This window comes from Vipera ursinii (genome assembly GCF_947247035.1).
Source record: "Vipera ursinii genome assembly, chromosome: 12".
In the NCBI taxonomy this organism is placed as follows: domain Eukaryota; kingdom Metazoa; phylum Chordata; class Lepidosauria; order Squamata; family Viperidae; genus Vipera; species Vipera ursinii.
Genome location: NC_139525.1, coordinates 9,390,024 through 9,460,811, shown reverse-complemented (window position 1 = coordinate 9,460,811; position 70,788 = coordinate 9,390,024). Strand labels below are relative to the sequence as shown.

General features: G+C 43.6%; 3 protein-coding genes across 3 annotated transcripts in view; 1 reads left to right on the top strand and 2 right to left on the bottom strand.

The window, feature by feature from the left end:
- Positions 1 to 1,834, top strand: part of DKC1 (dyskerin pseudouridine synthase 1) — a 15,142-nt gene extending 13,308 nt beyond the window's left edge. Inside the window, exon 15 of the mRNA XM_083372040.1 lies at positions 799 to 1,834. Within this exon, the coding sequence (XP_083228166.1) occupies positions 799 to 870 (72 nt within the window). The 3' untranslated portion in view covers positions 871 to 1,834. The remainder of the gene's footprint in view (positions 1 to 798) is intronic.
- A 929-nt stretch (positions 1,835 to 2,763) lies between these two features.
- On the bottom strand, positions 2,764 to 25,540 carry MPP1 (MAGUK p55 scaffold protein 1). Its single transcript, XM_083372050.1, has 12 exons — positions 25,293 to 25,540; positions 15,404 to 15,547; positions 14,385 to 14,463; positions 13,410 to 13,495; positions 12,069 to 12,137; positions 9,507 to 9,703; positions 8,540 to 8,646; positions 7,102 to 7,182; positions 6,718 to 6,798; positions 5,260 to 5,462; positions 4,700 to 4,774; positions 2,764 to 3,666 (listed from the first exon to the last, which is right to left on the bottom strand). Exons 1-12 carry the CDS (start codon positions 25,398 to 25,400, stop codon positions 3,490 to 3,492), a joined length of 1,407 nt encoding a protein of 468 aa, XP_083228176.1. The 5' UTR covers positions 25,401 to 25,540; the 3' UTR covers positions 2,764 to 3,489.
- Positions 25,541 to 31,899: 6,359 nt separating this feature from the next.
- Positions 31,900 to 70,544, bottom strand: F8 (coagulation factor VIII). The gene is made up of 27 exons (XM_083371856.1): positions 70,295 to 70,544; positions 66,223 to 66,323; positions 65,379 to 65,501; positions 64,469 to 64,681; positions 63,529 to 63,600; positions 62,872 to 62,976; positions 61,875 to 62,096; positions 60,467 to 60,731; positions 58,236 to 58,407; positions 56,340 to 56,433; positions 54,804 to 55,015; positions 53,385 to 53,535; positions 51,906 to 52,115; positions 50,818 to 51,006; positions 48,714 to 49,503; positions 47,366 to 47,531; positions 45,775 to 45,987; positions 44,897 to 45,125; positions 43,961 to 44,143; positions 42,257 to 42,373; positions 41,430 to 41,501; positions 40,337 to 40,422; positions 39,189 to 39,344; positions 37,238 to 37,382; positions 34,057 to 34,205; positions 33,265 to 33,441; positions 31,900 to 33,177 (listed from the first exon to the last, which is right to left on the bottom strand). The coding sequence occupies exons 1-27, from the start codon at positions 70,423 to 70,425 to the stop codon at positions 33,022 to 33,024; spliced, it is 4,899 nt and encodes a 1,632-aa protein (XP_083227982.1). The 5' UTR covers positions 70,426 to 70,544; the 3' UTR covers positions 31,900 to 33,021.
- Between the last annotated feature and the right edge of the window lie 244 nt (positions 70,545 to 70,788).

Genomic DNA, 70,788 nt, shown 5'->3' with positions numbered 1-70,788 from the left:
CTGATCGCACGATACGTTTAATCGGGCCGAAGCAAATTAGAGGCAGTCCTCAAATTATGGCGGTAAGGCAGGTTGCCCAGCATAGTTGTAACTCTTGGTGGCTATAAATCAGGTCGCCTACATGACAGACCCCATTTTAGAACTTTTTTGTTTGTTTGTTTGCATTGGTGGTTTAGTGAACAAATAGATTGCTCTGGGCATGTTTTTTTTCCCAAAAACTGTAAAGGCTGGGTTTTGCCAAAATATTGTGAAATACAAACCTGCTGTAAATGCTGCCTGGTTGCTAAGGCGACCATGAAGAATTTTGAATCCAGGGTTCTGAGTATCGCCAAGGAGGTCTGTCGGAACTTCAAACAGTCACTAAATGAGCGGTCATAAATCAAAGACTACCTGTACAGCATTTTCATACCACCTTGGTAAATTCTTTGGTGGTTTAGTTAGCCTGATGTGCAAATGCCAGAAAGGTGGAAAAGAGAACGGTTCTATAACCTGCTTAAAACGGCTGCAAACGTTGTGGTGGGGTCTGACAGATTTTACCTGGGACGGGCCCATTGACACGAGTAAGCCATGCGTATCCAGAGCAGCATCGGATATATCCAGCAATAAAAGGGAGGCACAACAATTACACAATGTTGTTTTTTTTAAATTGCTGTGCCGGACTAAAAACCTTACATGGTACACCTTCAAATTCCTTTAGTTGGCATTCGTGGGAACTAAATCTTCTTGGGAACAACATTGGAATCTTTGGGTTTTTTTTGTTTTTTTTTTTTTTGAGCTCTTCTCTCCCCCCCCCCCCAGGTCAGTGATCTGAGCGTGAAAAAGAAGAAGAAGAAGAAGAAACGAGAAGAAGTGGAGGAGAGTTCGGAATAACTGTTCACTGCCATCCCGAGCCAGCAGACTGGACCAGCTTGGGAAGGAAAAAAACAAAAGGTCTTTGCAGACAAAAAAAAGAAAGAAAAAAGCAGACTGGAACAGCGTGAAGAGGCGTGTGCTGATTGCTGTGCAAATTATTTGTGGGGCGGCCAAATGTGGCACCCCGTCTCTGTCCTGTTCTAAGGATAGTTTCAGATAATTGAGGCAGCAGTTTCGTTTCCTGGTCCTCGGGACTTTCAGAGTGCTACCTGGGAGATGTGATACTCTGGTCTCCACACTGTTAGCAACCCTCTTCTTGTGCCTGTCAGCCAAAAAGAGCTGCTGAAGGTTGGTGAAGGTTAAGAGGAGAAAGCAGTTAAGCCTGAAATTGTCAGATGCTTCATTTTGCTTTTTCTGGGTTGTTTCCCCCCCCCACTTGCCTTGATTCCCTTAAGAACTAAGTCTAGACCAGGGGTAGGCAACCTTCGTGGACTTCAACTCCCAGAATTCCTGAGCCAGCATGGGGAAACTATAGCCCCTTCAGGACTCGTGGACTTCAACTCCCAGAATTCCTGAGCCAGCCATGCTGAGGGGAAAGGGAGAGGTTTCCAAGCTGAGCCGTGCTGGCTCAGGAATTCTGGGAGTCACAAAAGAGCCAAGGTTGCCTACCCCTGCCCTCTAGACCTTTCCCACTCGGGTCTAAAGCTTTTGTTATTCAAAGGGGATAACTTTGTGTCAACGAGAAAGGGGGGGCAGCAACCGTCTGGCTTATTTCGAGAACAGAATTTATTTTTCCTCCATGTTTCCTCCCTTCCCAAACAGTCCCCAGAAGAGGGTTGCAAATCAATCTCTGTGCTCGCCATTGCAGTAGAGAGACATCAACATATTCAGCAGGATGAGCTAGTTCGGTCTTATCCTGTTCTCCCTTTCTAGGCAGAATAATCAATTCTACTTTTTCTAATTAAAAGTTTACATATCTTGATTTCGAATCGGCTTTCTTTGGCTGGACTGCAATACTGCAAACAGTTGACCTCTTGACGTAAGAGAGGCCCAGGAGGGATTGGTACTAGTTTCCTGATTGCCGTTCTCAGAGTATAGTGTTAATTCTCAAAATTACAGAGCCTGGAATTTCCATCGTAAGTTGAAACACCCGCAACCTAATTTTACCATTATTATTTTTTTACATTGGTGGTTAAAGAAACGCCACAGTTGTTAAGCGAGTCAATATATTTCTGTGGGCTGTTTTTTTGGCAGAAAAGATCGGTTTTTAGCACGCGCGCAAAATGTGTCACGTAACTATGGAACGCTACAACTGGTTAGAAAGGTGAGCCGGTTGCTAAGCACCCAAAATGAAGTCATGTGGCTGCAAGAGGACTGTTGAAACGCCAGAAGCCAGGTCATCAGTACCTTTTTTTGGGGGGGGGGGAGGGGGGACAGAGATCTGTTGTAACTTCGAATTGTCGCCAAGCAACTGGTCATTAGGTAAGGGCTGCCTTTATTTCATCGGCAAGATTCATTGTATTCCTATCGCTGAGAAGAGAGTGGTAATATTGCCATAGTTTTCATGATGTAATGAATTCAGCGTGCCGCCTGGGGATTCTGGGAGTTGAAGTCCACCCATCTTAAATTGCTGGTTGAGCTAATTGCAATGTGCCTTAACCAAGAGGAACTATTCTCCCAACTTTTTCAGAAGTTGGATTAGCATCCCTTGGACTCCGCAAGCTGCATCCTATTTCATCAGATAACATTTCATCAGCTTTCGACCATTTCTTGCCATTTAATAAAATTGGTCAGTCCGTTAATTTTTGCTACCGCTTTCAGTTCTCTTCCAACCGTGATCTAACATGCCTTTCCTACAACCTTGGGTTTCCAGTTTTTCATAAAAGATGGGTACAGTAAGGCTAGCCAGTCACATTTTTGAATCTGACTTTATTGCTGCTTGTTAATTTTCCCTGTAATGGATTCAACCGAACGTTTCTATTGCACATTTGTCTATTTTTGGCATTCTCGGAGGGTGAGATTTAACACATGGTCATCCATGCTCCCTTCTGCTTATCCCTGTTGGTTACAAAGGTAGTTATTTGAGGGCCGTACCCCCCTCGTGGTGTGGTTAGGTGTAGTGGTAGAACAACACTTGTGACGGAGGCAAAAGAACACTCCTAGTTAAAAGGAGGTTCAACATCAGTTCACAGTTCTCTCTTCCCTCCCCAAAAGGGTGAGCGAAGGAGTAAATCTCATTCATGCAGAGGTTTGATAGATGCCTCTTTATCACAAGCGGGGGAAAAAAGAAAGCTCAGGAAAATGTGTTGAGTTAAAACATGGCTCTTAACATTTGTGGCATTTATGGCTTTTGCGCAGAACGTGTTTTTTGGTATCCCTGTTTAAAACCTTATTGATAGTGGAAGAGGAGTATTGTTAAGACTGTCCCCTGCTGCTAACATCTGCAAATAAATGAAAATAGAGAAGAAAGAGGGGAAAGCTGCATCCATAGATGCTCTTCTAAGGATCTTTTGCAGCTGGAAAGTAACAGGCAATGGTGCAGTTCCAAGAAGGTTGCGTATTGGGCAGAAGCATAGAGCAGGGGAAGATTGTCCTCAACATGCTGCAGTGAAATTGGCCTAAGTGGGTGCTGCCAACTCAGTATACCCAGGAAACTGGCACCCACTGTGAGGAGCTGCATGCCCGCTCAAACGCTGCCTGCAATTGTTCAAGGCTCTCGTCAACCCCGTTGTTCACCAGCACCAAATCAAAGTAATGGGCGTATCTGCTCCGGATGGCCTCTGTGTCCTTCTGAAGTTGCTGCAAGGTTTCCATCTGCAAAGAGAAAATCACAAGGGTTAGGTCAAGGCACAGCAGGCAGATATTTCGCTCAAGCTCGCTGACATTACCGTGAAGGAAAGCTGCTCGGCCAAAAAAAAAAAAAAGTACCATCTGTTAAGATCAACCTTAAGAGCCAACTCTCCTCTTTGTCTCTTCTATCTACAGATGCATTTTTCAGTGATGTAAAAAAATATAACAGGTTGCCCTTGGCTTACAACCATAATGGCAAAAAAAACAACAGGTAAATGTGGGCTGGTTGCCAAGTATCCAAAATGTGGACACATGACTGAAGGGGGTGGCTATCAAAACTTCCCTTGGACTGCGAGGCGGTCAAACCGGTCAGTCCTAGAGGAGATCAACCCTGAGTGCTCTTTAGAAGGCCAGATCCTGAAGTTGAAACTCAAATACTTTGGCCACTTAATGAGAAGGACGGACTCGCTGGAGAAGAGCCTAACGCTGGGAAAGGTTGAGGGCAATAGAAGAAAGGGACTACGGAGAATGAGGTGGCTGGATGGAGTCACTGAAGCAGTAGGCGTGAGCTTAGATGGACTCCAGAAGTTGGTAGAGGACAGGAAGGCCTGGAGGAACGTCCATGGGGTTGTGATGGGTCGGACACGACTTCGCAGCTAACAACAACAATCAAAATTTCAGAAAAAGTACCTTTGGGGGAAGGCGGCTGTTAACTAACAGTCACTATTTGTAAGTTGAGGTTACTTGTAATTGCTTTGAAGAAAACTCAAAAGGTTTGGACTTTCTAAATAATCCGCGCCTGTATTTTTTTTTTTACTCAACTAAGTCATGGTTGACAAAACTTTCCAAAAATCACAGCAACTAAGAGGTTTTAGGTTCTCTACCCAGAATTGCTGAACTTTCTGATAGCTACATCTCTGTATGCACATAACAACCCCAGAGATGAAGACTTGGGCAAAAAACTGCGTAAGAGAACTAAATGTTAAGGATGAGAGGCTTCTTCATTAAATCCCCAAAAGCAGTTATAATTTCACATTAAGGGCCCACCACCAGATACCTGATCGGCTTGCTTTGGAGGAGCAACGAACACAACAAAAGGAGAAAACTCGGCTGTATGGATGATTTTCAGTGTCTGTCAAAAGGAAGAGAGTAAATGCTTTAAATCAAAAAGATAAGCCTATTTCCCTGAGTTATAACAGGACTGCCTATTCCACGTCAAGGTAGAGCTTGGATGTGATTAATTTCCATTCTTGCTGAATAAAGTGATTCTATTCTTGATTCTAACCTCTGAAAAATATCTGAATCGAAATTATAGAGTTACGGATAACACAAAGGAAAGTGGTGGTCTTCCATTGAATAACACTCAATTTGCTTTATAGAATCAGCTGATAGACTATGTCAATTTCTAAAGGTGTTTTGGACCACTTTCGGCTTCCTGACAGAAGAATATGGAAAGATTTACTTCTATCCTTTGTCTTGGCTCACTTGTCACTGCTCCTTTAGTATTCATGAAATTTAAATCTTTGCCCTCTTTCCTTTCTCTTAGCGCAAGAAGTAGAAGGGTGCTTACAAATTTAACCTGCTGATTAAACAGATGAGCGACAGGCCTCTTCCTACCTGAGGCTCAATGTCCAGGATTGCAATTTTGCCCTGTTGATGGATCTTGTGCAAAGTCTCAAATTTGGTGCCAAACATATAGCCCTGGTAACTTCCAAATTCCAGGAACTCATTAGCCGAGATATCTTTTGTCATGTCTTCCGTGGAGACAAAGTGATAGTTCTTCCCGTCCTCTTCCTTTTTCTTTTGGGGCCGGGTGGTATCTGTGAAAATCAGGGCAATGTGACAAAACTCTAAGGAGGTGGGTCCCCGTAGAATCTGCTCAAATTATGAAATAATTTGGGAGGTGCAATTAAGTGAATTGTTGGATCTACATGGAGATGGGTGAACCCAAGAGGTCCTTATATTTGTGTTCCTGAGTCCAAATACACTTAGGAAAATTTGTGACTAAGAACCTGAGGGATAGGATGAAAATACCAGGTCAACAAGGCTTGGCAACTAATTGCTGGACATATGTGGAATTTGGGTAGGGTGAATATGGCCAATCCAAAAACCTGGAGGTAGCTACCAAACTTTCCCCACCATCCCAACTAAGCTTTTTATTCTTTTTTTCCCTAGGTTAGAAAGAGACAGACTTCCATGTTTTTAAGTAGTTTAGAAGTGTCCTTGGAGAATGCATAAGAGCATTCAAGAGAGATGGAGAAGCAATTATATAGTCCAGAGATAGAAGGAAGCGTGGGAAATTCAAAATAACTCCACCCTGATTCTGTTCAGTATCAAACTAGACAGAAAGGAACCTAGACAGAATAACAACAAGAGTTGGAAGGGACTTTGGGAATCAAAACGGACTTTCAAGATTTTGGTAATATGCCTTTTAATAAAACGGTAAAGTTTTTGGAATCCATGCAAGGTTTGTTTCTTGACCAGGCCTACTTCAAAGGGCTGGCATCAATCTTGAAAGCCTTTTAAGTTTTCTTTGTGCCAATTTATGCTAAACAAAATCAAGGTGGAAATACTTTGAGTTTCTTTCTTACACTACCTTCTATCGCTGGACTATATCATCTCTTCTCCAAGTCCAAGGCATCTAGATTGGGTGAGTAAATAAATAAAGCCCTTCCTTAATGGTTCTCCCCAAGGAAATCTCTAAATTATAGCATGTCCAACTTTATTTGCAGTGCAAATCAGAGTTGTATGGGTATAATGGCTTGAGGAGTGGCATTGTGAGCAGAATAAGTGGGATAAAACATTCCAACTTAAAATATGCACCTTCCTCAGATGGAAAGAGCCAAGAGGCATATTCTGAGCCAGTCAAATTTCCGAAGGAGGATGGAGGATCCAGAACAATATCTTTCAAAATGGCAACTTTAAGGTGTGTGGACTTCAACTCTCAGAATTCCCCAGCCAGCAATGCTGAAAATTTAAGTCCACACATCTTCAAGTTGCTAAGCTTGAAAAACAGTGAACTAGTGTCTCCTCCCCAAGAGACATATTGAGTAGGTTGCTTGTGGGCAGACATACATGGAACAGGATATCCAAACTTCTCCGGGTATTTGTTGAGCAGCGTATTCTTAATGTGGCTTCTTCCAACACCACTTGCTCCTGATCCAAAAGAAAGGGAAAAAAAGTCAGGAACCACAAAGAGTTATTTTTATCTGTTTTCCCATCTCACATTAGCTGGAAGCTGCTGTTAGTTTCAAGCGATTCTGCTTTCAGTGAAAGCTCTACGGTCTCAAAAATTGTCCACCTTGAGTTTAATCCTACATTTTCATATACCGATTGTTAGCATGGGAGTGGATAAAAAGTGTGTTGCTTTTTTTCTGATGCTTAACTTGGTTGTCTAAAACATTAGAATTGTAGGAATTCATTGATTTAATGCTTGAAGAAGAGGTATGACTTCATTACCTATAAGCACCAAAGTCTTCCGCTTAAAAGCTGGTAGCTGGACCACCTCCTCGTAAGACACTACATCTAGCTGGTCAAAAACTAAAAGGAAAACAAGAAAGGAATTTAGACACACTCCAAAAAACTGAGAGTCTTACAGATATCCTACAGTTGTGTTATGGTGTGATCTCCTGTAACGTTCTGGAGAACTTTGGCAATTGGAAACTTCAATCCGCGTGCAAAGTCGTCTACTTTATCCAAACCATAAATTCTGTTTTTTTTCTGCTGGAGAAGTTGTAGCAGACGATCACTGACTTCTTTCCTGACTTGGGGATCAGAGACACAATGGAATTCTTGACACAGTTTGACCACTAACCTATGAATGTGTTTGCTACTTTAGGGATGGCCAACAGATTTTGCAGACAAAAACACTCAAGGGCGGTCTCTGGCACCGACAGTTCAAAACGCAACAGAGTACAGGATGCTGGAGACAAGGCCAGGATGAGCTAATTGGAAAAACAGGCCGACCCAGACGAAATTGTGATGGGCAGGAAAATGCTGTGTTGTTTCCTTTCAGCTGTGTGCTTGCTCTGATTCCAGAACTGGATTGGAAAATGTCTTTTGAGGGAAAAGCGAGGTTTTGAGGAGGAGGCTGAGGAATGAAAAATGGACCACTACAACAATCCTAGGAACATGGCAGGTGGAAAGAAGGATTAATTATTATTTATGGCAGTTGGGGGATTCTGGGAATTGAAGTCCACCCGTTTTAAAGTTTCCAAGATTGAGAAACACTGGCCTAGATGCAATGAGGAAAGTCTAGTCTACCCTAGAAGAACTCCAATATAAGTTCTTCACACCATTTCAAGAGAGGTCCTTCACACAACCAATATGCACTCCTGTTAGAGCACATAACTTGCACTTATTCAATCCCACAGTTAGTCAAGGGGCACATGTGAGTATCCCATTTTTCACTAAATGGCCTTCCAATCTGCTACCTCACAGACCTCCGTGCTTCTACTAACCCCAACAGAAGACACCTGAAGAGAATTCCCTAACAAGGGACTCTCTGGGCAGGCTGCCAGAGAATTATAAAATGTATACATGAAGTTCAAAACCAAGGCCAAAAGAAAATGTTTCTAAGGCCTTTTAAAAGTATAGTCCCGTCCCCCCTCCCCCGCCAATCTCACAGTGGCCTCTCGGTTAAACCAGAATGTCACAAAGCTGCTCTACCTATCATCCAGCACAAAAGCTGGCTTCTTTTTAACATCTTCAGGAGAGCCTACAATGGGATTAAGTCGTCTGTGGTGGTTCACTTTATTGTGCGAACCCCTCTTAACATCCTTGAACTAGCCCAGGTTTATTGGCTTGGCTCTAATCCATTATGCAAACATAGCCACAAAGTGCGTTGCGGTCTGATGCCGAGCGGTGCCCATGCAAAGACTAAAAGTTGTGGACTTACTTGAGCTGTGCTTTGCCAAGTACTTGTCTTTGCACTTTTTCTTCTTTCCAAAAGGGATACAACTCTGGCCTTCAGACTGATTCTCTTGGGTTGTGCTGGCAACACGCCTGCAGGAAGTTTGCAGTGACAGCAGTCAATCTTAAGAGCAACCTGACTTTTCATTAATCTACTACCTCATCCCATCTCTTCTCATCCTCAAAGACTTGGAAAGAGGGAGAAGGTGACTTTCTAACTGTTGATTTCATCAAGGGATCGAGCTCTGCCCCATGGCTGCCAAAGGACACCAAAGCAAGGACTTGGTTGTTCTCTGGGAATATCAGGTACAAAAAGAGCAGCTCAAGAACTCTGGTTCAATGTAAGGCGACCCTGGGGGCCTTCCAAGGTTAAGCTGGTAACCAGCAGAGACCAATGAAGCTTCTCCAGTTGGGCCACCAAAATGTGATCTCCCTCCTCATCTGGGACTTCATTTAACGTGCCTTCAACCGCAATATCCTTACTTCACATTTAAAAGCCTTTTTGAAAAGACCTTCCAGGATTAAACCCAATTACTACTGCAGATGATGGAATGAATGCACCCATAAGAGTGATGCCAAGCAGTTTTGTTTGGAAGGAATTGACAGAATTCAAAGTCAGTTTCAACCATGCCGGTCATTCTAGCCTCAACTTCTCTGGAGGGATCAGTTTGCAGAAAGCTTATGAAGCTAATAATTAGAGAACCACTTCGGTATAGTGGTTAAAGCACCAGGCTAGAAACCAAGAGACCGTGAGTTCAAGTCCCAACTTAGGCACAAAGCCAGCCTAAGTTGGGGCCAGTCATTCTCTCTCAACCCTAGGAAGCAGGCAACAGCAAACCACTTCTGAAAAACCTTGCCAAGAAAACTTCTTAAACTAGTCCGGGCAGTTGCCAAGAATCCAGACTGATCTGAAGGCATAATCAATGAATAATAAGCAAGCAAGCAGGACGTACCATTCTTGCAGCTCCAGAGATGGAATAAGTCCTGCCGAGCCATTGGAAGACCCTTCTATCCGGCCTTGCCACCAATTACTGTCATCTTTATTGATAATCTCAATTACATCTCCAGTTTGGAACTTCAGGCCAGCTTCTTTGCAAGGGATGAGGTTGTCCTTCTGCGGGTCGTAGTCAAACTGGGCTCTGACAAACATCTGTTGGGAGGGGAGCAGTCAAGAAAACTCAATTGGCCCATCAGCTTTGTCTTGCATCCCACGAATAACATTGATTTAAATGCAAGAGACAAATTTTATCTATGAGACATCTCAAATTGTGAAGGAAAATAGGCCAGGGACAGGTCCTCCAGACAACCACATAACCTAGAATTGTTTCCTTCTCATGTTTGTGAAGGTTCAGAAGATGATGATGATGATCCATAGGTGATCCTATGATTCTTCTCTATTTCATCTGAGACACATTTAGATGCAAATCAAACTGTGACCTGGCTGAATTCTGAAAGTTGAAAGTCCACACACAAGTTTCCAAGGTTGAGAAACATGGGCCTAGATGCAATGAGGAGGGTCTGGTTTATTCTGGAAGAACTCCAATACAACTTCTTCACACCATTTCAAGAGAAGTCCTTCCCTTGCTCAACCAGTACCATTCACCAGAGCCTCTGTATTTCCAAGCATCATTGCCTATCTATTTCCACCCGACTCCCAACTTGTTTCTCAGGACAATTAACCCCTTCCAGATAGTCAGGAGGAAATAACCAACAACCTCTAACTGCATTACAGAGGTAACACTATTTCTTACTCTTTAACAGCTGCACAACATGCAATGATACGTGACAATTTCCTCTTTGCCTTCCCCATCTGGCTTTCTTTTTGTATTTTGCGTGGCCTGACAGGCTGTAAAGTTAACAATATAAGGTCTGTCTTGTTGTTGATGCTCTCGAAGCCACCCTTGTCGCCTTCCCAGTTGAAAAGCAGGTCATAAACACTATAAATAAACAGGCAAAAATAAAAGCAGCATTGCGGTCATTCTGCAAGAAAGATGACTCCCCAACGTGATCTGTCACTCGATCACACAGCTAGCAAAAGCTTCCCGGGATCAATTTTTATTTGCTTTGCAGCAGTCGGGGGGAAAAAAAGGTGGAAGAGATCCACTAGGTGACAAAAAATAAATAAACAAAGGTTGTGAGAAATGGAATCTGTAGTCTTGGAAAAAGGGATGCATTAAAGAAGCATGGATCCACCCTGCAGTAGTTCCTGAGTAAAGCTTCAGTTTGTTCAGCATGGTTTATTTGGTTTATTTCCAAGAATAGGGAAGAAAATAGCTTTTCCCCAGAAGAATCTGCAGCCCAACAATATGATGTAGCTTCAAGAGCAGGTGGGAATCCACAGAACAGTTTCTCACTGGTGCTGAGATCAGCAAAGATTTGGGATCCAGCAAAGATTTCAAGATACCAGCTCTGTTGCTCTTTTAAGTGGAATGACTAGAGCAGGCTTCTTCAAGCTTGGCCCTTTTTATGACTTGTGGACTTCAACTCCCAGAATTCCTCAGCCAGGCGCTGCTAAGCTTGAAGACCCCTGAGCTAGAGAGTTATTCCCACCAGCTTCTGCAGAGCCTCGTTGCACTTTAATCAGCCTTTTATCCTGGCGCTCTCTTTTTTCTCTCTCTTAAATAATTAATCTGTGTGGATTATTTGCTTCCTGCCTATGCTCCAGGACTATGAACTTTGATTGGCTTTGCTTTAAGGAAGGAGCGAGCTACTTGAGAGTGGGCAACAAAGCTGCAGTCCAAGAATTATTTTTTCGGGGGGGGGGGTTTCTTGTAAGAACCCCAAGTTCTTTGTGCTTTGTGCTGCTGGACTTCAATCCTGTAAAGTGCAAAGCAATAATAGGTAAAGGTTCCCCCGCACGTGCGTGCTAGTCGTTTCCAACTCTAGGGGCCGGTGCTCATCTCCGTTTCAAAGCCGAAGAGCCAGCGCTTGTCCGAAGACGTCTCCGTGGTCATGTGGCCGGCATGACTAGACGCCAAAGGCGCACGGAACGCTGTTACCTTCCCACCGTAGTGGTCCCTATTTTTCTACTTGCATTTTTTACGTGCTTTCGAACTGCTAGGTGGGCAGAAGCTGGGACGAGTAACAGGCGCTCACTCTGTTACACGGCACTCGGGATTCGACCCGCCAAACTGCCAACCTTCTGATCGACAGGCTCAGCGTCCTAACCCACTGAGCCACCACGCAATAATACATATATGTAAAAAAAATAGAAATGAAAAAGGTGTGTGTGTGTGTGTAAAAGCAGCAGGGAAGAGAGAAGGCATTCCCCGGTCCCTACACCAGGATTTTTCAACCTTGGCAACTTTCAGATATGTGGACTTCAGCTCCCAGAATTCTCCACCCAGCCTCTTCTTTGTAAGGAGGCAGGAGTAGAGTCTGGCTGAACAGATCAAGCGAAGATACATCATGTTACATACCAGGTGCAAAATCCATTCTTTTCTCTTTTTTTAAAATCTTTCAATTAAAAAAAATCACATCAGAGGAAAACTGCTAATTGCAAATGTTCTACCTACCTGGAGGGGCAGAATTCGGTTCTGCTGGTTGGGAATGATCTTTAGGGAGATGGTTCCCTTGGTTTCTTTCTAGGGGTTGAAAGGAAAGACAGGATAAAACAACTTCTAGATTAAGGAATGGTTTCCAGACGGACTAAGGAGTAAAATTCCAAATGCCTCTTCTTCAGTCACCCCAAATGCAATTATGGGGGGAGACTATAAGACACTCCTTAACATCCCACAAAAGCTTGTAGGAGATAACCAGGCTGAGTCTGAGGGTGGGGTCAAGTGAATTATCAGTTTGGAATCTCTACGTCAGGGGTGTCAAACTCAATTTCATTGAGGGCCACATCAGCATTGCGGTTGCCCTCAAGGGGCCAGGTGGGTGTGGCCAGGGTGGGCCTGGCCTACTGGGTGGGCGTGGCTAGAGTGCGTATGGCCTACTGGGTGGGTGTGGCCAGCTCTACATCGTTTGCATCAAGGGTGCCTATGGGGGCCCGGGCAGGAGTGGGACAGATCTGAGGGTCTCTGGCAGGAGGAGGGTCTCTGGGCCAGGGCCAAGGCAGTGGGGACCGGTCCCTCACTGTTTCCAGGATGGTTTCGCGGGCCGCATGAAACCACTTCGCGGGCCGGATCTGGCCCCCGGGCCTTGTGTTTGACATGTCTGCTCTACGTCTTCATAAGACACCCAAGCCCAGCCTTCTTCAAAGTCCATTGACTCTTATCTGGCCCCAATTCACCTTGACCGTTAGTAGTTCAAATTCTTGTGTATATTTAGCAGGGGGGGGGGACTTGAAGTGCTTTTGAAGTCTATCCTGGCTCCTGACGTCTTGCACCTAACAGAAGCATTTCCAAAGCTACTCTATTGTCCTGGCAGTCTCGGGAAAATGAACTTATGAACTTAACCAGAAAGAGGATCTAATGTTCAAACCATACCTAGCAGTGTTTCCCCTGCAAAGCATTCTGAATTTCAAAGCTAGCTGACCCCAAAGAGAAATACAAGATGGGAAGGAAGTCTGACTCACACATAGCCATGAGCCATAAAGAGGGTTTGTTGGTGAGTAAACTCACTTCTCCTGGCTTAACATTATGTGTGAATTCCACTTAATCCCTTACGTGTGAATTTGATCTGATTTTCGAACCACAATTAAAAACCTTGGATTGGCATGCTGGCTGAGATGCTAAACCTTGATTCTCAAACTTACTGAAGTTGTGGACCATGAAATTAATTTCAATTTTGAACACCCGCCAAAGTATTTGAGTTTCAACTTCAGGATCTGGCCTTCTCTGGGTATTGTAGTCACCCCCAATTTCTGGTCCCCAAAGAAGATCCATCCTGCCTTCCCTCGTCCCCGAACCTACCAAGATCTTCTGCAACTGGTCTACAGAATGGTTGACCACACTCTTCCCATTGATCTCGAGAATCTCATCTCCCACACGAAGGAAACCTGCCAAGGTAGAACACACAGAAGGGTGATGCATCAGGAAAAAAAATAAGGCACGGTTGCCAGAATGGCAAAAACGTCAGCTGATAGCCTGAAAAATGGTTCACCTCCTTTTTTTAAAGCTGGTGAAAATTAACTGTCAAGGGTTAAGGGCAAGACACTGGAAGTCAGGAAAGGCAACTGTTCGAAGTTACAACAGTGCTGACAAATGCGACTTGCACTGACCACTGTTGCAACACCCCTGCAACGGTCATAAGTGTGAAAAACAGTCCTCCTAGTCCGTTTTCAGTGCCGTTGTAACTTTGAACGGTCACTAAGTCAGGACTACCTGTATTTTTCCAGATCAGCAGTTCTGTCCCAGCCTACAATGAGTCCTTGTTATGCTCACAAGGAGAAACCCCAATTCCAAGAAACAGGCAGGAACCACAAGAAAAAAAAAACCCCTTTTATTCTCACAGACCTGAGCCAATGTCCAAGGCAAACAAACGCACTCCACAGAAACTCGATCCTCAACACAAACGGTTGCCTTCGGCAACCAGCATCTCCCACACCTTCCCTTTTATAATTCAGCCAAGGTGTGGCTTCCTAATGCCTTCTCCTTTGCCTTTGGAGCCACCCCATTGCCTTTCTCTGTCCTACTCGCTTCTCTTGCCTGCACTTTCATGCTCCTGGATTTGTCCCAACTATGCTTCATTGTCCAACTCAGGCTCCCAGCACAGCTGTGTCTCAGCCTGAGCACGAGTAGAGGGGCCAGGGTCCTCGTCCGACTGTAAGTCTTGGAGCTCCTCAGAGCCTTCCTCTGACTCCAGGCCCCTCCTCCTCATCTCATTCCTCACACTCAGCTGCCAGATCCACTGGCTGGCGAGGAATCACAACATCAGCATCTATTTACCTTGCCTGTGAATCATGCCCCCATGAAGGATCCTGGCCACCATGCAGCTTTTCTTCTCGTTGAGCTTCAGTGTGATACCCTGGAAAAAACAGGGAGTTATGTGACAAACTAGACTGAGTGTTGCGTCTTCCTCTCCTGTCCCCCTCTGCTTTTTCCTTTTGTGCTACATCTTTTAAACCTCCCTCCCCCTGCAAAAAAACCTCTGGAACAAGATCTAAACTAAGTCAGCTGTTGTGGGAGCCTCTGGGACTGAAATGCAGTGTTTAAATAAAGCAGTAATGGTGTGCTACCACGGCTTGGCATCTCTGAAGAAGCCACGCTCGTTAGTCATACGCCATTGGACTTGACTCTGTCGCCATTCTTTAAGGCTGCCAGACATTGGGGAACAAAAGAGGAAACCCCTTCCAAAGTACTGTTGTTGAGACAGGCTCTTCCATCAAAGAAACCACAATCTGTTATTTGTGTAGAGCTGACCCACTCCTTTCTCGCTTGTTGTAGTTGTTTGCCTACAGCAGGGATCCCCAACCCTCGGTCCGTGGACCGGTACTGGGCCGCGGCATGCCAGCAACCGGTCTGCACAAACAAGTGGGATGCAGGCAGCACACACAACCATGCCCCCTCCGGTCTGTAGGAAAACTTCACTCAACCGGTCCCTGGTGCCCAAAAGGTTGGGGACCTCTGGCCTTCAGGATTGATGTGGTATATCTAAAAAAAAGGTTAAATCATGGCAACTGCACCAAAGTTAGTTAATCTGAGATGTTTTGTTACTCATCCAAGTAATTTCATCGGCCAAAATAAAAAATTGGGCAGAGAGTCAGAAAGTGGTTGGCATGTGCTCATTCTTGCCGTACCAACTGCAGGGGTTTCTCCCCAAAATGTATTGCAATATGTCAATGAAGTCTCAAATTATCCAGGCCAAAGTTACTTAAAAAGGTTAAACCATTATCATTAGATCAAGGCGGTGATTTTCCCAGTAGCTGGAATGCCCCAAAACCTCCTCTCTTTTCCCACCAGCTCACCATGGGCTCCTCCGTGATCTTCTCATACTGGATTAAACGTATCTTCCGCACCTCCTGGCCGTTGGCATGAGCCAGGCTACCGTTCTTGGCTGAGCCGTTGGTGTAAATGTCCTCGGTTATTGCATTCACTGGGCAAGAGACCGTCTGCAGGAGCAAAAACAGGGGTTGGGTTTAAGGAGAGATCCCAGCTAGAAGCGTCAGGCGAAGGAAGAGGTCTCTGAGAGAGGACTCCTCTCTCTGTTTCCATCCTTGAACCCATGTTGTCTACGAGCACAGCTGCAGGTGGCCTTTACCACAATAGGGACAAGAATTTCCATTGCTAACAAGGCGTCTCTTAAGTGAGTCTGGCCCGATTGTACATTTTTTGCCCAGGTTGTTAAGAGAAACAGTGCAGTTGTTAAATAAATCATGTGGTCACTAAACAAATCCAGCTTCTCCCATTGACTTTGCTTGTCAGAAGCCAGCTGGGAATGGTGATTACATGATATGCAATTGTTGTAAATTTCTTTCTTTCTTTTCTTTCTTTCTTTCTTTCTTTCTTTCTTTCTTTCTTTCTTTCTTTCTTTCTTTCTTTCTTTCTTTTTCTTTCTTCTTTCTTTCTCTCTCTTTCTTTCTTTGTCTGTCTCTGTCTTTCTTTCTCTTTCTGTCGCTTTCTCTGTGTCCCTCTTTCATTCTTCCTTTCCTTCTTTCCTTCCCTTCCCTTCCCTTCCTCATTCATTTCCTTTACTTTTTCCTTTTTCCCTTCCTTTCTTTCATTCTTTTTTATACCAGGACAAGAAAATTATTTGAGCGGGGGTCTTCTGCTTGTGCTGTGGGTTGAATTAGAAGACCTCCAAGTCCCTTTCAATTCTGTTATTCTGTTAAATTCAATCTGGTCAAATTTTCAAGAATTGTTCTGTTTACTTTATAATAATAATTTATATGCCACCTGACTTTTAGCAACTAGGTCAGGGGTAGGCAACCTCGGCTCTTTTATGACTCATGGACTTCCAGAATTCCTGAGCCAGCCATGCTGGCTCAGGAATTCTGGGAGTTGAAGTCCATGAGTCATAAAAGAGCCGAGGTTGCCTACCCCTGAACTAGGTGATAATCCAGTTCATTTGCTTTATTTTTCTTCTTCCTTTCTTATTTAAAGTTACCTACCTTTATGATCTTCTTAGTGAAGATCATGTGGTTTATCAGTATGAAAGGTTAATCTGATATGAGTATATATATCTTTTTAGTTCACTGGAAGGACTTGTTTGTTAACACTATTATTTGTTTAATGAAGCACAACAATATGTGGAAACAACCAAAGATGATTAAGATAAGTTAAGCTTAGGTGTGCATTCCTGATGCTCCAGATAACAATAAGACCTTTGGGGAAAAAATGGTTTCATCTACCATTCATTGTTGCAAAGGCACAATTATCACTGGTTTTCTTACTTACGACCATTGTGATCAAAACTTGGATGCTTAGCAACTGGCTCATATTTTTGACGGTCGTGATGTCCCAGGGTCATGTGATCCCCATTTGCAACCTTCTGACAAACAAAGCCAGCGGGGGAATCCAGATTCACTTAACAACCATTTTACTAACTTAACAACTGCAGTGATTGACTTAACAACTGTGGCGAAGGAAGGTCATAAAACGGGACAAAACTCGCTGAACAACTGTCTCACATCGCAACGAAATCTTGGGACTATCTGGATTGCCGGATGCCCAGTTCACAAAACCTATGCTAAAATAATACAGGGTTTCAACTGGGCTCTCAAAAAATGTTGCCAAGCCCTCTGTGAAGCCATTTATGGCCCAACTGGTGATAATTATAATTATGTCATTTTCTTGGCTAAAGCGGATGCATTGCTTTCATCAACGACAGCTAAAATTGTCACTTGGCGTTCGGCGTATCTGCAGAGAGAGACTCAATCTATATACGATCAACACAGCTGCTAGAGCCGGCCAATTTAATTATCCCTTTCCTGCACTGTAGGCTGTTTCTAGGCTGAGCGTGAAGCAGTTAAGGAAGCTGGTATTTTGGTTTCTCTGTAATAGCATATTCTACCTCAGTTGCAAAAGAGAGAGAGAGAGAGAGAGAGAGAGAGAGAGAGAGAGAGAGAGAGAGAGAGGAGAGAGAGGGAGAGAGAGAGAGAGAGAGAGAGAGAGAGAGAGAGAGAGAGAGAGAGAGAGAGAGAGAGAGAGAGAGAGAGAGAGAGCTGTGAGCGAATTACAAACAGACATGCTCTGAACCGCTGAACAGGAAGATACTGTGAATTGTTTAGCAACGATGTGCACCTCAGTATTGAAAAAATGTAAGAGCTGAGGTTTAGTTACAGAGGGATAAGATCCCGTTTGTGCAGGAACAGCCATGGCTTTGAAAACATGTTGTTTTGTTTTTTTTTGGTAACGATGGATTCCAATCCCTACGAATGTGGTTCACAGAAACCAATGAGGCTTTTTCAACAAGGGAGAGAGATTGACGGGGTCGAGGGGAGAAGCTTGAGGCCACCTAAGACATCTCTACCGATTGAGGTGTCTCCTTAGCATGATCAAAACACACGTGATTGATTTGACTGCAGCTGGGATGGTGCAATCAACCCTCTGCCTGTTTTTTTAGGTGTGCTGCACATAAATTGCATAACCTCGTTTCAGGCATGGCTGAAACCATCTGGAGATAAGATGGTTGATCTTTCATCTACCTTTCCTTTCCCTAGGATTAGTTGGTTATTAACACAATAACACACACAATCCAAAAACACCCCCCCCCCAATTCTGATCCTTCCATATATACATTAACTCTTCTCCAGGAAAAGCAGAAAATGAAACGATAATACTGCTTGCTTAAGATGGGGAAATACAGATACAGGAGGGGCAGCTAAGAGATTGTTGGCCAGTCACCAGCAAGGCTCTTATTCACCCAACGTCACCCTTAGCCGATTTCAAGAAGTTAGGAATGATTGACAGGAGGTCCGAGCCACAAGAACTGCACAATGGCAGACATTCAGGTGGGAATTGTACTAAGAGTCCTGAAATCCACAAATGATTCATGGTGACAATGTGAAACAGCAAAGCAGAGATTGGAAGACGAGGAGAGGGAAAAAAAAACAAACCTTGCTTTATGTTGCTCAACGTGTATTGGCTCAACGTTCGTCTTCCCCTTGTCTTCTCCAGCCAAGACACTGACATCAACCCTGGCCTGGGTTTAAAGTGCTTGTCAGGAAAGCTGATTCAGCCCAACGTCTTATCTCCGCTCCTTTCCTTGACGTAGCCTTTGACAAAGCTGCAGCCCAGATCTCTAGGCTCAGCAAAGATTTGCCCAGGAACACAGCACATTCTATCTACTAGCACAAAGGTTAAGTCAGGATGTTCCCATTTTATCCCAGCCAGTTATTCCCCAACCTTTGCTTGGAACAAGAGAAGAAAAACAGCCTTCTCACCCGAGTAAGAGGAATCACCGGGGGGGGGGGGGAAGACTGGAGCTGGGAACCCCTCATATTTGGTGGAGCCTTGGTGGAGCAGTGGGCTAATGCCTCCTTAAGTAACACCAGCTGCCTGCAATTAGTGCAGGTTCGAGTCCCACCAGGCTCACGGTTGACTCAGCCTTCCATCCTTCCCAGGTAGGTAAAATGAGGACCCAGATTGTTGGGGGCAATTAAGCTGACTTTGTAATAATGCCGCTTGGGGTGTGTGTGTGAAAGCCCTAATAAGCAGGCATATACATAGAATGAAGGCTACTGCTAAGTTTGTAAAGCCGCCCTGAGTCTTTGGAGAAGGGCGGGATATAAATGGAATTAAAATAAATAAATAAAAAAATATTGCAGGCCACCAGAGATAGAGGTTGCACTAGGACAAAAAGACACTGTGGATTTTCAGATGGAACTGTACTATAACTCCCAGCTCTCCATGTTTAGACGTGTTTTTTAGAACCTGGAAACTATGGAATTTGGTGGCATCTAGAAGTCCATATGTTCCCTACTTTTTTTTAGTAGAAGGCTAGAAATTCCAGCAATAGGGTCCCAGGTATCCTCACAGTCTCCATTCACCCATCCAAAAGCCATCCGCTCTTCTGAAGGTCTCATAATGCCCTGGTGAGGGCAATGTAGCATGGGTCTGAAGACCTGTGGAAACCTACAGCGTTAAGCAGTTTTTCAGAGTTAGTAGCTGGCTCCAGGTGAGCCTGCACCTAGGTTACTGCTGTATAAACGTGTGTGTGTGTGTGTGGGGGGGGGGAAAGATCTTCAGTAGTGGAAAACCTCTAAAAATAGAACTTGATTCAGAGTGGAGAAAATAAGCGGATTTCAGAAGTATATTTTGAAACATTTCAGCCAAAAGTAATGTCAACATTTTACTATAACATTTGCAAACATTTCAAGAGATGATAATCTATAACAAACATACATGCACTTCCTTTTAAGTTACTGAAGAAAGTTACACAAAAGGAAAACAAAGAAAGCAAAAGTTGTGTCCATAACAAGACGATCTTCCTAAATTGGCTTCAGTGTTTGGGCTTATCGTTGGTATATTATATTTTGGTTTTGCGCTTTTATTAGCAATGAAATCCCTTTTAATTCTTCCATTCGACTAGCCTGGTATTTTACTCCCGCCTTTCCAAAGGGATATCAATGTAAAACAGGAAAATTTTCAGCCAAACAATAGAGCAGGGAACTTTTTCCAACAGAAAATATTGCATCTCATTTTATCGCCCACTGCGACCGCCAAAATATGTTCAAATTCACTTCCCATGGAAGTGAGGCTGGATGTGACAGATGGTTCTGGCTCCACTCCAATTTGTGCTGTTTGGACACACACACACACACACACCAACCTTAGCTGCTGTATCCAGATCTGGGCACACATTTTAAGAAGGATCCAGGCAACCATGAACAGCTGTAAAGAGAATTATCAGGGGACTGGAAACTGTAAGAGTAATTTAACCGTGGAAATCATTCATAGAGGGTTGACTCTGTTGGCTGATTATGTTCAAGCAGAGGCTGACTAGCCAGCTTGCCTCTGTTGTCTGCTTCAATCTGCGCTGAATAGGGAATTGTTTGATGTCAAGCACCTTTCGGATTCTGATTCCATGATCCAATCAACAGCATTTCAAAACTTGCAAACATTCAGCGATACAGTATCACCCTCAGCGGGGATATACCACAACTTAAAGGTAGCATCCCACCCACAATCTGACAAGCACTGAACTAAGCAGCAAACTAATCTCAGGGTTGTGTTAGTGGATGCCATGAAATTCTCAAGACCCTGACAAGCCCAGGAAAGCTTCAAAGGAAAATTGCAAACTCAAAAGTCCCCCGCCCCACAACACACACACACACACACACACACACACACACACACACACACACCCCGCCCCTCCAGCTTCCAAGTCATGTGAAGAAAGACCCAAGCTTTAATTCAAAGAAACAAAAATTGGAGTTGCCCCAAGCCAACCGTAGATAATCCCAACAAGTTAATTCTCCACTGCAGATTATTTTAGCCATGTATCTCCACTCTGGGCTGAACAGGAGATGTGGCAGAAGACTTGATTAGAGGCCACCAGGCCTGGATTGGGAGAAAGCATGCTCAGGTTGTAATCATGGGGTCCTCGGTGGTCTCTGAGTTTGCTGGTTTTCTTGCAGACGTTTCATTACCAAACTACATAACATCATCAGCGCAGCACCAAGGACCCTAGAGTTTAATCCTGAGCTGGAAATATTCTATCAGCATCAGGTGTAACCCAAGCAAGACAGAGAGGCTATTAATTGAAAAGGTAGTTAATGCCAGAATTATTCCAACTTTATGCCAATTCTCACCCTGGTTAGCCCAAATATTACATTAGTCTTCAAATCCCTCTGTTAACCATCTGTTATTGTATTTAACGTGTAGAAAGAAGTGTTGTGTGTGTTCTTCATCCCTACACAATGTTCTTTGTCTAGAACATTTACTCTTAGGAGGAAAAGGACACGTATGTTTCTAAAACAAGCAGTGGGACATTGCTGCCCATCATTTTTTTTAAAAAAAAAGCTTGTGAATTCATACAACGTCTTCCCATGTAACTCTCCTTTTTTCTTTTTTTAAAAGGCTTTTTTCTTCCTTCTATTATTTCTCATAATTACTCTATATTATTATTATTATTATTATTATTATTATTATTATTATTATTATTCCTTTTTTAAAAAAAATACATGTTTCTCTTTTAGGGAAAACAATAAGGGGGAAGATATCCTGTTTTAAAATAAAAATAAAAATGCCCTAGGCAATCCAGAGATGTCAAAAGCAGCGAGTTAGGTAGATAAACAGTTTTAGATCAAATTAATCTATTTCCACATTCTTTTTCTCGGGCGGCTGAATCAGCATCAGCTCAGCCACTTCCAGTTCAGACCAGATGAAACTTTGCAGCAAAACCGAGAATCAGTTTCCTCCTTGGCAGGCACCCAATATCTCTCTCTCTCTCTCTCTCTCTCTCTCTCTCTCCTCTCTCTCTCTCTCTCTCTCTCTCCTCTCTCTCTCTCTCCCTCCCTCTTTCTCTCTCTCTCTCTCTCTCTCTCTCTCCCTCCCTCTTTCTCTCTCTCTCTCTCTCTCTCTCTCTCTCCTCTCTCTCTCTCTCCCTCCCTCTTTCTCTCTCTCTCTCTCTCTCTCTCCCTCCCTCTTTCTCTCTCTCTCTCTCTCTCTCTCTCTCTCCCTCCCTCTTTCTCTCTCTCTCTCTCTCTCTCCCTCCCTCTTTCTCTCTCTCTCTCTCTCTCTCTCTCTCTCTCTCTCTCTCTCTCACACACACACACACACACACAGACACACACTCACTCTCTGCCCAAGCACTGGGACAATGTGGCCAATCAGAAAGAGTATTTCACTTCAAGTCTTATCTCTTTCCTACCTACAATCATCTTGCTTCTTATGCAATCCAAGGAACAGAGTGGAGAAAACAGCCTGGAGAAAACAATAAGAATTATGCTCCTCTACCTGATCTTTCTCTCCCTCCCTCCTTCTTTCTCTCCCTCTCTCCCTCCCTCTCTCTTTCTCTCCCCCTCCCTCTTTCTCTCCCTCCCTCCCTCTCTTTCTCTCTTTCTTTCTCTCTCCCTCCCCCCCTCTCTCTCTTTCTCTTTCTCTCTCTGTCTCTTTCTTTCTCTCCCTCCCTTCCCCCCTCTCTTTCCCTCTCTCTTTTTGCATTCTATTTCTGTCCAATTCTCAGAGACTGTCTGGACTAATCTCTGCAGTTTTCTCGGCCAGGTTTTCCAGAAGCGCTTTGCCACGGCCTCTTTCCTGGGTCTGAAGAGGGGGACTATGCCAAGGTTACGGCACCTGACTTGGTGCCCAGAGCAGGACTAGCACTCACAGTCTCCTGGTTTCAAACCTGGTGCCTTAACCATTACAGCCAAACTGGTTCTCCCCCTCCCCCCCCACCTGATCTCTAACCTCCCTTTAAAGGTATTTGGCCCGAGTGCTCCAAAGACACACACAGAACAGCACAAGTGGTCCTCAACTTACACGCCTTCATTTAGCGACCATTCTCAGTTACGACGGCACGGAAAAAAAGTGACTTTTTTCCCCCACTTACGACCACTGCAACATCTCTACGCTCAGATGATTAAAATCCAGATGCTTGGCAACCGGTTCATACTTATGACGGTCGCAGCGTCCCGGGGTCAGGTTGATCCCCTTTTGCGACCTTCTGACGAGCAAAGTCAGCGGGGAAGCCAGCGTCGCTTAACAGATCCCCGTACGGCTGGCTCAGGAATTCTGGGGGTTGAAGTCCAGCCCTCTCCAAGTCCCCAAGGCTAAGAAACGGGCGATGCAGCATAGAAGGAGAGCGGTGCCCAACGAAGGAACACTGAGTGCCACCCGAGACAAATGAAGCAAAAGTCCAGCATTTTAAAAATTACACAATTGCACCCCTGGGGCGGAGTGGAGGACCACACATTTCTGCCCTTCTTTAAGCGCAGCCAAGGTAAAGTTCAGGAAACAGCCGGGTGCAACAACCCAGGTACAGTGCGCCACAACATCGTGCATTTCCACCGTGAGGCTGCATACAGCATGCTGGGCGACATTTTTGTTTTTTTTCACGTCTCCTGTCCTTCATGACAATCTTTGCATGGTGTGTATGTGGGGGGGCACCATAAAAGAAGGCCAAAGGTCAAGAGAACCCTGTCTGTTGGAGACTCAATGTCAAGAGAGACTTCAGGTAGCGCTTCTCATTGTTGTCTATCTGCCGGGCTACACTGTAAGTCTTGCACTCTGCTCATAATCCTGGTATTTTGCCGGACTCGCCCTTCTCACTTCCCAGAATGCGAGTACCCTTAAAAGTCTATCCAGATTTCAACTGCTAACGATTTCTACTTTGGGGAGAATACTAAGGGACCCTCCTCACATCCACTTTCAATTGGACAGAGCAAACCAGATCATCTTTTCCCAGTCTGGGGTTGTTCCAATAGCTGGCTGGAAAAGCACATCTGGCCAGAGGCAGACCATGTTCAATCTAGAATAGACTAGGAGTTGGAAGGGACCTTGGAGGTCTTCTAGTCCAGCCCCCTGCTCAAGCAGGAGAACCTATACCATCTCAGACAAGTGACTGTCCAACCTCTTCTTAAAAACCTCCGGTGATGGAGCGCCCACGATTTCTGGAGGCAAGGAGTTCTACTGGTTGATTGTCCTCACTGTCTGGAAGTTTCTCCTTAATTCCAGGTTGCTTCTTTCTTTGGTCAGTTTCCAACCGTTGGTTGTTTCTTGTCCTGCCTTGGGGGGGGGGGTTTGGAGAATAATTTGACCCCCTCCTCTTTGTGGCAAAATACTGGAATATGCTATCGTGTCACCCCTATTTCTTCTTTTCTTCTCTGCCTAAGATCTCTTTCAATCGCCTCTGAAACCCAACATTTCATTTTAGTGTGTTGCTGCTTTTGTCAGTGAGCTTTCGGAGTTGTCCCATAGAATAAATAACAGGGTTGGAAGGGACCATGTCCTGAAGGAACCCATTGTGATGGAAATCGGAAAACGATTGTCATTTCCCCCAATGCTACCACCCTTCTCTCCGAAGGTTTGTGAGGATTCCAAGAGAAGTTTGGGGGCTGCAAGCAGCATTTTTTCCCTTGGCATTTTGTCGAGAAGATCCCACCCGGCTGCCTGTATGTATGGTAGAACTACGTTGTGGTTGACAAGGATAATTTTACTCATAGACGAAAAAGTAAAACTAATTCCACAGCCTATTTTAGGCTTCTTGCCAACATCCATTTGGAAGTGCTCAAGCCCCACCTCTGGACCAAGAGTCCAATACCATAGAATTAACCAGGAAGCCCAGTCCGAGGTCTTGGAGCCTGGAAACCCTCTCTTCCTGCCGGGTTCCCGCAATTCATCCCCCCACCCACCCATGCAATTTTTCCCGCCGCCCCCAGCAAAAGCGGAGAAGCGGTTGGCTCCAGCCAGCTAGTCAATTTTGGCTGAAGATATGAAGAAACCTCGAGCCGAGCTGGTTTTCTGGAGAAGGTCGGCCAGGGACGGATCGGAGGAGTTAGGCTCTCTCCCTCTCTCCCCCCACCTCCCCCCCAGCCCAGCCGGGAGTCCCTCCAGACATTTCCTCCGGAGAAGGTGCGGGGGGGGGGGGAGGAGAGGCTTGTTTTCCACTCTCGCCAGGCGGCTTTTGACTTCCGCACGACGCGTCACGCTTCAGGCCGCTTGGAAGCGCCGTGCCTAAACAGAGGTTCCCAAATGTCCCCGGTAAACCAGCAGGCCAACCTACCCGTTGACCGTTCGAAGCCTCTGGAGAACCCAACTCAACTCAACCCAACCCAACTCAACCCAACCCAACCCAACCCAACCCAACCCAACCGGGCCTGTCTTGTCTTGTCTTGGCATGGTGAGAAGCAGCCCTCTTCGCCCCTACCCAAGGTGCGCCCAGGTGCCCGAGGCGCCCCCTCCCCCTCTCACCTCGGCCCGGGGCTTGCTCTGCAGCAGGTGCTCCAGGTAGAGGTCCGAGAGCGCCGTCCTCATGCTGCCGCAGCTGCTCTCCCCGCTCCGCTCGGATTTCAGCGTCATGGTGCGGCTGGCGGGGCTGGCGGGGGGGGGCGGCGCTGGCTCGGGCTGGCCCCCGACAATCGGCGATCTTCTCCGGCGCTTCCTTACGCGCTTCAGCCGGCCGAGGCGAAAGGAGCGAGGAGCCGTCAGGCGTCGGGAAGGCAACCGAGGGAAGGAGGGCTTGGCCAGCTGGGCCCGCCTGCTCAGCCGCCGGGAGGGGCCAAACGGTCCCCCCCCCCCATCCCTCCCTCCCTCCCTCCCTCCCTCCCTCTCTCCCGCCCGGCTCCGCTGCGGCCGCTCCTTTCGCGATTGAGTTCAGCCCGGGCATCCGCGGGGCGTCGGGCAGAGGCGCAACCGCGCAACCATCCGAGGCTGGGCGCGCCCGGGGGTCCCTGTTGCAACCGTCGCTCCTCGCCCCCTTCCCCGCCCGGGTGCAGGCCTGGCTTGCAAAGCAGAAGGACCCAGATTGTTGGGGGCAATAAGCTGACTTTGTAATAATGCCGCTTGGGGGGGTGTGTGTGTGTGAAAGCCCTAATAAGCTGGCATATACATAGAATGAAGGCTACTGCTAAGCTTGTAAGCCGCCCTGAGTCTTCGGAGAAGGGCGGGATATAAATGGAATAAAAAATAAAAAATAAAATAATAAGCAGGCATATACATAGAATGAAGGCTACTGCTAAGCTTGTAAGCCGCCCTGAGTCTTCGGAGAAGGGCGGGATATAAATGGGATTAAAATAAAAAAAAAAATAAGTGGGGGCGGGGGGGGGGTGACAGGCCACAGGGATAAGGTTCGCCTACACAGCCCCCCACCCCGGTTCCATGGGGCTGTGTTTTTGTAAAGCAGGCTTTATGGCTTCAGCAGCGTTCCCCTTTCCGTCAACCAGTATTGGCTTATTGAGTACGCCAAGAGTAAGCAGCTTGGGTCGTCTGTAAGCTACAGCTTAGGGCTCAGCGCCTTCAGCGAACCTGGCCAACTATGTTCTTCCAGGGGCATGGTTAAGCAAACCGTTGCTTAGTCACAGACTGTGAGCAGCCAGGGTGCCTTGGGCTGCGAGCTGCAGAGCTTCGACATTAGCAAAGGACAGATGTTTGATACCCGCAGCTCATCCCTCTTTCTCTGGTGAATGAATTTTCCACGGGAAGCAAAATTATCCAAACGGAAGACCAGATCTGGGCTGTCTTGTGAAATGCCACAAAGGAACAAGAGCAATTGCACAATGTAATAATTGCCTGGAAGCCTTTGTGAAACTGAGGCAACTACAGCTGTTGTTTCAACAGCTGAGGGATTTACATGCTGTAATCCTGAAGGAAAAAACAAAACAAAACCACAAAGCACACACTGGAATTGCTGTGGGTTGCCCTGCGAAAGCCCAGTTTCTCACGACCTTGTAAATGAAGCTCTTTGCATTTGACTGCCCTGTTCTTCAACTATGGCAACCAAGGGTTTACTTTTATTCAAAACGGTCTTAATTTCTTTCCAAGATAATAGCAAAGGCTGGCCTGTTTGTGAAGTTATCAGACAAGGTTGTAGATGGCAACCAAGGATTTTCCTGGGCAATATTTTGCACCTTCAAAAGTCTTCTGAAGGTGGCCAGCAGAACACCGATTTCTTCGAGAAGCTGTATTTCAGTCCAGAAGAAGACTGAGAAGAGAGAAGAATAGAAATACTGTAAATATATATAAATGTAAATAAAGACTTAAATTACTTTTAACTCACATGGGAACTGCCTCTACATTTTCTTGGCAGAGTTTTGGAGGATTTTTGCTATGGCTTAATTCTTAAATAGGGACCCAGTGGCTCAGTGGGTTAGGACGCTGAGCTTGTCGATCAGAAGGTCGGAAGTTTGGCGGGTCGAATTCCGAGTGCCGCGTAACAGAGTGAGCGCCTGTTACTCATCCCAGCTTCTGCCAACCTAGCAGTTCGAAAGCACGCCAAAATGCAAGTAGAAAAATAGGGACCACTCCGGTGGGAAGGTAACAGCGTTCCATGCGCCTTTGGCGTCTAGTCATACCGGCCACATGACCACGGAGACGTCCTCGGACAAGCGCTGGCTCTTCGGCTTTGAAATGGAGATGAGCACCGGCCCCTAGAGTCGGAAACGACTAGCACGCATGTGCGGGGGAACCTTTACCTTTACTTTACCTTAATTCTTAAATATTGTTTTTACTTTTCAGTCACCCTTTTTTGTCCTTTTAGCTCTCTCTTTGATTTCTTTGCCTCTTCTTTGCTCTATATTAGTTTGCAATAGTTCTTTGATTTTGAAACTTTGAATAAAATTATATGCTAAAAAGGAAAGAAAGAAAGAAAGAGCGGGTGTTGTTGATGGCATATGGCCTATTTCAAGCCTATTACTCACACATTATAGGACAGAAAGCTTTTAAAACAAGCATGACGTGAGTTATCAAGCTTCCTTGTAGTCTTGTTGACACTGGAGATGTTATGTCTGTCTCCCATCCTGGAATTTTTAGAGATATATTTTCAAACCAGCTTTCAGCTGAACAATCCTTCCTCTTGGGTCTCCTGTGCTATTTAAATCTGGCCACTGAAAAAAGCCAGCTTGGCCCTGCCCCCCACACTTTATTTTCCAAAGACGTCTGACTTCTTGCACAATGAGATGGTATAATTGAGGAAGGTCATGCCAGGCCATCTTGAAACAGCTGAGTTATTACATGCCCAACTTAGAGAAACATTTGTGTTTTGGTGCAACAGAAGACTCCAGCAAGGAGTGGCATGACACCATTAGAACAGACTGGGGCATAGTGTGTAGACCTTACTCAGCAGAGTAGGCAGGACTGTAACAAGATTTTCTTGCTACAGTTTGCAGCAAATGAAGGCCTAGCATGTTGGTCTCCAAAGCGATTTTCTCCAATCAGTTACTTTCCAAATGGGGACTCTTTCATGGTGGTTAGAAGAAGTGCAGAATCTGGAGAACAATACATTAGGGAAAGCCTGATATAAATAGATGGGTGTTAGGCATGAAAGATCAGGTCTGCATGTGAAGGTCCAATTAAATTGATTTATTCCTAAAAACCTATGCACGAGTATCTTCTCAGCTAACTGGTCAACATCTACTTGGGTTAGATAAGGGTCAACAGAATTCAAGGGAAGTTGGACTGAGTTTGCTTGTGGTGACATGGAGATTCTAGGCCGATTCCTCTCTTAATTCCACCCCCAGTTTTTGCCACTCCTTCTCCGACAATGGGTGTGTCTTCAAGACTTTAAAGGAATTTAATCGAGCCTGTTACGCAAATGAGTGACACCTAATTCTTCATTTCCTAAAATCTTTGTTTAATCTGTAGAGCTTCACCCTCCTTTCAAGACTGGAACCTGGAGCCAATTACAATTCCCCAGAAGTGACTTTCACCACACAACCCACTTACGTGGCACAGCAAAGAAGGAACATGACCACAAAGACAATTGGGAAAGCATATAGTGCTCCCCTCGGGAAGGAGTGAAGGACGTGAGCCCAGAGATCATCCAGGTAGTCTGACAACCAGGACCGGCGGACACCTGTGGAGTCAACCAAGAAGATTCCCTCAGCATCTGAGGCAGAACTGTACCATGCTCCTGATTTCCTTTGAGAGAATGAACACAAAATACATTTTTTCATCACGTTTTTCATCCTGCAATGTGAAGAACTGAGGATAAACGCCTGGCAAAACACATAACTTCTGTTTATAAAAAAGGCCATTTTCGCCTTATTTCTAAACCTTATAATGTAAAAAGAAAAAAAAAGGCGGGAAACTTCCAGAGGACAAATCGTCGTGAGGGAAAAAGGAAACACGAAATAGGTGTTCGTGAAAAGATCTTATTAACTAGACTTTATTGTTTGGTGTCGCTTTCATTCCATTGAAGTCGGTGTTTTTCAAACTTGAGGACTTTAAAACGTGTGGACTTCAACTGCCAGAATGGTGGCTGGATAATTTTGAGCGTTGAAGTCCACACATTTTAAAGCTGTCGGGTTTAAAAAACACTGATTAAGGGAGTGTGGCTTGTCCTCCCCTACCAGCATAATAATCATTTTCTTGTTTTCACTAAATCACTTCCCTGAAATGTTTTGTCTAAACTTTGACCAACTGAGTGCAAGCTGGCTTACTAGATGTGCTAAAAACAGTTCCATTTTCCTTCTGAAAGGTATCTAAGAGTACTTCCTCCTTTTACAAACATGAACTTTTTGCATATAAGAGGGGCAAAAGGGTTCTCCTCCATCTCTTACCAGGAACGAAATGTCCAAATCCTTTTCAGTACGTAGGTATGCATTTATGGACCTTGTATACCGCTGAACCAAGAACAAACTTGAATGGCAGTTTATTGTATCTCAGTTGCACTAATATATACACACACTTATATTTAGAACAAGCAACTCTCTGTCTAGCTTTCTCAAGAGGCAGCTGGAAGGAAGGGGCAGAAACAAGGCAAAGAGTTGAAAAATGCATAAGCAAAAATGAACTGGACAAACAATTTGGAAAAATTCAGTGTCATAAGATTGTCTTACCATTTTACTATCCAAGGTCTTTGACTATGTCTAGCTGGGGAACATAAGCAAGAAAAACTTTGGGGTGCATGTTGGTATCTGATTGGTAATTTGGGGGAGAGAAAACCAGGCTCAGAGTTGACCATGGAGTTTAATTCAACCAGAATTATTGCTATGTTCATAAACTTTTACCCAGTTTGTGACACTAAGCATCCCGAGCTAAGCTGGAGGAGACATTTCCTTCCATGTTAGGCCATCTCATCCAACTATCATGTGGCTAATTTAAAAACTCACGTTGGACCGTGTGTCCCAGATTTACAGCATCTGGCCTTGTGGTCCCCTGTAGAGGCATAGAGGGTTGCCTAAGCTGATTTTTAGTTCTACCTCTTCTAAGCCGGTTGCGGAAGATGGCGAAGGAGGGCATCTTCTGGGCCCTGTGAACACCCCAGACGCAGACTGGAGACATGGCCATTGAGAGCACCTGGAAGCAGACTATTTCTTTCCACATGACCTCCATGGCTTATCAGATACAGGTAATGTCAGTTAGAACGGCCTCTTGGACACACACTTACAGGCACGCCTGCTACGTGGCAAATGTTGGAAAAAGGCCAAATCAGGAAATTCATTCAAAGCCAGTCAAAAGAGTAGAACCAAAAGAGTTCACTAATGATCAGAAATCAGAATGGTCTCCACAGTCCTAAAACATTAATCCAAAATTCTGTGGACTAATTATGGACCCAGCATGCTGTTTAGAAATCCTTCTAGAGGACCAGTTTCAACAAACTCCAGATCCAAGCCTAAGGTGTGTCCTGTGGCTTTCAACTGCTTGCACATGGAACCTGGCAACCTTTATGATGTCACTTAGACTTCTGTAACACAACCTTCCTCAACTCAGTGTCTTTCGGTTTCAGATATGTTGGGATCATAATATTTCAGCCCATATTGCAGTAGGGATCTTCGACATTCACAGGATCAAGCTATCATGGATGTCTGTGCGTCTGCAGGGACATGTGCAGCAGAGGTGGTGGTGTTGCCTGTCAAATATCTTTGCTATTTCTGAAGGAACACTTCTAATCATTGAAATGTACCATGGTGAGGGAGAAGAGCAGGCAGAGCCTGGGGGTGGAGTCAAGCGAGTCAGCAGCCTAGAGTCATTACATTCCCATAAATGGTCTAAGTCGAACCTTGAATTCTGCTGAATCGCCTGTAGTGCCAATTTACAGTTGACCATTAATTGACTAGATTTTTGTGAATAGAAATGATATGTGGTCCCAATTCTTTCACGCCGGACAGATTTATTTTATTTTTATTTATTTATTTTAATTCCATTTATATCCCGCCCTTCTCCGAAGACTCAGGGCGGCTTACAAGCTTAGCAGTAGCCTTCATTCTATGTATATGCCTGCTTGTTAGGGCTTTCACACACACACACCCAAGCGGCATTATTACAAAGTCAGCTTAATTGCCCCCAACAATCTGGGTCCTCATTTTACCTACCTCTGAAGGATGGAAGGCTAAGTCAACCTTGAGCCTGGTGGGTGGTCTGGGATGGCTTTGGGAAGCCCTCCTTTATTCATTGAGTTGGGCCTTTTTGGTGGTAGAACCCCTTTTGTACAACCTTTGCCTGGTAAAATCCTTCCTGTCTCTCTTTAACCATGATGCAAAGCTCCCTAGGTTTTCTTACGCTTGGTCTTCCTTGTGTGCAAGCAGAGGCTCTTACATCCTTTTTCAAATTTTGCCTGCCTGTCTCTTTGGGATGCTGCTTGGACCGGCAACCATTCAGTAATCTTGGAAAGTGTACATTTGGAAAGATGAAGCCCCCATGCAATAAAATCATAAACCGAGTTCTTCTGAATAATTCTGAGGTTGCATTTGGAAGCCTTAAAACGTATGGGGGAAATATTCACCCGTGGAAGGGGTTCCTCACTGGGTAATTAATTATTATCAGTATTAATGCTGACTCGGTCCATTGCAGAGACTTTGTGCCGAGGCATCAGTCAGGAAAAATCAAGAGGAGAGAGTACAGATCTTCATGAGATAAACATTCTTTAATTACATGGCTGTATTCTCCAGCTACATTCAAGTCTGCATGGAGCAAATGATATGCAAGTGCTGAATATGCAGTTGGGTTAACAACTGAAGGACCCACCTGGATTTTGCTTAACAGGATTGGGGACAAGAGTGGCTAAAAGGGAGATAAACTATCTCCCTTTAGACAATTGCTAGAAGCAGAAGGAAGTTTACTGGTAGCTTAATCACTTCAGATATGGAGATGATTCAAACAGAAGCAGTAAACAGTTTTTTCAACCAAATAGCCTCTTGAGTTGACAGATGACAATTCCCACCAGTCCCAAACTACAGGACTGTTTGTAGTCCAATATCAAAGCGAGGCTGGTTCTAGAAAAGGATACGTCTATGGTTCACTTTGAGACATGTTGACTAGATGCTTTGGCCTCATACAGGTTAATCAGGCTTTCAGGGGCTCTCTGTAGCTTCCTCAAAAAGTTGGAGACTAGCAAATAATTAGGATCTCTTTTTTCCCCCAAAAAGGGGGCAAAAAATCCCTCCTCTTTCCTTAATCAGTAGAAGATGTTGCTTTCCTCTTCTTTTGATATCAGTGGAATCTTTGGGAAGACCATTAATCAATCAATCAATCAAAATAGAGCCTTGGAGGTCTTCTAGTCCAACCCCCTGCTCAAGCAGGCAACCCTACCCAATCTGAGAAGTGGCTGTCCAGTTTCTTCTTGAAAACCTCCACTGCTGGAACCATCATGAGAACAGTGATGGGGGAAGAACGTGCACATTTCAAATCCTCCCTCCCACCAGCTGAAAGCGTAAAGCAGATCATAGGAATTCATGAAGCTAACTGTTCCCGGCTCTAAGAAGCCCAACACAAACTTAGCAAGAGAAGATACATTGGTGTTCATAAATTCCCCAATGTGATCCTAACAAAACCCCCAGTAGACAAATGCCAAGTGTTATACTATTGCAACATTTTGCAGGGACTTCACGTCGTTCCTTAAGCGGCAAAGCACCGTTCTCAAAAACAAGAGAGGAAATTTAAGTTTATTTTATCATGATAAGTGTGCTGTTGCGGTGGGCTGTGCAGGGGAAGACCCTCCTCGTTTGAGCGTTTGCAGCAAAAGCCAAAGGTGGTTTCATCTTGACTAGTCCATCTGCTCGGTGTCACAGCCCAACACCTCCATCCTCAGCGCAATGTGTTTGTTCCACTTGAGTGGGTGTATCCTCAAATATCTGGCAAAGAATGGGACATCCAGAAAGTTCATCACGGGCTGGAAATAATCACCGTTTCCCTGGAAAACCTGAAAAATGAGAGGATTGTAGCTGTCACTTTTCTCAGGCCTTTTCTCTGATAAAGAAAGAATGAACTATGCAGACATGGTACCGACCTGTTTCTCCCCGTGTTGAAGAACGGGTGTCCAGTTTTTGCCATCCATGCTGCTGGAAAGAGTAAACTCCTTTACAAACATATGGGTGAAGACAGACTTGGCACCTTGAGTTATTAGTCCTGTCACCCGCACGGTCTTCTTAAAGTTCACCTGAAGCCACTCCGCGGTGCTGTCAACCTGGGGAAAAGACGGAAATTCCAGTCGCTCCATCCTTGGAAAACAAAATTTCAGACTTCCTGGTTTCTTTTTATTGATCACAGATTAGGTTGAAAGAATGCAGGTGATCCTTGACTGACAAAAGTTACAACAGCAATTGTGGCAAGCAAGGTTGTAAAATGGGACAAAACTCAGTTAACAAATCTCTTGATTAGCGACAGAAATTTTGGGCTCAATTTGTAGTGGAATGTCGAGGACGACCTGGATTATATAAAAAAAGAGCAACGGACACCTGGAGGTAGCAAGTCATCCAAAGTGGTTGCCCCATCCCATGAAAAAGGCCCAATGGGATGTTTACCCAAGACCTGGGAGAGAAGAGACATCTTCTTAAGACCCATTGAAAGACAGGCAAGAGGGGACTGTGCAGATTAGTTGGGCAGAACTGTGGAAAATGCAATGCCATCATTGCAGCTGGAATGGAAGGAGCCAAAATAAAGGAAGACACAGTGCATACAGTGAGAAACTACAGGGTTCGGGAAGGAGGGCTTAGAGAAGGGAACTGAATTCTGGGAGTTGAAGTCCACCCATCTGAAAGCTGCCACATTTGGAAAACACTGTTATAGACATCCAATTTACCGTTGGTCTCCATGCATTTATTCTTCCTTTCAAATTGAGCCGGGCCAAAAAGGGTGACCAAGTAGCGAATGCGTTGTCAATCCAAGAGGAGGCCGTAATCTGTTCATTAGCAATGGATTTGCTCTCTATTCCTAGTGGCATGGAACAGCCTAGAGGGAAAGAAAATAGACCAGGGGTAGGCAACCTTGTGTGGGACGTGGTGGCTCAGTGGGTTAGGATGCTGAGCTTGTCGATCAGAAGGTCGGCAGTTTGGCGGGTCGAATCCTGAGTGCTGTGTAACAGAGTGAGCGCCTGTTACTCGTCCCAGCTTCTGCCAACCTAGCAGTTCGAAAGCACGTAAAAATGCAAGTAGAAAAATAGGGACCACTATGGTGGGAAGGTAACAGAGTTCCGTGCGCATTTGGCGTCTAGTCATGCCGGCCACATGACCATGGAGACGTCCTTGGACAAGCGCTGGCTCTTCGGCTTTGAAACAGAGATGAGCACCGGCCCCTAGAGTCAGAAACGACTAGCACGTATGTGCGGGGGAATCTTTACCTTTACCTAGGCAACCTTGGCTCTTTTATGACTGGTGGACTTCAACTCCCAGAATTCCTGAGCCAGCACAGGAATTCTGGGAGTTGAAGTCCACCAGTCATAAAAGAGCCAAGGTTGCCTACCCCTGAAATAGACAAACCTAGTAATCCTCATTCAGAACATAGAAACATAGCGCTGGAAGGGACTTTGGAGGTCTTCTAGTCCAAGACTTGATCAAGGCAGGAAACCTGATATATCATCCCGGTCAAATGGTTGTCCACTGTTGTCCATTTAGCTTTGGTAGTCTCTTTTCTCTACCTCTATCTCTTGTGCCAGATCTTCATTCCTTGAATGGCATTCAACTGTATACACTGTATACCAACTGCTTTGGATCCTAACCCTCATTGCCTTCATCATGGAACAAGCCCTAGTGATTTGATGGGCAACATGCTTACAAGGAAGACCTGTTGATCCTTCAGATAATGCCCCCACCAGAAAGGGACTTTTTTGCACCATAAACAGGATTTTTTTTTAGTGGAGGTCCTGTTGATCAATATTGAGATGATCAAGATTCTTATATTGAAATGGCTGAAATAAAGGGGACAGGTCCTGTGTGTGGGGAAGGATGATAGAGAAACCCCCAAAGTATCGGGGTCTCCCGATACTCCCATGTAACACCTCTGCTCCGTGAGCTGCATTGGCTTCCGGGTGAGATTCAAGGTGCTGGTGATGACCTATAAAGCCCTAAATGGCATGGGCCCGGATTATTTACGGGAGCACCTTTTGCCGGCGTCAACTTCCCATCGCCCTGTGCGCTCCCATAGAGAGGGCCTCCTCAGGGTGCCATCGGTCAGGGAATGTCGACTGGCGGTCCCAGGGGGAGAGCATTCTCTGTGGGCGCGCCTGCCCTCTGGAACCAGCTCCCCGTTGAGCTCCAGACAGCTCCCGACCTTCGCTTTTTTCACCGCGACCTGAAGACTTGGTTATTCGAACTTGCCAGCCTGGACTGAGGGATTGGGGTTTTAGATTTTAGATTTTAAATTTTAGAACATGTTTTATTGTTTAGGGCTACTTGGTTTAATTTATTTTAATTTTTGTATATTATGTGTTGTATATAGTGTTTTAATTGCCCTGTACACCGCCCCGAGTCCTTCGGGAGAGGGGCGGTATATAAATCCAAATAATAAATAATAAATAAAGGTTCTTAAAATAAAGCTTGCTCAGAATACTTATTGCTATAGGATGTGGGGCACATATATTTTAGTAACTTCTTTATTTTCATACAGACATTGTGTTTCCTGTTTATGCAACCAGGTGCAGCATAAAAGCATGTTAAAGAAGTCAATCAGGGGTTTTCCCAGCCCTATGGGAAGACCTACCTTTGTCCAGATCTGAATAAACATGTGATTCAGAGAGAATTGGACTCTTGTCTCTTCGTTCGCACCAACCTGGATCTAGTATCCCTGACTAACACTCCATCTTTGGGACTTTCTTTCCAGAGAAGCTTGCCTGGGGCTGAACTGATTACTTCTTGAGGGCAGAGAAAAGCTGGCACAGAATATAGAGTCATTTAAAGTGCAGTGATTCATGGATTCAGCTCAATTCCCAGCAGAGGGTTTGAACCCCACTGAATAAAATCTCACGATGATCCCTAAAAAAAAGATGAAGCCAGTCACTGCTTGCTAGTATTCAGTGTAAATTGACAACAATGACTTCTGGGAACAAAAATGTCCGTCCCAGAGCTATAGTGACTATTCAGGGAAAAAATGTCTTCAAGGATCTGTCACACACAAAAATGGAATGAATACATCTGCTGGCTCTTGGTTGAGATGGGGGGACAAGAACCAAAGGTGTTGCACCCAATCACATTTTGGCTAAATATTAGCAGGAACCTCCTATGGTAACAGCAGTTGCATTGTCGGACAACCTCCTTCAGAGGGGGTCAGCTCTCTTTCAGTGAAGCTATTTAAGAAAGATCTGCTCAGACATCTGTGAAGGGTAACCTATTATGCAGTACAATTGTGCTCTGTAAAGATTGCTTGGAGGCGGGAGAGACTTCCAATGTGATCTACCAAATCCCCTGCATAGATTGCCTCTGTGACTATGTAGGACAGACGGAAGGAAGCCAACCACCAGATTGCAAGAAGACAAGCGAGCGGTCAGACAAGGAGACTCGAACTCATTGGTAGCCTCACCATGGGAACGCACAAGGACTTACATTCAATTTTGCAGCTACTAAGATTGTTGGACAAGCAGGTACAAAAAGAGCCAGGGAAGTGATTGAAGCCTAGTAAACAAGCCCCTCGTCAGTCAATAGGAGTGCTGATTTACCACCAGCCTATCAAATACTTAGAGGGCTGGGCAGCACAAGCAAACAACAGCCAACGACTTAATAGCCAGCTATCAACACCCCAATCAATTTCTAAAAAGCCACATACAGCAGGCACTATATGTAAATATCATACACAGAAGAGCACACCATTCCCTGAAGATGGTCTCCAGCACGAGTCCAAATGCTAGGAAGAGAAAAACCTCCGGTCCCAGTGATTGACCCAGATTGGATCCCAATAATCTAGGTGCATCCTATTAGACTCTTGAGATTCCACTGCCTCAACAATCCCACCATCCTATGAATGGAAAAAGGAAGAAAGGTCTCGTTCCATACTGTTCAGGTCACAGCCTAGCAGCTCCATCCTCAAAGTGTTGCGAAAGTTGAAGTGCGTTGGGTGGAGTCGGAGATAACGGGCTACAATGGGCGGGTCGAAGGCATTTTCTTTCACACTCACTCCATCCACGTTTCCAGAGAATATCTGCAGGCAAGAAGGGAAAAGCAGCTTTATTGACATTGGGGCATGTAAGGCAGGACAAGAGCTGTTATTAGGGGCTCTGCATGAAATCCACACCCTGAGATAGACAGCAATCTATCTTCAGCCTAAGTGGAAAGAGTGAGAAACTGCTGCCTTGCATCAGAGCCAATCTGGTATAATGATTAAGTCAAGGCTAGAAACTGGTAGATCGTGAGTTTTGGTCCTGCTTTGGGCCCAGAGCCTAGCTGGTGTAAGAGATGATTGGGCTAAGCCTAAAGATGGGATCAAACATGCCATCCATTTGGATTCGCTTCGTGCCCACAAAAGATCTAAGTCCGGCCCCCTTGAATTCCATTGACTCTTATCTAGTTCAGATTCTGGTCTACAGGTAACATGAAACGAACTTGTACTCCTTTTGAACATAACCCTGGCTCCAGAAATCCTGGATTTCTTTTTCCTGACGGCTGGTCTCCTTGGGCCAGTCCCTTTCTCTCAGCCCTAGGAAGGAGGCAACGGCCAACAGTTCTGAAAACCTTGCCAAGAAAACTGCAGGGATTTGTCTTGGTAGTCTCCAAGAGACATGATTGAACAAAGAAAAAAAACACCCAAACCCTGGTTTGCATACAGCCCAATCCAGGTTCCATCCTCAACATCTCCAGGATGGATTAGAGGACCATCAACTTTCTAAATGTTCTTTGTTTCTTAGACTTACTATCTGTTTGAGTTCAAGCTCAAATCTAAAGGACTTCAGGGACAGGACTCCATAGTTTCCCAAGTTGCAACATGGAAGAGCTTTTCTACCACTTTCTCAGGACTGGGTTTTTGACTTCCCAATCTAACCTATGCCCCAATATTTTTCTGCCCATCCAAATCTTAACCAGGTCAGGCCCTGCTTAGCCTCAGCCAAGCTCAGCTAAATAATTTGCCCCAGCTTGACTTCTTTCCCGAAGATGCTAAAATGTGAGTTGTTCCAGGGAGCTTTTGCTGATCAAACCAACCCGATCCAAGGTTTTTGCTTGTAGTGATGTGTTCATTGAACCTTGAGACTGTGATTGTTACTGCGTTATCAATTTTGCCATTTGCTAAAGTATTACATGCATCTTTCTTAATTTGCCTTACGGTGGATGTTTTATTGTGGCGTCTATCTTATTATTAACTGCCAAGCAGATTACATACAACCCAGTTGAAGAAATAAACCACTGCCACCTCCTGCTGGTCATTCATGTATGCATCCCATTTATCAGCGTATATAATCGGAGCCATACAAATTCCTGTGCCAAGCAAGTCCACCTTCTGTGTTAATAAACACTGGATTCCTTTGAGGGGTATGCCAAATATTCAAACCACTGTGTTACTTTCTTGATCTGTTCTACTTTCGTAGTGGTTAAGAAAGATGGGAACATAGCTATTCTCTCATTCTTTCTCAGTCACAAGTAATCCTACTTAGCCTTTTTTTTCTATCCCAACTATAATGTTTTGGCTTGAGGCTACTTCGCAGATTGAAGAATTATCTGACAACTGCAGGATCAGATGTAATGCAGGCTTTTCCATCCTGGATGTATTAAATTAATTGTTATTATTGCAATCGTCAGGTGGAAACCAGCTTTAAACTTCAATTCTGCAGGTAGCAAATTTAAAGATTTGCAGCCTCGACATGTCTGAAGGGTCCCGCTGCTTTTATTGATGGGTTGACCATCTTAAACACGCCTTCTAGCATGAAATGATAGTTTGCATTCTCAACTGTATTAGTACATTTACAAACAATCTTTCCGTTCTCTGATTGCAGGAGAATCGCTAAAAAGTAATTACCATTTGAGAGCTGGTAGAATTGCCTTTATAACTCTTCCACTTCTCTCCATCCAGGCTATAGAAGATGACAAACTGGGAGATGTAATAGTTGGATAATCTCTGCCGCGCTCCTTGGGTTTTTATTCCGTGGAAGATCTTGGGTTGGAGCAAGTCCACCTGGAGAACAAGGACACTCTTTTCTTTTGGAGAACAAAGTTTCTATAAAACCTCTTTTTCCTCAATTTCCAGATGTTTGGGATTGCACCCCTCCAAGTTCCAAATTCAGCACCGCCTTCAGCAATGCTGGACTCAAGCCACATTGAAAAAGGCTACCATGTAAAGCGTTATTGGCAGATGGAACAAAATGGACCACAGCTAAATATATCAGTGGCCTAGCCTAGTAAAAAGTAGCTTCACCTGTTCACGAAACAAACTAGAAAAGCAAGATAGATCATGACATCTTCAACTTTTCTGTCCTGAAGGATGAGAAATCAAGAGCATGCATAGGGAAGGGAATGAGTTAGCTGCAGGATTCAAATGCATTGCTTCTCATGCATTGGCAAAGGATAAAGTGGAGTGTAAAGTCTTTCAGAATGTTATGAGACAGGGAAGATTGTTCACATAATGATAAATATCTGGAAACTGCTGATTTTGCCTAGGTCAAAAGGACATCTGTCCATTAAACCAAAATGGCTGTTGACCATCATTCACACCAGCACTGGTCTCCTTAGGAGACGTTGACGTCCTACTACCCTCAAAGAAGGCACTGCTGATCCTGGTCCTGGGATTCCCTCCTAATATATACACACTACATAGTAGGATATGTGAACCCTTTGTCCTCTTTCCTCCTTTTAAGACCAAATATCACCATTTAAGCTCACTGAAGGTAATTTAAAGGGAGGAATTATTGCTATCCAGTTATATTAGGCCTGATCTAGCCTGAAAACTGCTGCTAATAAATAGCGCTGCTAATAGTGCTGCCAATAACGCTGCTAATCTTAAATAGTGTCACAAGATCTAGTTTTTGTGTAGACGACTCGGTCACTCGGCTGAATTACTTTCACTTTCTCTGTTGTCTAAAAGAAGAAGGGCACCTGATAATTCTGCATCCTATTATGTCTGCTTCTTATTTACCTGTAGAAGCTCTCCATCCTAATGATCAAGCCTACCTGGATCCAGGAGTTCTTTTGGTCACTCCTCCAAGCATTGATTGACCCAGATTTGTCCAACCTGGCCAGACTGGGGACCCATTCACCTTGGACCAAAGGAAGAAGACAAGAGACTAGGACCTGAAGATTTAGCAAGCTTTGCCTTTCAATAGCTGATATTCTTTAGTGGTGGTTCTTGGATTGGACCTTAAGACCAAAGCCAGGGGTTCCTACCCAAGTGGTGACACAAATAAGGCAGAAAACAAATAGCTAATGGGGCAGCGGTAAACAAAAATGGTGTCCGTATCTAAGAGAGAGTGATGATGAAACTCATTGGGGTAACCATGCAATAATATTTCCCCAAACTACTTATATTAAGAGAAATGGATACATGGACTGGTGATGGAAGCAACCAGTTGTTGTTAGCTGCAAAGTCGTGTCCGACCCATTGCAACCCCATGGACAACCTTCCTCCAGGCCTTCCTGTCCTCTACCATCTTCTGGAGTCCCTTTAGGCTCACGCCTACTGCTTCAGTGACTCCATCCAGCCACCTCATTGTCTGTCATCCCGTTCTTCTCTTGCCCTCAACCTTTCCCAGCATTAGGCTCTTTTCCAGTGAGTCCTTCCTTCTCATGAGGTGGCCAAAGTATTTGAGTTTTAGCTTCAGGATCTGGCCTTCTAAAGAGCAGTCAGGGTTGATCTCCTCTAGGACTGACTGGTTTGATCGCCTTGCAGTCCAAGGGACTCGCAGGAGTCTTCTCCAGCACCAGAGTTCAAAGGCCTCAATTCTTTGGCGCTCGGCCTTTCTTATGGTTATATATATATATATTGCTCAAAAAATTAAAGGGAACACAAAATAAGACATCCTACTATTAAATACAGTACATTGTGTTGTTTAAGTGTTCCCTTTATTTTATATATATATATATATACACACACACACACACTTGCATATAATGTTATGATTTCATTGAATATTTGTCAGTCTCTTTCACAATAAATATCCCTAGACAATATCTGCATAAAATCCCCATTCTTCCTTAACAGAACCAAAAAAATAATAGAAGCAAACCAGGATCCAATCAGGGACTAAAGTAATATGCAACGTCTCACCATAGTGTCCTAAAGCTGTGATCTGAGAGTCAGCAATATATCCAGAAGCTAAGCCTAGAGGAGTCTGGCAATCTGAAACCAAAGAGTAAAAGGTACGGTGACAAAATGACCGTCGATCACATGACCGATCCAGTTTTTGAGTATCTTTTGTGACTGTCATTAAGCAAACATGACGGTGGTCAAATGGGTAGCATGGTCATTGTTGTGTACTGGGTTCGTTGTTTGAGTGAAGAGACGAGGCGAGTGAGTTCAAGCAGGAACATTCTTTATTTGTTTGCAGGAACTGAACTGAGAAACGGCTGTGAATGCAGCTATTTATACCCTGGCCTCTAGGTGGTGGCCAATAGGCTTAAAGCAACCTATTGCCGCCCTAGAGGCAGCCAATGGCAGCTCTGGAGACGGGTTGTCTGAGGAGCTGGGAGCCGTTAGCCAGCTCCTTGCTTAAGCAACCTTCCAGCATTCAACCCACGTGGTGCACTCAGCAAAACAAGGCCCAATACATTACAGTCATTAAGCAAATGCTTTGGTCATTAAGCAAGCCAATGATTCACTATGGATGTGGTTTTTCCCAAAACCAGAAGTAACTGCTAGTTCTTGGCAAAACTGTCATTAATACGGTCATGGGACTGTGAGACACTCAGCCATGTTGCCAGTGCCTGAAGTGTAGTCATGTGACCAGGGATGGGAGCAACCTCAGAATTTTGGACCCAGGATGTAAGCCTCCTTTTTGGGGGGTTGGATAGAACTTTCAATGGTTGCTGTGTGACCTCCACAAGTCGAGGACTACCTGTAGATCTTCGTTGTTGAGGAACTCCTCAATTTCTTACCCTTGTTGTAGATGAGGAAGAGGGCGCTCATTCCTGCTTGTTCGTGCTCACTAACCACGCACTCCACCCGCCAAATCCCAGGATGAGATGGACGCATTTCCACTGTCTCGAAGGCACCTACCAGAGGTTGCAAGAATAATAGACAATCAGCAAATCTCTTGTTCTGGCGGTTACGTTTTATGGGGCAAGATTTCACATATCTTGAAGGGTATCAAGGCACATTGCAGAGATCTGGTGGGATCTTTTATCTAAGGAGCTTCCTTCAACTCAAGAAGGTGATGCCTTTGGTCCCAAAAGTCTTCCCTAATCTATAGGAAGGATTAGTGCACTAGCTGAGGTCAGAATTTGTACTGGAAACAGCGACTCCCAGGACGAGTGTCTGGAAGCTCTGATTAATAATATTTTATAGAAGGCAGGATAAAGTTAAGGTAAAGGTAAAGGTTCCCCCGCACATGCATGCTAGTCGTTTCCAACTCTAGGGGCCGGTGCTCATCTCCATTTCAAAGCCGAAGAGCCAGCGCTTGTCCAAGGACGTCTCCGTGGTCATGTGGCCGGCATGACTAGACACCAAAGGCGCACAGAACGCTGTTACCTTCCCACCGTAGTGGTCCCTATTTTTCTACTTGCATTTTTACGTGCTTTCGAACTGCTAGGTTGGCAGAAGCTGGGACGAATAACAGGCACTCATTCTGTTATGCGGCATTCGGGATTCGACCGGCCAAACTGCCGACCTTCTGATCGACAAGCTCAGCGTCCTAACCCACTGAGCCACCGTATCCCTTAGGATAAAGTTAGGATGCATGAATTCCAAGTGCTCTGTATTCAAATTGTATACAGCGAATCTAAGCTATAAAAACTTTGGCCTGTCTTCTGAAGTTTTTCCAGTGCAAAGTTGTGTTTGGTGAAAGTCTATCTCTACTGGTGATTGGATAACTGCTGGTAGACATCTTATCCTACTCTCCCTGCTTCATGCCATCATTTACGTTCCAGAAGCAAATTAGGAGAGTTTGGGCAATGTCCTTGTTCTTTCAGTCTAACCTCTGATTATGTAAGGATAGCGTCAATGCCCATTTTACAAGTCGTTTTTAAGGATTACTAAATACACTTGTAAAAGCATTGATGGCATAGTAGTGAAGAGGAGGAGGAAGAAGAAGAGGTAGCTGCTTCAATGGATTGTGGATTCCTCACATGTTTAGTTCTATTCACACAATTTCTATCCCATTGAATTGATTCTGCTTAAGCAGACACTGGATAACTTGTCTGTCAGGAATAACCTAGCTGCAAGATTTCTACACTGTGAAGGGGGTTGTAGTAAATGATTTCTAAGATCCATTCTAAGGTTTTCCCAGAAATAAAGGGAGGAAATATCAAAGATGGCGAAATTTCTACACTTATTTGTATCTCTGTAGATCAGTTTTCCTCAACCTCAATGTGTGGACTTCAACTCCCAGAATTCATGACTGGCTGGGGAATTCTGGGAGTTGAGGTCCGCGCATCTTAAAGTCACTGAGCTTGAGAGAAACTGTTGTAGATAGTTGAGCTGTTTCAAGTGCTTTAAACTGAATCGCTGAACTGAGCAGCAGAAGATTGAGCGGGAGGACTTATGTGGTTGCCTCCAAGTCTGTCATTCTATGGTTAAAGAAGTTGTTCTTGCTACGTTCAGGCATGGACCGGCAATGGGGGTGCATGTTTACTGTGCCTCACCAGGGAAGAGGTTGTAGATGGCCAAACGGTACTCCTCAGCCATCCGGATGGTGAAAACCTGCCCATGGAAATGGACAGCATGGATGTCCTCAATGCCGCCTGCGTTCAGCAGATACCACCTGACCCGCTGATGTAGTCCCATCACCAGCCCTGGCAACGTGTCTCTCACGTGGCCATTGATCGCTAGGGGAAAAAAGAATGGAGAACGTCCAGGTTCAATTCAGCCATGTCTTAATTAGCAGTTTAAACTCTAGGAACAATTAAGGAAAGCGGGGTGAGGAACATCACCATTTATGCCTGCTGGAAAGAAAGACAGAACAGCCCCTTTTCTTAGAAGATTGGAATGGCTGGTCATTCCAGGGGGCTCACTAGCAAAAAAGAAAGCATTGAGGGTACCACAACCCAAAAGAATTGGGGATCAGATTCCATGAACAGATTTATAGGTAGGCCTCCATTTAAGACCCCCACTGAGCCTCGAATTTCTTAACATTTCTTAAGTGAATGTTGCCCCGTTTTTAACGAGCTTTCATGCCAAAGATGTTAAGTGAATCATTGCCCTTGTTCAGTTAGTAACCCAGTTGTTCAGGGAATCTGGCTTGCCCATCGACTTTGCTTGTCAGACGGTCGCAAAAGGGGATCACATGATCCCAGGACACTGCAAGCGTCATCAATATGAGTCAGTTGCCAAGTGTATGAATTTTGATGACGTGACCACGAGGAGGCCGTAATTGTGAAAAGCTGTAATTGTGGAAAGTGGTCCTAAGTCCCTTTTCCCAGTACCGTTACAACTCTGAACGGTCACGAAATGAGCTGTTGTAAGTCGAGGACTACCTGTATTTGGGAGGGGGCAGCAACATTAGTGTGGTTTTCCTAAGCATTTCTTTGGGAGACGAGGACGATAAGCAGGAAAGAACGGGGACGGAGGACTCTCCTTACCATAGAAGGTATGGTTGCTTTTCAGGACAGGATCGTCCATCTGGATGTGGCAAGGAGACGGGCAGCTCTTTTCAAAGTTCTCAGCAAAATACCAGCTCTTTGTTTCGTCAAAGATGGTGAAGAGTAAGGAGAATTCTTGAATAGCCAATTGTCTGATGTGTGTGGTACGGATCACCGAAGCCTGGCAAATAATCAGAGGTCCAATAAGACCGGAATGCAGATCTTTTTCCTGGAACAGAAGAGGGAGGAAGAGAATCAGAAAAAGAAGAATGACATTGCCTCGGAACAGCCTTATTTTTAAAGGACATTCATTCAGAGCATCCAGCTTGCTGGTATCTTGGTTTACCATTAGAAATGCATTAAAAACGCCCTTGAAATTGTCTTTTTTTTTTAATTATTTGCTTTGAATGTTAATATATTTGGCTTTACTGCTGGCTTCACAGTTTACAGTTGTAAATGTATAATTTACAACAGAGCTGTAATATGCTTAACTAACTCGGCTAACTGTTTTAATTGGTGCTGAAAGAGCTGGCTTAGTTAATAAGTCACTGTTTGATTATAAAGCAGAAAACCGGGCATACATATACTATGTATAGTGGCCATACATCCTTTATTATACAAGACAGTCCTTTGGATCTCTTTATTTATTCATTCACTTGTCTCCTTTATTCGGGTCATTTCATTGGACAGCAAAATTTAAATCCGACAGAAGCCGCCCCCCCACAACTTATTCTGCACATCATTTTTTAAAGAATTTCGTGCAAACAGGGATTGTGGTGCTTAACCTGTGCAAATTCCTGATCTGAGTTTCAGGTTTCTGTATCTCTAAATTTCCGATGTTGGTAACCCCAGTAAGAAAATAAGAACCCCCCATTTACCAGGTTAACGCTGGAAAAGTAGGCCCACGCTCTGCAGTCAAATTCACTGGTACCCGGAGCCATTTCAGGCAACACCTTGAGAGAGTACTGGCGAACTTGGTTTGGCTGGACAGCCTCTGGCTTCCGGTGTTCTCCATCTTCCTGGCTCCCTTCATAGGGCAGCAAGTTCGAATGGAAAGAATACGGTCGGGAAGCCATGTTCTTGAAAGTCACCTAACAAGAGGGAGAAACACGAGAAGTAGAATACGAAGAAGGTCTGAGGAACCCACAGATTTTGGGCTATGGGGGACCCTGAAAACTTTCTTCTTTGTTCTAGGAGCCACAGTGGCACAGTGGTTAGTTCGATCCTGACCGGCTCAAGATTGACTCAGCCTTCCATCCTTCCGAGGTCAGTAAAATGAAGACTCAGATTGTTGGGGGCAATAGGCTGACTCTGTAAACCGCTTTGAGAGGGCTGCGAAAAGTACTATGAAGCGGTCTATAAGTCTAAGTGTTGTTGCTATTGCTACTCTTTTGCTACTCTTTAATGAAACCAATTTAAAGCAAGATTGGTCCTCACCTTCTGGAAGCTATGCGAAAGAAAATTTTTCCAGAGGTCCTTTGGTGACCAAAATGCCCAGAATGATTGCAACTGTACCTGTGTTTTGAATGATTTGCAGGTTATCAGTTTTAATTGAAGCTATGGATGCTTTATTTTTCTTTCTTTTCTTTTTTTTTACCACAGACTCTTAGGATTGTGGTGAGTAGAAACAACAAATGAAATCAAGGGGGCGTGATTTCTCCACACTACTTCAGGACCTTCAAAAAGCTGATTTCATCTGTCAGTTTTTGGATGTGAGTTACATGCTAGAAAAAGGGACGCAGTGGCTCAGTGGGTTAGGACGCTGAGCTTGTCGATCAGAAGGTCGGCAGTTTGGCGGGTTGAATCCCGAGTGCCGCATAGCAGAGTGAGCGCCTGTTACTCATCCCAGCTTCTGCCAACCTAGCGGTTCGAATGCACATAAAAAAATGCAAGTAGAAAAATAGGGACCACTATGGTGGGAAGGTAACAGCGTTCCGTGCGCCTTTGGCATCTAGTCATGCCGGCCACATGACCATGGAGACGTCCTCGGACAAGCGCTGGCTCTTCGGCTTTGAAACGGAGATGAGCACCAGCCCCTAGAGTCGGAAATGACTAGCACGCATGTGCGGGGGAACCTTTACCTTTTACCTTACATGCTAGAAGAGTAGAACAAACCAACCCCCAGATTCTGACATTGCTCGCAAAACGAACTGTTATCGTCTGCATTGGCTGGTTCCCTTTTAGAGAAGGACTACAAAGGGAAGAAGGAACCAGGGCCATCTTTTATCCCACCACTCATCATGAGGTTGTCAGATGGGTATCCGATATTTTCATCTTAGAGCTAATTTTCACTTTGATCTCCTCCGATGGCTGAGCTGGACATCGCAAAGAAGGTCAGACAGAGACATCAATAAATAGCAAATATAGGAGTGGGGTTTCAAAGGCAAAATATTCCTTTTTTTTAAAGTCCAGTTTAATTACGGGAGGTTTGACCCGCTAATATTTTCCACCCACACCCCTCTATCTTACCACGATTGTATCTTCAACCTGTCCATGGATGTATGGTCCCAGAATACCCAAATGTTCATCTAGCTCTCCACGGACCATCTGTCGGGTAAAAGTGCTGTCAAAATATTCTTGGAAAACAACTTTCTTATAACTTCGAGAGAGCTTTCTCCAGCTGGTCCTCGGATCACTGTGCATAGAATACAAGCAACTGGTGTGATGAAACGGAACTTTTCAAATTCCACCCAGAGCTAGATAGTCTAACATTGTATGCAGTCTGTAATATTTCCCCATCCTTTCTCTCTAATAATAATAATAATAATAATAATAATAATAATAATAATAATAATAATAATAATAAGAAGAAGAAGAAGAAGAAGAAGAAGAAGAAGAAGAAGAAGAAGAAGAAGAAGAAGAAGAAGAAGAAGAAGAAGTTGGAGGGGACCTTGGAGGTCATCTAGTCCAACCCCCTGCTAAGGCAGGAAACCCTATACCATTTCAGACAAATGGCTGTCCAGTCTCTTCTTAAAAACTTCCAGTGTTGGAGCATTCACCACTTCTAGAGGCAGTTCGTTCCTCTGGTTCATTTTTCTCACTATCAGGAAGTTTCTCCTTAGTTCTAGGTTGCTTCTCTCCTTGACTAGTTTCCCTCCATTGCTTCTTGTCCTGCTTTGAGGTGCTCTGGAGAATAGCTTGACTCCCTCTTCTTTGGGGCAGCCCCTGAGATATTGGATCATTAAGTCTGGTTAGTCTGACTTCTGCCCAAGTCCTCTGAAATTAGCTCTTCTTATGCTTCATGGTAGTACTTTTTAGTTATGCTACTGGGTCAGTTATAGCTCTTTGCTAGCTTCGAGCAAAGAAACACGTCTTTTCTCAAGTCTTTGGTGAATATTTCCATTTACAAAATGGCAGCTGTTCTACTCTTCCGAAATGTGGAGCCACAGCGGCAGTTAGCAGCAAAGAGCACAACGTGAATATTCAACGACACCCATGAATTCAGTCATTACCGTTACCTCTGACTTTTGGTTCTGTTTCTACAATCAAGCGGCAATACTGATCTATCAAAAACATTTCCTGACAGTGAGGGAACAATTAACCAGCGGAACAGCTGGCCTCCAGAAGTTGTGGCTGATCCATCCCTGGAGGCTTTTAAGAAGAGATTTGACGACCATTTGTCTGAAATGGTAGAGGGTCTCCTGCTTGAGCAGGGGGTTGGACTAGAAGACCTCCAAGGTCCCATCCAACTGTGCTATTCTGTTCTTTAAGTCAATCAATATTGGCTTTAAATTACAAATGAAAACAGGATTCAAATCCCACTTAGCCACAAAGCCCACTGAACGACCTGAGCAATTTAGGCAAAAGGAAAACTTACTTGTCTCTCAGATATGGAGAGGGAATAGAGCTGCCATAATCCCATGTCACCTCAACAGCAGCAATGTAATATTGTCGGATTTTCCCAGTGAACATACGGGGATCCTGTTCATCTTCGTAGATATCAAAACCCTCCTTGGTCTCCTCTGTATTGCTATATTCATCATAGTCAGATTTCTCTTTCATAGGTCTTGAGAAGTTCCCTCCTGTTGGTTGGTTGACATCTAAAGAGGTTCTGGAGACCTTCACATGAAACTCAGTCCCTGAATCCTTGCTGAGTGAGATTCCTACTTCTTCTTTCCCTTTGAATACTGCTGTTCGATCTCTTGAGCTGGGAATCTCTTTTTGTTCATCATTGAAGCCATTCATTTCTTTTGAGCTATTGATTTCCTTCAACAGCTGCCCTTGAATGTTCTGGTTGGATGCCAGAAGGTCTTGAGAGAGCGTATCATTTGCTGATGGAGTTTGTGGTGAGATGTTCATCTCCTGTCTTTTAATGCTAGCCCTCGAAGATTCACTTCTTAATGCTTGTTCCTGATCTCCACCAGACTTCCTCAGCTGCAATTGCAAAAGATTTTCCGGGCCAGTTTGTCTCAGAATTGGTGCATCTTTGGGAGGGCTAGATGTATGTGCTTGTTCTGTGTCTTTTGGAGAAATAAAGTTGACTTCTGGAATGTTTCCTTCCGCAAGATCATTTGAAATCAGTCCTTGGCTAGTCTCCCTATTATGGATCCTTGTTTCTGTTCTAAAATGATGAGGAATCACAGTGGAATTGATTACCTTCTTCATTGCTGGGGATGGCCTTAGATTATATTGGATTATGTTCCGTAGAGAATAATGGGAAGCTGTGGTTCTGCCATCATTTGTTATTTGATCATCTCCTTTAGTCCTACCTGTTAAGGGAAGTCTTGTTATAGAAGATTCAGTCTTACTGCTTGTCCCAAGGAAGTTGAGCAATGGCTGAACTCTCTTATCACCCTTGCTGGGAGTTTTTGCTTGGATATCTGCTCTAGCAGCTATTTCATCCAGCGTGGCTTCCTGTGATTTTGCAGACCTCTTTCCCAAGGGTCTGTTGCAACCGTGGGAATGCTGTGGACAAGTCACTGACTTTGTCCCATGTGTTGACATTTCTAAACTCCCTTGGTTTAGTTTTGGCTGAGTCTCTTCTGGGTTAGAACTGATACTCCTTCCCAGGCCAGCTAACTGTGATGGAGAGGTTCCTTCTAGGTGTGAAATATCCCCTTTCCCAGATACATTTATCTGGGGAATCCTTAAAATTGACCTACTTGGTGTAACATTTTGCTCCACAAATACATTCAAGGCTCCATGGGAATTTGTGACACTGGTCTTACCGGGTGCAGCATTGAAACTAGGCAAAGATTCTTTTCCTTCGAGGTGCTTGCCTTGGTTTATTTCTTCAAAATCTCCTTGTAGAGGAAAGCTCTCTCTCTTAGTATTAGTAGAAGAGAGACTTATAGGGAACCCATCATTATCATTTTTGATATTATTAATATGGAGAGGCCTGTCCATAATATCATATAAGGGGTTTTGGCTGTTCAAAAGATTTGGCAATCCAGCAGTTGGATTTCTCTTGAGCTCCATAATCTTTTGCCTCTCATTATCTTGAGGAGTCTTCCTCAGAGGCCTTGCATCGATGGCTTCGTTGTGGGACACGGTATGAATATCATTATTACCAAGGGAAAGACGTTCACTTAAAGATGTAGAGGTTCCAGCGCCATCAGTTGGCCTGTGAATTCCTACACCAAGAATTTTTCCGTCTAAATTGGCTGAACTTGCTAAGGAAAGGTTATTATGATGTGGTATTTCCTGTGTGAGTGCTGAGTTTTCTGAAGGAGAGTGTCCTTCAAAACTTTGCTTCAGTAGAGGCAATTGTTCTTCTATGGGGAAAGCATCCTTGGGCAAGATGTCAAACAAGGGTTCATCTAGGGATAAGGGTTTCCCAGGAGAGATGAGTGGGCCAGTGGAATTCTTCTGATGGTTTTCTTTGAGAAGATGGTTAGATTGCTCAAGGCAGTTCAGCCTCCCATCTTTTGAAAGTGAGGTAGCATTCCGATGCTGGTTTGAGCATAGTTGGAGATGTCTACTTTTCTTGGAGAATCCTCTTGCCTGTAGGGTATTGGCTTCATTGATATAATCTGATGGAATGCCTTCATTGTAGTACTCTTCATAGTCCTGGTCAACATACTCTTCTTGGTGACATACAAAAATACTTAACTTAGCTCTCATTCCTTGTTTTCGAAAATTAGGATTCAAGCATCCCAGCATCCATCTGCCTGTCTCAGAGAAAAGAAAAACCCAACCAAAGAAAAACCAAGAAATAAATGAGAGGAAGATTTAAATAACATACTGTACAGATTATATCAGAGGTGCATAATCTGGGACCTCAGAGTTAATATGACCTGGAGACCATGAAGAAACCTTCAAATGTTATTACCAAATTGTTGCAACTGGAGAAAAGATTTAAGCTGGGGACTGTGACCTCTAGCATGCCCGTCAGAAGCGAAGAATGGCCTTCAGCCTTCAAACAGGTGCACACTTGTCAAACTTCTAGTAACATAATACCATCCAGAAATAAAGATTCATAATGAATTTCATTGATCAATCTTTTTATTGTCAAGAAGGTAAGGGCATTGTGAAAATGGAATAGGTCAAGTGAGTTCATTAAAGTGGTTCTGAGAACTATTTGAACCTCTTTGTCATTGAATGCTAGATGGCTTGTCTTTTTCTTAGATAAGACTGAACTGAAATGTCCATCAGTTCTTCATTAATAATATTTTCAATTAATTCCATTTTTCCCAGTCCTATAGATCTAAAGATCTCCCTGTTTTGTACCACTCAACATTTGTTGCACTTTTTGCTAGCTATAATTCTTAACTGTCAAAGTTTAAGAAGTATCTAAAAGTTAGGCAACTTTCTTTCCAGGTGAAGTTTGTTTTTTTTTTAAAAAAAATGTGTCCTGAGATTTGGATGAAGGGACTAAATGATGTTATAAGTTTATAACTGTCATATGTTTTCCAATTGTTTTCATCCAGAGTATCTGGAGGACATCAGTTGGATTCCAATTTGTAGCAACATCTGCCCTATGGTCAATGGTCAGGAAGGGTGGGGATTCTAGTTCATCAACCTCCGAAGGCACCACGTTTCTTCAAAGAACAATTAATGTCAGCCTAACCTGGATTATCCATGGACATGATAACGGTCTCCCCAGAGAAAGGGTAGATTGCCAGGACCTCCTCATAGACCGTGTTGTGCTTAAAAGTGTTTCCAGAGAAGAAGACAGAGAGGATCTCGCTCTGGGCACCCACATTCAGGACATACCAATATACCACTTGGTTCTGGCAGAGTTTCATTTGAAGATTATCAAAGACATATCCATTGATACCTGGAAGAAGAGTGAAAAAAAAAGAATTATGAAGTAAAAAAAGAATTTCAACAACAAGAAAAACCTTGTAGCACTCAAGGGAATTGATCCTGGTATATGGAAGGGACCATGTCATCAAAGACTAGACAACAATCTCATTATCCTCAGCCAGAATGGCCTCTAGAAAGTCCAGTCGTATCTAAGGATGCAGGACTGGATCTGGGGAAAGCTCATCCGATGATTTGTCATGTCTGACAACATTATTATCATTTTGTATCTCATCTTTTTCCCCAATGAACTTAAGGTGGATTGCGTGGAATTCTGCCTTAGCTTTAGCTTCACAATCAATCAATCAATCAATCAATCAATCAATCAATCAATCAATCAATCTTCATTGTCAAAGTACAACATGTGTACATTGAGATTAGCTGAGCCTCTCCCCGTGCTCCCTCCCCCCAACACACAGTGACAACAAACCCTCCATCCTACCACACCATGTGAACCAACTATACCACATACTGGCCTCCCAAGTCAATTCTGCATAAATTCACAGAGATTATATCCCATTCAAAAGCCTAACAGCCCACGGATAAAAGCTGTTTTTCAGCCTGTTGGTACGGCTGGCTATATTCCTATATCTCCTACCGGATGGTAGGAGAGTAAAGAGATACCGTCCAGGGTGTGAGTCATCCCTGAGAATCTTCCTCAATCTTCCAAGGCAACGAGCCCTGGCGAGGTCATCCAGTGGTGTCAGGGGACAGCCCACAATGCCTTGTGCTGTGCTCACCACCCTCTGTAATACTTTCCTGTCCGCGGCTGTCAGACAATAACAATAACAATATCCCTTTGAGATAGGTAAGACAGAGAGAAAGAGTATTGTAAATCCCAAAGTCACTCAGTTGCAGAAGACTTAAACTTGCAACTCTGATCCGTAAATTAATCCCTACGCTACACTGGTTCCCACTGAAAGGGGATAAGTAGTGGTTTTGCTATTTACACAGCTTTGCTCCAAAACAAATGTAAGGAAAACAGGAAGTTATACCCTCATAGAAAACCTGTCCTATAGAAGAAGAAAGAAACAACAACAGCCAATTTTCAATTTTTGAGTATATAAGGAAATTTGGTATCCAACTTGGAGTAGCATGATTAGACCTTCCACAACAACTTCAGCTAGGAAGACACACGTGACATTCTTAACATGTAAGAAAGGCACATGTGACATTCTTATCTTTCTTTCACTGTTCTCCACACCATTTTTTTTAGAAAAATAATAATTCTGGAGCTACTCACTGTACATGAGGTTGGATGCATAGAACTCAGCGTCTTGGGGATTAACGTTGGCTGCATCGGAACAAGATTGCTTGATATTGTCTGACAAGTACCAGCTCCAATTTTCATTAAAGACAGAAAACAGCAGAAATCTTGCTTCATCGGCAATCATCTGAAGGAATTACAAAAATACGGGATAAATGGGTCCGGATCTGGGAGGGGAACTAGAGATTAAGATGTTGGACCAGGAAGACCAACAATCCAAAGGTTTTTTTGTAAGACTGCCACGATCTTTCAACCCTGTCTATCTTATGCAATTCTTCTGGTGGAGAAAAAAAAAGTGATGAGAGAGAGGTCTCTGCTCATTGAATAATGCCAGGCTATGGATTAAACATTTCTAGTGAATTAGTTGCTGGTAAATCTGTCTTTCCTTCTCCAAAAAATGACCTCATTGAAGGACAAATGACCCTGGCAACGATCTTCTTTGCAAGCAAAGGAACAGTAGTTTTAAGGCACACACCTTACTTTAAACTGTTGATGGTGCTCAATTAGCATCCTAAATCAGGTGAGTGAAATGTATTGGATGCAGCGTTGATTCTGGAACTGGTTGAGAGACTTCAGTAGATGCAAAAGATCGTATGTTATAACATCTCACATGAAAGACGTTACGAAGAGTCACCATGCAGAATATATTTATTTGCTGCTCTTGTAAAATATTCTCCACCCCATTTCCAGTTCCATTCTAGGTATAATTTGGAAGAGCTATCTTTCACCCATTAAGCACTCAGATACTAGTAATAGGCAGTGGAACAGAGTGCCATACAAAGGGGTGACTTCTGTTGTTTGAAAGTCTTCAGAGGTTGGATTGCCCTCTGTCAAAGATGCTACCACGGACCTGCACTGAGCAAGGAGTCGAACTACTAGATGATCTCTAATATCTCTTCCAAATCTATGAATCTAAAATTGGAGGAGGAGGAGGAGGAGGGGGAGGAGTGCAATTATATGGGTAGGAATAGCAATTATTAATACTAATAGCACTTTTTTCTTCAAGATGATGAAGATGGCATACATGACATCATTGTGTGGTTGACAGTCTTCAATAGTCTCAAAAAGACGTTGGGAACTTCTATGACTGAATCCCAAGCCAATCCTTTAGTCATTACACCCACTTGGAAGCATGGTGGAAATGTAGCACCAAATACCCTGTTTATAAGATGTTTAAACACCAGATCTGAAAAAAAAACCTACCACATTTACTTGAAGCAACTCCACATGGATGGAGCTGAGGGCTACATCTTAACCCTTGAGGGCTGCCAAAGAATTCTGAAGTCTCAAGAGAAGCATATAAAATTTCCTACATCCCGGCATAATGTGTGGTTAGCCTAATGTTACTATTGGAACAGCCCAGTTGTTTCTGCCACGATGTAGCAATGAACAAACCTGGTTGCCTCTCTGATCCATGGTTTCTTTGAAACAGATCAGGAGGGGTCCGATAAGCCCAGATGCTAAGTCTTTAGCAGGTTTGATTGAGCTGTAATAGTAGCGAGTCAGGCAACTAGGATCAGATCTGGTCGGGCCATCTTCTGGCATTATCTTCCACCTGTATGCAAACACCTGTTTAGGTCGTATTGGTATCACTTTCATGTTCTGATCTAGGAAGAAACAAGCCACAAAAATCACATAGTTCACTTTCCTACTGGTTTCCCATAGTCACATTTGTTGAACAACTAAGCCACCCGGTAGCCTAGATAGCACACCATGCTGTAAGCCATGGTTTACAAAGCCCACTGGCTTTTATCAAGTGAAGACCAAGGTTAAAAATACCCATATTGTGTAATGATATATAAGTACATATGTGAGATAGGCAGCTATATAAATTCAAGAAATAAATACGCATGCAATCCATGATGCCAATTTGGCTATTCTGATGAGTCAAAAGTGATCAGAATAATGCAAACAAACTAGCTACCCAACTCATGATTTGAAGCCCTCTGTATTCATAGTTAAGACTAGCTGACAATTATCCAGACTAGAAGATCACAATAAGTTGGTCTGAATAACTATAAATTATTATAAATCAAGAGTCTGGTACCATCTTTTCTAACTAACACATGTTATTATAAGACACAAACTTTCTTGAGTTGAAACGGGCTAGGATTAGGGTTAATTTAGTTTTATTAATTAGGGTTAATTAAGCCTCCTAATTTCTTTGCTCACATGGACTTGACACTTGCCTCCAACAATGGCTCTTTTCCACAAGAGGGCAGCAATGAACTTTTGAAATCCAGATGGTTAAACACACAGACACACAAAAAGTGTGGCGGGCAGATTTGCAGCCTTAGAACAGAAGGAAATGGATTGATAGGAAGAGGGCAGATGGTACTTTCAACAAATAAAGCCCACGAACAATGAAATGGAATTTTAAAGGAGATTTGTCAATATTCCAGTTTGCCCCAACTATCAGAGTAGCTGAGATTTGTAGACGTTAAAATTCATCACAAACTGGACGAGGCTGGCATCATCCGCAGTTAGCATCTTAGCATCTCAGGCTTGATATTCAACTATAATCACCTTCCTAATCTTGAAAGATACAAAGCTGGCTTGAAGACTGAAGTAGGAAAATGTGGGGACAACCCTGACCGGAAGTGGTAGACGTGAACTAGATAGGAGAAGCATCATTTCTGCTTTCTCCTTCTGATTAGGAGGCACAGGATGTAACAGTAAGCATATAATGGGCATCTTACATTGGCCCCAACTGCTCGACTTCTCATGTTTGATTTAGCACAGAACGCAATATTCAGATCAGTGTCACAGATCAAAGCTGAGGTCTCAGCATGATCTGTGAACCATCTTGGCTGGTTGGATCCCTCCCTCCCTCACCCTACTTCCGGATTACGTGTGAATGCAGCAAGAGAGTTGTGCCCACCACCCTTCCACAGCCACTTTCCAGGATATTTCCCCTTCTGCCAGTCTTACGTCGGGCACTTCCAATAGGGTGAAGGGAGGTGACACTGGTGATTCCGTGAGGGTAAATGTTGTATGGCCGGCTGGCCAAATTCTTAAACAGAATCTGAAACGAGACAGTTTGATATTCCATTCAGTCTCTTTGCAGCATTCTAGATGTGGAGCAATATACCGTGTGAAATATATCAAAATAGATAAAGAAAGATCTGGGATCTTCTAGATCAGGGGTGTCAAACTGCTGGCCTGCGGGCCGGAGGTGTCTTGGCAAAACCGTGCCCACCCCGTTGCTGGCAATGGAAAAAAAGTCGTGATACGGGGTGGGCACAATGTGTGAGTTTGACACCCCTGTTCTAGATCATATTTAATCCCAATTCTGCCATTATTAGAGGGATATTGGGGTCCAGTAACACGCAGAAAAGTATTTTTTATTTTTGAATACCAAAGGACACTATACTTTAAATTTCCCCATGCTTTGCAGTAATAAATATTGCAGTGAAAAGAATGGAAAAGTTATATTCCTGGAAATGTGTGATCTCTCTGTTTTGAAAAAGGCAATATTTTCTGCCAATTGAAAGATGCAGCAATGTGTGTTATTGTAGCAGAGATTTTGTGGTACTGTGTCTTACAATCATACCTTGCGTTGTTGACATTATAGCAGTGAATTTATTGTCAAACCAATAATTTTCTTCCTCGTTTGTTTGTAGTTTAAATTTTTTAGGGTTACTTTTAGATCAAATTAAAGATTGTTTTGTTACCATAAATAAATATCTTACATTTTTAACAAAATAAATGTGAACACACCACCTTTCGCTAAGGATTTTTCTCAGACTTAACAGTAACTAGAATGAGTGAATTTTTCTTTCTATTCAAGCTTTCATGGAATCTTGAAAACTGGTTGATTGGTTCGTTTGCTTGTTTATTTATGCAGTGCAAACTTTTATCAATTGCTTATTTCCCTCAAGGACACGAGAGCGTTTACAATCAATAAAAGCAATCAATTTACTGCTAATTAACTAAGGCAGACCTGGTGCAATCAACATCAACATTGATAAGTTCTATCAGAAAAAAATGAGGCGCCTAATGAATTGGTGGAAAAAAGCAGAAAGCAGGTCTAAAAAAAGTCTTTGATCTAACTAACAGATGCGAGTAGGCCAAACCTTTGGTGAACGCAGATTTTATTTATTCAGATTATTGAATATGCATTATACCAGCATCCTATTTACTCTTATAGTGCTTAGTACACTACACTATGCTATTTTACCTATTTTTTTCAGTCTCTTAATGAAGAGGTATTGCTTTGAAATGTGTTGGAACTTAGTCATAACAAAGCCTTTGTTGTATCCATTTGCCTCCTTTTTCCATCATTTTAACATGATATATTTCTTCTCTTGGCTCTCAACTTTCCTGACTATCCCTGGGATACACAAGTGGTCCAAAGTGATTCTTTGTAAACAATTTCAAAGTATGCACAAGTCAACAAACTGGTCAAACATGGCTGATAGCCCTCAAATATTTCCCACCCCATAGAATAACTAAATGAACTGAACATTTCCGATAGAGTCCATTAAGATTTTGATATGGAAACTACAGAAGGATCCTTCTGTAGCTTTGATCATGGAGTCTGGACAGCTCACCAAAGACTGAGAAAGCTATTAGACAATGGAACAGCCAACCTTCTGAAGTCACGGATGCTCCATCATCCGGAGATTTCCAAGAAAAGATTGGACAGTCCTTGGTCTGGGATGATCTGAGGATTCCTTTCAAGGTCCCATCCTTCCAAGCCTAGGGTTCTTTAATATTGTAAGGACCAAAGGATTCCCAGACTGGTCCAAGAGTATCTGTCTGCCTGGCACCACTATCGATCACGAGAACATTCCCAGAGAAGAGCATCTCCGTTTCATCACTTACAATAAACTCGTCGCCAGCTTCTCCTTTGAGGACAGGTCCCAGGATGCCCAAATGATCTGGTTTGGATGCCTTTCGCTTGCTGAAAGTCGCATCCTCATATTCCACAAACATGGCTTTCTTATACTTGGACCCGATTTGCTGGGGGCCGTTTTCCAGAGATTTGCTGTAAGTGCTGCAGAGGAGAACAGAAAGCCATGGGTGCAAGTCAACAGAATATTAGATCTGTAATGGTTTAGCCACCATCAAGGCTAACACCAACCAGAGCATGGAAAACCTCAAAGAAGTCGTGTAAGATTGGAAGATGTGAAGAGACTGGCCCACAGAATCGCCAAGAGTTGGACACGATTGAATGGATAACACCACGACCAATGGTTTAGCAAGTCCCTAGTTATTCAAAGGTCCATTAGTTAAGCATCATCGAACTGCCAAAGACTTTTCAGTTTGACCCTCATTCACATGATGCTGATTATATTGCACAGGATGCTGCCAGACAATGGTTGTCCAATGTATTTTCCATACTGCTATAATCTAATCCCTCCTCCTTAACCTGCCATGACAGATTAAAGAATTAGCACTTTTCTTTCACTTCTTTTCACAGAAGCAGCCAACCTCTAGTGTGTCCAGTTCATATGTGTTCATCTATCTCCGTCCTATTGGACAGTTGTCTACTTGTAACAGAGGCCAATCCTTTGATGATTCATCATCACCATAGCTCCCTCTTGTGCCATATCCGTTATCGGACGTTGGCGATCATGTTGGTGATCCTGTTTTTATCAGCAGCCGGACGAAAAAGTGGTGCTGAGTTTTGTCCAAACCAGTCCCTTAGATTTGGAAGCCATGATGTTCTTCTTCTGCCTGGACCTCATTTGCCTTCAGTCTTTCCCTGGAGGATTAAATGGAGCATGCTGTATTTTTCTGGGTGTCGCATCACATATCTAAAATATTCTAACTTTCGTTTTTTTAATTGTTTTGATGATTTCGCTTGGCTTTCCCAGGCGGCTTATCACCTCCTCATTTCTGATCTTGTCAACCCAGCGTATACGTAACAGCCGCCTGTCAATCCCCATTTCAAATGCTTCTAGTCTCTTCAGGTGGCCTTCTGTCAGAGACCAACTCTCTACTCCATAGAGCAGGATAGGAAAAAAATATAACATCTGACAAGCCTGACTTTCAATCATGACTGCAGAAGACCTTTTTCATTTCGAAGAGTGCTGTTCGAGCTTTCTCTATGCTTGTCTTTACTTCAGTGGTCACGTCCCAGCTTTCATGTAAATTAGAACCGAGGTGCGTGATCCTTTCAACTTTTTCTAATGGTATTCCTTCCGAATTTATTGGTGGCAAATTAACGGGTTGCTTGCTGACCACCAGGATCTTGGTTTTTGAGGTGTTAAGCTTCAAGCCGTATTTTTCAGATATTTCTGGGACTCTGTTGATGAGGAGTTGAAGATCTTTATTCTTACTGGCAAGCAGAACTGTATAGTCGGCATGTCTTAAATTGTTGATCCAAACACTGTTTACTTTGATGCCATAGCTCCCTAGGCCTTATGAATTAATGGAATGTCTTGCACATGGGTCCCCAACCCCCCAGGATGTGGCCCTCTACCAAGCCACAGCCTATTCAAAACCAGGCCACAGGAGAAATGGGCAAGTGCACACCCATGAAGCTCCATTTGTGAGAGTGGAGGGTGCTTGCATTTACACAGGAAACTCCATTCATGTGAATGGAGCTTCATGCATGTGTGCCTTCCACTCGCACAAGTGGAGCTTTGCGGGCGAGCAGGTGCCTTCCACATAATTGTCCTCCTGCCGCTCGCTTGAGTGGAGATTCGCGTGCAAGGGCAAGCACCCTCCACTCGTGAAAGCTCATGCATGAAGCTCCACTTGCCCGAGTGGAGGGTGCACATGCACGTCCCGTGCACAAATGTACGTGCACCTGCCACTCATACTCTGGGCCGGGCTGCCAAGCTGGAAAGGTTGGGGACCGCTGGTCTAGCAGACCTTGTAACTATAGGGAAGGAAACAGGACTGTGGCAAAAGCCATCCAAGAAAGGCAGAAGTACGAGAGAAAAATTTATTCCACCTTAACTATGCTAGGTGCAAGTTGATCTGCAGAACTACTATAGTAATTTCAAGCATCTGTAATTTACTATCGGTAACCGTCTTTTGTTGTTTCTGAATTTTCCAGTCACGAAAGGCTTGATACGAACGTCATAATTACTTGAAGTCGTTACCTGTCCAGATTAGTGGGCTTCACTGGGGCATAGTCCCAATCACCTTCCACGGCAGCAATATAATGCCTCCAGGTCACAGGCAGTCTTTTGGCGCGAGCACGTCCAGAAATCCTTGGTGAAAACTCATCCATGTCTATCACCGTACTCTCTATATCCTCCTCATAATTATCATAATAGTCCTCACTGGGAGATGGTTCTGCCATCTTCAGCTTCTTCTGAAGAGGTTCTGGGCAAACCTCCACTTGAATTAAGGCTTCCATGCCAGCTGGAATCAAAGGGAAAACCAGATGTTAGCCAGGTCTCACCTTCCTTCTGTTGGAAGCAAAGTGCTCGCTGTGACAGTCAACCTGCACTTCAGATCTGGTGCCTTATTACTTCCAAATTGCAAGTCACCGAATGTTCCGTTTCCTTACAACACGATCTGGCACGACACATTTTTAAATATATATATTTGCTAGGTTTTGACAATGGGAATAAAATACAAAACAGAAAAAAACACCCAGAAAAAACATACATCCAATAGTAACAACAACAGGGAAAGAAATGTGTACGAAAAAGGGAAAAATAGAAAAAAAATGACATCAAATAAGTCCAACATTAAACATAGGGGGAAAAATTCCACCCTGGCTGAATGCTGAAAATAAAAATAAATAAAACTTGATAAATTCTCCTGCCCTTACATAAAGAGTCTGCCCTGTATCTCTGACACCTTCAATTGTGTTGTTGTTTAATTGCTAAAAGCTGGTACCTTGCTGATGTCCCAAAAGGTGCTTTTTCAGGAGACAACTGGACTTTCTTGTCTTTCTTTGAAGAGTTTCGCTTCTCATCCAAGAAGCTTCTTCAGCTCTGACTGGATGGTGGGGAATGGAAGGATTTATATTCCTTGCAGACTGCTGGTCATTTGCATTCTTTTAGAGAGCCGTTCAGGCCATTTGGAGGTTTTCTGTGTCCTTTGAAGAAATGTCTTCAAAGAAAATCAAGAACATCCACTTGACCCCTGAAAAAACACCTTTGGGACAACCATGACCAGGATGACTGAGAATCTCCATAGACACTGCACCTCAAACTCAATTGCACTGAGGGCAGTGCTCTGGCTTACAAGTCTACCTTGCAGGACAACTGGATGGTCCTTTTAGGAAGGACCATGGCTAAACCCAAAACTGCTTTTTCAGGAGGCAACTGGACTTCCTTGTTTTTCTTTGAAGACATTTCGCTTCTCATCCAAGAAGCTTCCTCAGCTCTGACTGAATCCTTCCCTTCGCTACCATCCGGTCAGAGCTGAAGAAGCTTCTTGGATGAGAAGCGAAACGTCTTTCAAAGAAAAACAAGGAAGTCCAGTTGTCTCCTGAAAAAGCAGTTTGGGTTTCAACCATGACCTGGATGACTGGGAATCTCCATAGACAGGTACCTTGCTGATGTGATGGAATCTGGCAGAACATCCGAAATGTGCCATTAGTTCTGGGTGTTGTCTCAGCAGTGAGGAAAGCGGCGGGGGAGATGTCCAGGGTGGCGTGCCGATGTTCTCTCACCAAAAAACTGTGACCCTCAAAAAGTATGGAGTGGATTTCAGGCCTGGTGCCCAGGCCAATGACATACCAATAGACAGGCCTCTTCTCACACAGCTTGAGATCTGCAGGTAGGGAAAAGGACAACCTTCTTGGCAAGATGCTTAGTGACGCTCAAGACAAAGTGTGGTTGAGATGCAGGAGTGCAAAATTCCAACTTTGTGTTTTCAAACCAAGGAAGGAATCCAAAATTCGAATGAGCATTCAAAGCGTGCCCTTCACAGAATTCTGCCCTGCAATTGGCTAACATAATAATGACAATCAATAGTGATATAAATATATTGGGAATCAATGCATATATTCATAGAAACCGCATTTACGTTAGGGCAAATGTAGTTGCAAATGAAAAATACGTGTGTTGGGAGAAATATAAATGAATGCATACTTTGGGCATAGTTTTAAAAATAAATGTTCAAGAACAATAAACCAAACTTGACAGAGACAAAAATGAAGAATGGAAAGCAACTTGGAGAGAGTTTTCTTTTCTTATGAGTTATTCATTCACTCCTTTTCTAGTCCATACATGTTTTTTTCATTATTGAGTGACATGATCTGGGTAGTTCTTTGATAGATCCCAGAGAAGGAGAGATATACCACATTTTCATCTTCACATATTTCTCCCCAAACACCAGTATCATATCAGTTCATCGTTTTTATTTCTACTGATTTCAAATGTCTGCACCAGTTTTTTAATTTATCACACGCGTGCGCGCGCGCGCGCACACACACACACACACACACACACACAAGCACCCTGTCGACCCAAATAGCCTATCTCCAATGTCATGTGTTAGTTGACATGTTTCATAAAAAGTGCTGTCCTTTTGGCCAGACTCTTACCAGGCAAAGAAGAACGAATGAACCCATTGATGGTATGAAATTGATGCTGAGTCAATGGAGACTTTGAGTTTCCTCTGATGTGAGAATGAGAGTACCAGCTTTTGTCTGATGGAGACATTGAAGAGAGGGAGAAGGATGAAAGTGGTAGAGTTTAATCCAAGGAACTCCAAATCACCAAGAAAAGAGCCCACCGTTATCCATTGTTCCAGTCCTACAGGCCCATTATAGGATAAAGCAGAATTAGGCATTGAGGCTTCAACCTTTTCAGGTGGAACCTATAATCAGTTTCCTACTGCTGATTATTTGGGAAGACAAGCTAGTCCTCAGGACAATTTGACCATAATCACGTAATCTGTATCCTGTCTTTCGGTCCGGTTCTGCACCCTTATGGTAGTCTACAAGCCAAACGAAACTAAAATAAAAATGAATTCTCTTGGAATTTGTTAAATTAGATAGCACGGTATGCAAATAATCAAGGGACGTAATCTAGAATGTTGGTTGGACATGAAGAATTAAACCCATTAGGAACAAGCAAAGCTTAAAGCCTGCGGAAAGGTGTATTGACTGCGGATGATTTTATTCAACAGAATAAAAACACACGCACAAGGTGAGCACAACCATGCCCCTTTCTCTCCTCCCTCCCCATTCTTCTCTTACCTTCATCAAATACAGAAAACAGCAGCACAAATTCTTGTATTTTGCCCCCGGATTTTATACTCATCAAAGCTCCTGCAGAGGAGAAACTCCATGGAACCATCAAAACAAAATGGCAAAAAGACTTTCTACAAATGTTAAGAGGATGAACGATTTTCTAAACTGGAGCGAAACAGGTATCCTGAAATGTCTTAATGGTCTACTACATCATCTGAATGATCATCCATGTTACACTCAGGTAGCTAGGCGTTGGAAGGACTTATGAGTTCATGGAGTAGTTTTAAATCACCTTCAATTTCTCAGTCCTTACACATTCTATGCTCCTACCATAACACCTGTGCAACAGAGATACCGTATATTTTCTTTTCCTAATTTCATAGTGCTGTTATAACAAAATCATGCATGCGGATATTTTACTGAGATAATATATGGGATTAAACTGGAATGTTTCAGAAATATTTATTTATTTATTTATTTATTTATTTATTTATTTATTTATTTATTTATTTATTTATTTATTTATTAAATTTTTATACCGCCCTTCTCCCGAAGGACTCAGGGTGGTGTACAGGGCAATAAATATCAAAATGTAAATACAAAAGTTAAAAAAGAGATTAAAAAGAATTAAATAATTATGCCCAAAAATACAATACTATAAATGTGTTATATGGCCACTCATTTCATAACAGTGATTCCAGGAAGTGTATAAGTATTGAAACATATGCTGCCTAAATGCCAGGTGTTACCATAGGAGCATATTTGGAATGTCATACAAAAGACTACACAGCTAGCTTGCTTTTCTAGTAGAAAAAGCATAAACAAGATTTTTAAAGTACCCACACTGGATCTGCAAGTGAATCTGGTATGAATATATGGACTAAAATCACAAAGAATACTGAAAGAATGCTAGCAGGTCCTTATGAATCTGGAAAAAAAATCTTACCTGGCTTACAGACCAGCAGTGGTCCAATCAATCCAGAGTTAATATCCCTGACGCTGTCCACATGAGAGGAGTAGGCATAAGTTAAGCAGTGTGTATCCGATCCAGTTGGCCCTTGATCTTCTAAGATCTCCCACACATAGACATGAGTGTGATCAGGTTCCACAGCATCATCTTTTTTCTCTAGCTGGCTGGTCCAATCGTCATAGCCTGCCCCTGAAAAGACATAAGCACTGCCATCAATGAGTGTGAAGGTTGATGTCACACAACACACTAAGCTCAAACCATCCAAGCTGCACTGTCGCTAGATCCAAAGGCTGAAGCTGATTGTACTCTTTGCGCTGCCTCTTGAGTTTAACAAGCTGTGGAAATCATTTGAAGAGCCTGCAAGATTTATTTATTTATTTTATTTTATTTTATTAGACTTATATACCGCCTTTCTCCCATAGGACTCAGGGCAGTTCACAAGGTTTTTTTTAAAACAATACAACAAATTACAAAAATTAAAAACAATTAAAATAATTACACTAACCTTGAACTAAAAACCCCAATTACAATTAAAATACAATTAAAACCCCAGTTAATACTCTCAGTCCAGGCCAGAAATCTCAAAGAGCCAGGTCTTCAGGTCCCGGCGGAATGAGCGAAGGTCAGGGGCAGTCCTAAGCTCTACAGGCAGCTGGTTCCAAAGGGCAGGCGCACCCACAGAGAAGGCCCTCCCCCTGGGTATTGTCCGTTGGCAATCTTTTACCGGCGGCACCCTGAGAAGACCCTCCCTGTGGGAGCGAACAGGACGAAGGGAGCTTGATGCTGGCAGCAGGTGCTCCCTCAGATATCCCGGACCCAAGCCATATAGGGCTTTATAGGTCATCACCAGCACCTTGAAGATGGACAGTAGGGCAGACACTCTCACCTTCAGAAGGTTTCCAGTAAGATACTCCTTTAGCATGGATATTGAAGGGACGAGAAGCCATATTCTTAAAGGTCACAACCACCTTGTCATAGACTTCGGCTTGGATGATGGGGCCCAAAAGACCTAATGAAAAGAAGACAAATGGGTACAGGCTGAGGAGGGAAATTCTGCTAATTGTGAAGGAAAGATTGGGAACTGAGCGTCAGAATTGTCCTCTCCCCAACCCTTAAATTGAGCGGTAACAATTCCAAGGATATGTTTGGATTTCTTTGGGTGAAAGTGACCAGTTCTTTCTTTATTTGCAAATGTTTGAAACTTTTGTTTGATGCACCCACCACAATCACAGGCTCATGACTACTGTTACATCACCTGCTCTTTGATCTTCTTCTCCTGTAATAAATCTTCCTCAAGTACATACCTAGCGTGTTTCCATTTATAAACCTAGATAAACAAGGCAAACGTGATCTTCCAGCCTTCTCTTGATCTTTTAACTACCAATATTGGTAAGCAAATATGCATTATAAATGGAGTGGATTTGTCGTTTGTTATTTCATTGTTTTTAACGTGGGAAAACCCATCGGTAAATAAAGCTGAAGCTAATGTAGCTGTTTCACTTACAATTATCAAGACGTTCTCCCTACCTCTTCCCAGTTAGTAAATAAGATAATGTATTTTGCACCAATTCTAGTTCCTGAGCAGTCTTCTAAGATAGTTGCATGGACTCCATATTACAGCAGTCAATCAACCTGAGACGTTTTTCAGTGCAGGAACAACTCCATTAAGAGTCCCAAATTTTGCTGAGAAGAGTACCAATCTTATAAGCAGGAAAGACTCCTTAGCTTACCCATCCAAGCAGGCTTCGGTTTTACTTCTCTGAATGTAGAATCTGTATATTCCAAATAAATTGCCTTCTTATATTGAGGGCCTGGGGTGGAAGAAGACGACCTAAGAAATTAAGAAGAGTTAGTCTTTGAAGGGCCACTAGCTATCAGAGGTCAGACATCCAAGCCTGCTAAGAACAGACTTGGCCGGCAGGCAGGTTTCCAAGAGTTTCTCTCTAGGATGACTCAGACCAGCCAAGGAAATCCGGGCGCTAGGAGCAACTGCAAAACAAATCAAAGAGAGCCGTGGCTTTTGATTTTCATTTCAGTACAGGGAGGACCAGTTTGGTGCAGTGGTAAGGCATCAGCTTAGAAACCAAAAGACTTTGAGTTCTAGTTCTGCCTCAGCCGGGTGTCTCTGGGCCAGTCCTCTGAAGAAAGGGGGCAAGGACAATCCACTTCTGAAAAGGCTTGCCAAGAAACTCACAGGAACGTCTCCCAAGCAGTCTCCAAGAATTTGACCCAATTGAACGGGGAGAGAGAGAGAGAAAAAACAACAGTCCAGGTATCTTAGAAGTAAACTCTATTGCCTACCTTCTTCCCCCACCCCAGAAGATGCAGTCCTGCATGAAACAAAAGGATCTCCTCATTTCAGCATTTAGGAACAAGACCAGGTTTAATTTCAGCAGCACCACAAGAGCATCACAAGAAAGGTAGACCAGAGTCAAAAGAAAGAGGATGAAGGAGGACAGATCTCAAAGCTCCCCATTAGGACTTTTCAAAGTTTTTTTTTTTTTAAAAAAAGTAGTCATCTTAGAAAAAGCCAAATTGCAAAGAGAAGACATTTGGTGGGAGGGGGGATTGGAACATTTGGCAGGACTTGATGTCGTTGGTCTGCAAAATTCCGTCTGGAGGCCAGAAATAACATTGCATGCCATTGTGCTCAAGCTCTCCTTCACAATTTGGCCTTCGCTGGCTAGGAAATGGAACAGTGACCTTTAGGGAGAAGAATAACGGAGTCCTCTGGTGGAGAAAAGTCCTGCAATGTTTCTTGGGAAAAGAGGACCATAGTTTGCAGTGATGCCATCAAATTATCTGTTTTCTTAAATGGTAGCTTCTGTTTTTTCTGCAGCTACATCATGCTATCTCTTTTGTACCGTGCTTGCTGCAGAAGACATTGATGTTGTGAGGGGATGAGCACAATGGAGCCTAAAATTTCTGCTAGCTGGGACATTCGTTAAGTGAATTTTGCCCCCATTTTATGACCTTTCTTGCCACCACTGTTAAGTGAATCACTGCAGTTATTAAGTTAGTGACACAGTTGTTAAGTGAATCTGGCTTCCCCATTGACTTTGCTCGTCAGAAGACCGCAAAAGCTGATCACGTGACCCCGGGACGCTGCAACTTGTCATAAATATGAGCCAGTTTGTCAGGACCCACCCCAAACCACGTCTTAGGAAGACAAAACTCTTGGAGCCAAATCTTAGTCCAAAAGAAATCTTTACTATGACATGCTTGGTTGTAGGAATACAAGACAGGACTTAATATTGTTCTACAAACTAAACCCTTATAAAGAGTTCCCGGTTCAACCCCCCCTTAACCCCATTTGGTCAGTCCCCCATCATTCACCTCGTATCATCCCTCTCGTATCATCCCTCTCGTGGGAAAAAGGAACTTAGGACCTTTTATGTTTATTGCTCTCTTCCGTGACACAAGCCAGATGCTCCTACCCTAACCCCACCCTTTTGTTCCCCCAGTTCAAAAGGCTTCTCTTTTCCTTTGAAATGCCTAATACAGGCTCAATACACATCCGTTCCCTCCTCCTCGGGAGATGGCAGGATCCATGGAATAATGTTTTAAACATACATTTATGAAAATGATATAAATGGATTCTGACACAGTTGCCAAGTGTCTGAATTTTGTTTAGGGGACCCTGGGGCTGCTGCAGCAATGGTAAGTGTGAAAAAGGGTCATAAGTCACTTTTTTCAATGCTGTTGTAACTTTGAATGGTCACTAAAAGAACAGTTATAAGTTGAGGACTAACTGGATTCAATATAATAAATAAAACTTCTTCAATATTTGGGTAGTATTTCAGTTCGTCCAAAGCTATTATCCTATAATAATAATAATAATAATAATAATAATAATAATAATAATAATAATAACAACAACAACAACAACAATAACAACAACAACAAGTTGGAAGGGACCTTGGAGGTCATCTAGTCCAACCCCCTGCTCAGGCAGGAAACCCTATACCATTTCAGACAAATGGCTGTCCAGTCTCTTCTTAAAAACTTCCAGTATTGGAGCATTTTATAGGTTGATTTCTCTCCCGTCCTCTCAAAGAACAGCTATCCCTTAGTTCTGTTTAAAATACTTCACTTTGTTTAATTACTCCGTTTTTCTAGCTACCTTCTTTGCATTTATAAGCTTGAAAGAGAGAAAGAGAGAGAGAATAAATTAGTAATTTCTTTACATATATTTGAAATCTTTAAATCTCACAGCAAAATTTTCTGTCATGGTCCCTAAATCAATGTTCTGGATTTAGCGTAATCACAGCTGCACTCCAGCTCTTGACTGGGTGAAATTTTTCTCCCTGACAAATTACAAATCCTAATTTATTTGTACAAGCATATTCTCTGCTCCAGAGAAAACCTACAATACGGTACACTGTTCAAAAAAGCCATTCATTCTAACACTATTTGTGACTGGCCCCAGAAAAACCTCATGAGATGTAGATAATGGATGTAAAGCTATGTTTCCTTAAATATCTTTAATCAACTGAATTTTGGCATTTTTATTTCGTGTACCTTCTTAATAATATTATTTCTGTACTTCACCTTCGGAGCATTACTGTAAGCAAAAATAAAAATAGGTGCAGTATAACAAAACTGTAGGACTAGTTGATATTTTTAGGACAGTGATTCTTAAGGTATTAATTACCTTAACTAACTGACTAACTCACTCACTAACTAACTAGCTCTGACCTAGTTGGTCAATGAAACATCTGCAAACAAATAACCAAACTCACAGAGCATCAAAGACTCCACAGTTCAACCCAGAGCTGCAAATATTCTCTTCTATTGAGACCTGGGTTTAAATCCTTCTTCAGCTGCAAAATGGATTGGATGGTTCTGAACCATTCATGCAAACAGCCTCACAATGTTATTGTAAAGATAAAAGGAAGAGCTAATTAACTTAAATCCAGATCAAACCCCGTTCTGTTTTTTTCTTCTTCTTCTTGACCACAACATTATGAATGGGACACTAAGGAAGTCCCATAAAGTAGGAGGTTCATCTTGGTTCATCTTGATCACTGGTTCATCTTGATCACCACATTTTCTTCTCCTCCATCCAGATGCTTACCAGGACTATTTACTCCCATTGGAACATCTGGAGGGCATCATATAAACTAATGGTATTAGCAGCTCTCTTGTGTCTTCAGTTGACATTTTCCCCAGCACTTCTGAGCAATTTTAATTGGAAATGTCAAGGACAGAATCCAGGACCTCCTACACCCAAAAGGACTATCTCTTATTGTACTATCCTCCCTTTCCTAAAAGTAAACCTGAATAACACCCACTTGAAGGAGACTTTCTTCCATAACTCCCTCTGCTCCTTTCATCCCTTTCCATTCTACTTGACCAGATGGTTATTCATCAACTGTGGTTGGCGTCTAGAAAGGCTTCAAGATTTGTGACTTGCTTAGCACAGTGCCAACCAGACTGTCAACACTTCATTAAATAAATGTTTTCTTTCCCTTCACTCCTGGCACATCCAGCAGAGAGGAGCCAAGCAGGGCTAAGGAGATTAGAAGCAAAAACTGAACAGGAGGGGCCAAGTGGTACAAATTAAGGATAGACATGTACAAAACTATAATGCTGTTGGTCATACCGTATCCAAAAATTGCATCCTTTCTCTACAATCCTTAAGACCATTGGGACCACCGTCTTTTAACCAGGAAGAGTTGGTTAGTGGAGATGACAGCTGGTGTTCCCAAAATTTGGAGGCCCCCTACTTCCCAGCTCTACTTTCTAGTGAAACCAAATCCCCCAAACCCTTGGTAGAATATATAGTTGCTGTATTATTACCCATTCTGTCTGTCGGGCTTATAGTTCCATTCTTTCTCCACTGCTCCGATGAAATATCGCCTGGTGATGCCAACGCTTTCCTGGAAGACGCAGCACAAGAAAATAGGTCCGAGTGACAGCAGCCTCCACATGGTGTGCCACCATCTGCCACGGGCCTGCGATTCAGAAAGAAATCCAGGAGAAGGAGGAGACCACAGCCTGACCCTATTCAGCAAACTCCATCCTCAGGTGCTGCGAAACACCAGTGGGTTTTCTGACCTGCCCCTGGATAGAGAAACATGGTCATTCACTCTCGGTGTGCTGGAAGTTATGAGTGGACAGCAGGGTGGGGAGTAACAGGATGAGAGAGGGGAAAAGGAAAAGCAGTTAAGCAAAGTTTAACCTCTTGTTCCCTGTAGGTTTGCAACTCTGGGGAGTATCTTAAGATAACAAACTCTTTTTTTGGAACAGGCTAGGAATTCTCTTGTCATATTTGCAGATGAGCTTTGCAGATG

What these genes read in the sequence shown, in the direction of transcription:
- MPP1 (XM_083372050.1), bottom strand. Translation starts at nt 25,400, where the DNA reads ATGACGCTGAAATCCGAGCGGAGCGGGGAGAGCAGCTGCGGCAGCATG. An exon ending in CTTGGCAAAGCACAGCTCAA is followed by an intron (nt 7,183 to 8,539) that starts GTAAGTCCACAA and finishes TTTTCCTTTTAG; the next exon opens with TTTTTGACCAGCTAGATGTA. An exon ending in TCCTGGACATTGAGCCTCAG is followed by an intron (nt 4,775 to 5,259) that starts GTAGGAAGAGGC and finishes TCCTTTTGACAG; the next exon opens with ACACTGAAAATCATCCATAC.
- F8 (XM_083371856.1), bottom strand. Translation starts at nt 70,425, where the DNA reads ATGTGGAGGCTGCTGTCACTCGGACCTATTTTCTTGTGCTGCGTCTTC. An exon ending in CCCTATTGGAAGTGCCCGAC is followed by an intron (nt 55,016 to 56,339) that starts GTAAGACTGGCA and finishes GTTTCTTCCTAG; the next exon opens with ATCAGAACATGAAAGTGATA. An exon ending in AGGTTGAAGATACAATCGTG is followed by an intron (nt 45,988 to 47,365) that starts GTAAGATAGAGG and finishes CCCTCTTGTTAG; the next exon opens with GTGACTTTCAAGAACATGGC.